Raw genomic sequence first — 72089 nt, 5'->3', positions numbered from 1 at the left:
CATCCAATGGCTCACTTTTCTTTGCTGATTACATGCTAGCCAGAATTTAACAAAATTGCTGGCCCCTAGACTTTTTCTTTTGTTTATAATATGTATAATTTTACTTTTAATACTTAAAATACATTTTAATGTTATTACGTGTTAATAACTTAGTTTAAGAGTAAACTCTCGAATTAGTTTTTAAAAAATTTTAGGTTAGTGCATTTGTCATTTTGAAATAGATTAATTTGTCTTATAGTAATATTCTATAGGATTTAATTATCTTATAGTAAAATTTATTAAGAACTTATTTGTTTAATTTGCATATTCGAAATTTAATTGAAAGACGAAGTAATTTATTGATCAGAGTAGTTAATAAGGACTTATAGTAAATAAAAAGGGATAAGTACTTTTTTCGTTCACAAGGTCTGGGGTCGAAATCAAAATCGTTCCCGACATTTTTTCTTATTAAAATCATCCTCAACGTTCAAAAACGCTTTAAAATAATCCTTTTCCGAATTTTTGGACCAAAATACCCTCATCATCATCATTCTTCTCTTCACCTTCCTCACCAATATTACCACCACAACCACCACCACCACCACCACCACCACCACCACCAAACAACAACAACACCCTCACCCCACTCTCTCACCGTAACCCCCCCAACCCCTCACCCCCTCCCTCACCGTAACCCTCCCCACCCCTCACCCCCTCATCGTGACCCCCCACCCCCTCACCCCACTCCCTCACCGTAACCCCCAACCCCCTTCCTCATGCCCCTCTTTTCATGGTCATCATCATCATCATCAACAGATTTCATCAATAACAACAAATTTCATCAAAAATCCAGAAATTTAAATTTCAACAACAACAAATTTCATCAACAAATTTTATCAAAAATTCAGTTCACAGAAGAAGAAGAAAAAGAAGAAGAAGAAGCAGAAGGCAGAAAGCAAAAGCAGAAAAGCAGAGGCGGCGACAGGTTGGACGCGGGGCGGCGGGGGATGGACGCGGGGCGGCGACGGGATGGACGCAGCGGCGGCGGTGGGCTGGACGCGGGGCGGCGGCAGGCTAGACGCAGGAGCGGCAGGGGTGAGGGGGTGATGGAGTGATGGAGTGAGGATTTGAGGGTGGGGTTTAGGGGTGGGTGTAGGAGGAAGGGAAATTGGGGTGTTGGGGGGGGGGAGAGGAGAGAGATGAAGAAATGCTGATGGATGTGGGTGGGGGTGGGGTTTTATTTTTTTTAATATTATTTTTAATTTTTATTAATAGTTAAGGGTAATTTGGCACAAAAAAAAAATAGAAAAGGACGATTTTATAACGTTTTATAACGTTGAGGATGATTTTAATAAAAAAAAAAGTTCGGGGACGATTTTGATTTTGACCCCAGACCTTGGGGACGAAAAAAGTACTTATCCCTAAATAAAAATTTGTTCTAGACCAATATATTTGTTCTAAAATTTTTTATTGGATTTGAAATTCCTCGTCTTCTTTACAACCGCTCTCTTTGTTCTCGCATGTCACCCCTTAAACTTTTCCTTTTCGTCGTACCCCTACATTTCTATTGCCCACCCTACTAATCCACCTCTCGTCGACGCTTTTCCTCTCTATCACCTCTCGTCGGGTCAAAGCCAACCTCTTGTTGATGATCTCCCTTTATCAATGATGAATTTAAAAAATTTTGACAATAGAGATACAATATATATATAACACAATAAAATGAGAGAGATAGAACAATAGGATCAAATTTAAAATAACAGGAACAATTATGCATAATTTTTATGTAATATTAAGGATATTTTCAAATTTTAGTAGGAAAACTTGCCCTCACAATAATAATAGTGGATTTGTCTCTACCATCGGCCTTGTTTCTTGCAAATTTGTCTTTGTGTCGCGACTTCTGTAGATTTGTCTCTCGTTATGTTTCTACCTCTATCTGACTACGCCACTGGTTTCATTGTATTCGCCCTCTTTTATTGTCGTCGACTTACATCCATCTATAGGTTACAAGCGGATCATTCATCTCTATTTGATTATTTAGGGTTTATAGAAGTTTAAAATAATTTTTTGATTTTCTCTCCTAATAATATTAAGAGTAAAGTATCATTTATGTCCCCAACGTTTGGGGTAAGTCTCAAACATGTCCCTAACGTGTTAAACGTCCTATTTGTGTCCCAAACATTTTTAAATGGAGTCAATGTTGTCCTACCGTCAAAATGATAAACATTTCGCTAACGGCGTTACCTACGTGGACGCTGAGGTTGTAAGCCCAAAGGTTTAGAGAGACACGTCTGCCTCTTCGCGCCCATTATACCATTCACTGAAGGAAATACGAAACGTTGAAGAAACATAGCACCTATACGCAAGGGTGTCCAGTCCAGTTCTCCTCACCACACACCTCTGACACTTCTTCGAGGGTGATCGCAGGGAGGGGCTACAAGGTAGTTAGCGGGTTGCTGTTGCTTGTGTTGCATGAAATATCACACCTTTAGTCTGGCGACAGAGAGGTTTCCTTCGACAAGGTATGTACGAGAAAGAAATTTTGTTTCTTGGGTTTTTATTTAGTAGTTCGATGAAGAACAAAGGTCATATAGGATATTGTTTACACTTTAGGGTTTATTTGATTTTATGTATTCCCAGAAAAAATGTTCGTTGCGAATGTTAGTTAGGGCATGAATTGACTTGTTTTTGGTGACTCAATCTGTGGTTACGAATTTACTCACTCTTACTAGTTTCACTATGCTGATATGATGTAACAGAGTTTGCTGTTTAGGATGAGTTATTTTAGTGTGAAAGTTTACCACCATGGTAGCTTTGGTCTTGAAGGAGGGCTTTTGAAGTATTTGGGTGGAGAGACAACTGTGATAGACTACTGTAATGAAGATGAGTGGAGCCTGATTGAGGTTTATGACATACTGAGTAGACAAGGGTATTTAAAAAAAGACATTGCAGCAATGTGGTACAAATCACTGGGAGAGAGTACAGAAGAAGGCTTAACGATGCTGCGAACCGACAAAGATGCAATGGATATGGCTAATATTGGGGTTAGGGAGGATATGGTGGAGCTGTATGTTGTTCATAAAACTAGTGATATCCATGAAGAGGTTGAGAATGTACACATGTTAGGGAGTACTGAAATTACCATGCAAGAGCAGGCTGGTGGATCTAATGGGCCAGGTCCAATGGTAACATTTGAGGCCCATTCAGCAATATAAGTGGAGACAAATTCTGGCCCAAATGTGGAGGAAAAAAATGTGGGTGAGAAAAATGGAAAAGATGAATCAGATGAGGAAGAAGAGGGTAGTGATGGGAGTGAGGACGAGGACTATACTCCCAAGGGTGGTGTAGATGATAGTAGTGATTCATGGAGTTCTGATTCCAGAAATGGTTATTACTCAGAAGATAGTGCTGCTGAGGTTATGTTTGGTGACAGTTATGATAAGAAGGAAGAGGCTGAGGGGTTAATTGATGTCAACATCAGGGTAGGGGATACATTCGAGGTTGGCACAACTGAAACCCAAACAGATGCAGCAAAAGAGAGTAGGAATGACAATGACAGAGGCAAGGAGAAGATTGCTGCATGTTTAGGGGATGAGGAAGAAGGATATAAATCTGAAGATTTTCTTGATATGCCTACTGTTGGTGATGATGATGATAATAATGTTGCCAAGAAGTATCCGTTGCACAAGCAGCTAAAGGACATGAGTGAGTACAAGTGGGAGGTTGGAACTCTTTATGTATCAAGAGAGGAGTTTAAGGATTGTGCTACTGCCTATGCTGTACATACTGGGAAGGGTTTGAGGTTTGATAAGGTTGACCTTCGGAGAGTGAATGTCATTTGCGTGGAGGGTTGCAAATGGTTTGCATACTGTGGGAAGATGAAGAATGAGCAAACATGGCAATTAACTAGCTACCACAACAAGCATAGCTGTTCTAGGGAGTTGAAAATTGGGATTATGCATGCAAAATGGTTGAGCAAGGTCTTTCTAAAAAAATTGCTGAGAATCCAAAGATAAAGCTCTCCACACTAATGAATAAAGCATACAGCAAGTGGAATGTAGAGCTGACTAAGTCTAAAGCTGCCCGGGTTAAACAGTTTGCTCTTGATGAGTTACAAGGGACGTATATAGAGCAGTATCGGAGGCTCTATGACTACTGTCATGAATTGCTGAGGTCTAACCCGGGTTCTACAGTAAAGTTGCAAGTGGAGAGACCACCTGAGTTTGCTTCTGAGAGACCAAAACCTGGTGTGGATTTAAGGCCAAAGTTTCAGAGACTCTATATGTGCCTTGATGCATGCAAGAAGAGTTTCATGGTTTGCCGTCCAATAATTTGCCTTGACGGGTGCTTCATCAAGACACCATATGGAGGTCAGCTTCTCACGGCTATTGGCTGGGACCCGAACGACCAGATATTGCCAATAGCCTATGTAGTGGTTGAAGCAGAGACGAAGGACACATGGACCAGGTTCCTTACCAATCTGTGTGATGACTTTGGCTATGACAAGATAAGGAGCTGCACCTTCATGTCTGACCAACAGAAGGTACTTATTTCTAAACTTAGTTTTAAGGAGCTACTTCATTGAACCTAGTATTAGTGTTAGTCTTGCTGCCCTGATTATGCTGGTGTTTGAATTGTAGGAGGTACTGTTTGTAGTGTATGAGTTAGTGTCTGAATTGTAATGACTTACTGAATTACTACATTAACTGATTTAATTATGCCTATCAGATATCATGCTGATTTAATTACTTAATTAACTGTTACTGGTGGGTTTAGGGTTTACTTAATCTAGCTATCTAACAATTTTCTCCTATAACTCATCATAACCAGCAACATCATTCTAGTGAAAGTCTCCCAAATTTGGTTGCTGTTGTTTTTTCAAACACCAATATCAGTGCAAGTGTCCATCCAACTAAAGCAACTCCCACTGCAACCATGAACCTGAACTCCACCATATCCAATTTGCCCTTCAAATTTCTGACCTTCAATCTTAACCTAGAAACTTGTGAGGGATCTTCCTCTGGTTATGCCATACAAAGTAGCCGCATTCTTCGCCAACCTAGACAAAACATGAGACAGTCGAGTCACACCCATAGATGGTCAAAACATATAACTCAACAACAAATAAAGACATGGCTAAAACTCACTCCGAAATTAACGCAACCCCAGAACCTCCGCCCAAGATTTTCTGCCGTCGACAACGTTGTGAGCACAGGTCGTTCCCCACAGTAACAGGTTGTCCTCCTTCAACGTGCTAGGTTTCTACTTCGTGTGGCTTGCTTGCTGCCTTGCGCCGCTTCAGATTGGCATGCTTCATGCTCCATCTCTTCTCACACAGAGGGAATCGCCCTTCAGAGGCAGCGCAGCAGCAACGAGAAGCAAAGATTTGGGGATTAGGGTTTCGAAGAGGACCCTCTGCTTCACATTTATTTATTTATTTTTTTAAATTGAATAACGGTAACAACACATGCGCTGCCACCGTGTCACATAACATCCACGTAGGTAACACCGTTAACGAAATGTTTACCATTTTGACGGTAGGACAACATTGACTCCATTTAGAAACGTTTGTGACACAAATAGGACGTTTAAAATGTTAGGGACAAGTTTGAGACTTACCCCAAACATTGAGGACATAAATGATACTTTACTCTAATATTTATGGTGTGATTTTAGATTTTTAGGTTTAGTTCATGTACTTTTTTCTGTTTAAAATTGATTTTGTTAAAATTGTCTTCATCCTAATGATTATGTAGCATTCAAACAATTTGGATTGTATATGAGGACTCACAAGTTAAAGTCTTCTAATTCTATGGAAAATTCTGTCGTAATTTTTTAAAAACTTAAGTTAAAAGAGCAAAATTTTTTGAAAACGTATGTAATGAAGAATTGTGACACCAACAGCTCAAAGTTGATTTTGGATGTTCTATAAAGTGCATCTAATTTATTCTATTATAATCATGAACCAATATAGTATGTTTAAAGAAAAGAACTTCCGGCTACTAGGCCGTCTATAATTAAAAAAAGGGTTCAATTTTATTATTTACAAATACCACAACAGTCTAAAATTAAATAATTAAATATTATCAATTAATATTGACAAATCTTTATCATCGGTTTAATTATTATATATATATTTTTTTTATATTTTAGTAACATTTTACCGATGTGACGGTCACGTGAATTATATCAATGAAATTTTGATCGACAAACTTTAATTACAAGTAGCTTGACCATGATAATCCTAAATGTTTTTTATTGACTTATTGCGAATTTAGAGTTAATTGATATAAATTAAATTTAAAGGTATTTTTTTAAAAAAATTAAATACTATTAGAAATAAAGAATATATTTTTCCTCCTTATTAGTGGAATATATATTATCTGTATTTTTTGGTTAAATTAATGTACAATTTTTTTATTAAAAATAAATTATTCAAAAATAAGTATCTAAAAAGATATTATGAAAAAAATTCTATAAAGTTTAAAGTTATTTTTAATATATAGATATCTGTAATGAGTTCATATTCAATGATCACAATTAAATTAAATTAAGAATGTTATGCAAAGAATTTATAATGTCATTTTGATATTTAAAATGGACATTATTTTAAACAAAAAAATGTATCTTTTTTTTTTAATAAATAAACATACATATCTATCTATTTTATTCCTTAATCACAACATTCCAAGAAGAAAAAGTGACACTATAGGCACTTTGATGTGTATAGGTGAATAGATGCCCTAAAGATGGGATCCAAGTGGCACCCCCTATATTGTAGAATTCTAATTTCTAAGAATAAAAATATATATTCATAATCAGGGCAAGAATAATCTCTCTTGGATAGTGTGGGAATGAAACTTAGCATCCATTTTGGAAAAATGCAAAATGGAAAGTTGGAAACATCAGAATGTGATGTTTGTGCCACTTTATGGCCTTTTCATTATGAAACATTATGGGCAGCAAAATCCTATTATTATGCACAATCTGATGTGTACCAATTTTAATTTTTAACTTATGAATAATATAGATAATAATTTAGTATAGAAAAAATTTTAAGTGTACCGAGAACACCGGCATTTCAATTATTTTAACAGTTAATTTCAATTAATATATTATATATATTTTTTATAATTTAAATCAACAGTTAAAATAATTGAAATATCGATGTTTTTAATACACTTAAAACTCTTCCGTACAGTATATCAAGGAAGAGCACACACACTAGTGACTAGACATTATTGAGTATAAAATTTGAAGGGTGTTGGTTCTTCATATTATTCTCAAACATTTAAAATATTTTATCTTGTCTTATAATTTTTTTTTTTAAATTTACTGTTCTCTCGTTATTAAGTTGAAAAAAAAAATACTTGATGCCATTAGTAATTTAGTATAGTATATATGTATAAGTATAATACAATATTATTAGTAGTTAAGCAATTATTGTTAGTCCAGTTATTTTAAATTCATCTATTGTCATTATATTTAACATAATAAATAGACAAAAAATATTTTTATATTATTATACTTAAACATGATTAATTGAAAAAAATATTTTAAATAAATTATAACTCTTTATTTTTTAAAACTTATCTAAACAAGATTTTGAAACCATAAACACATGTTAAAGGTGAGCGGATTACTATAACCTACTCTATGTATATTATATAGCAATATTTTTCATTTTGTATTGTTGGAAACATATATTAAAAGTTGAATTGAAATATAGGAACCGACCAAGAAAATCAACCATAATAAAACGTGACTGAACTGTGTTTCTCTATTCTTTACCGACGCTACCTTTATTGGTTTCTTCAACTCTTCACAATTCCTATGGTTTAGGTGTGAGTACGTTTAATTTAAGGTTTTTATTAGTAAATATAAGGATTTAGCTAATGTAAGCTTTAAGACTAAGAGTATATATTAATGTTATCGTTACTAAGAATTTTAATTTTTTTTAATAATGCATAAAATGATTGTACTCATAAGTGAGCTATGTTTTTACTGTTTTTTTTTTTATTTTTTATTAGATGAATTAGACAATCTCCAATTTTAGATATTACAATATCACAACACATTCACAATTCATACTCATTCACACAACACAAAAAAAAATTCTTATTCAATCACTGGTTTGATTCATCTATTTTTAATTTTTTACTACAACATGACACACATTTTACAATAGGAAAAATTTCAAGTGTACCAGGAAACATTGGTATTCCAGTTTTTTTTTTTTTTTTAACCAAAGATAGGAGACTCAAACCCGCAACCTCTTAATTGAGTATGAGAAAACTATGCCATTTGAGCTATTACTCATTGGCACATCGGTATTCCAGTTGTTTTAACCGTTGATTTCAATTAATATATATTATATATATTTTATAATTCAGATCAACGGTTAAAACAATTGGAACACCGGTGTTTTCAATACACCTGAAACTCTTCCTTTACAATATTAAACACAAGATAGAAGAACTTGAAACATTGGGTGTTTTGGGCCTCATTGGGCCGAGAGGGACATGAGTTGGACAAAGAGACAAAAACTTCTAAAGAAATCATACAGTGGACCCATTTCAACAAAAATATTGATCCAAGTCTTTTCAGTATATTGACACAAACATTAATGTATATGCATTTCATCTGTGCATCGTTATCTTTTCTCAAAATTTCAAGTACATGTATGGTCATTGGTCAGGCATTTAAAAGTGTACTTTTAAGTTTTAACTGTAAGTAGTTCTGTGATTTATATCCATAATCACGAATTACATAACTAAAAATAAATAATAGACTTTGATCCTAAACCCTAACTTGATATAGTCATTTATGAATATATATTTTCGGTCAATTTGTATATAAATATAAATTATACTAAATTCATATGAGTATGATAGTATATATAAAAATTGATAAAATATTAAAAGGTTAGTATATTAGCGGAAAAAATTTATTAATCCTTTATAATTTCTAATTTTTTGAAAAGAAAAAGAATGGTAGGAGTCATTATTAAATTATTATTATTTAAAAAAATTATTAGTAATCCACTTATTATTTGTTGAAAGATGAGCAATCACACTCTAATTCAAGAATATGAAACATGTAGACTTGGATAAAATCTTTGATTTATTTTCTATAATCTACAGCAGGTTTCAAAAAGATTTTTTTTAAAGGTAAAAGGATGCAAAACGATGTCGTTTTCGGTTTTAGAAGAACAAGAGCAAATGTGAATCCACATGCTTCCTCAATCATCATCTTGTTCTTCATCTCGTTGTTGTTGTTTGATTCTCAAATCCAATCCCAAATTCATCGTTTTAGGGTTTTGAGAACTCTCAATTAGTTTACAAATCAACACCATTGCAGCCACCTCTCCTCCCTCTATCGCCAACTCACCGCATCCCAGCCATGCACCGGAGCCTCGCCAATTCCTCCGTGATTTCCTGCTGAAAAACGGTACGGAACTCTGTTTTAGGGTTTCGAACTATCTATCTCTCAATTACTCCGTTTTTTCTTTTTCTTTTTCTTTTTTCTGTACTTTATTTATTTATTTATTTATGTTTATTTTTGTTGCAGAGGCTATTGTTGGTCGAAGTTTGATTCTTTAGTGCGTCTGTGTGGTGGTGGTGGTGGTGGTTGTTGTTGAAAAGATGTTTCAGTTTCATCCACAAGGAACTCAAAAACAGAGTTGTACTCTGCTTGCTGTCACCGGTGGCTCTGAGCAGAAGCTGCCACCACCACAGGATCAGCTCAATTATCCATTCCCTCAGCTGGTTTCTTCAGGGCGTCTTGAGGTATAAAGATAGAGACTTTATAGTATTGTAATGCAGCTTTCAATAGCTTAGATTTTGATGAGTTGTGATGTGGTTTAGGAGAGTCAAAATGGCGCCGATGCCATTTAGTTCATTTAGCTGACTTAACATTACAATGCTGGTTTTAGTGGCTAGATTTTGATATTTTGCATGTAGACATGGTTTTTCATGTGATGCAATAGTATTTAGTAAACCAAACTTACTGGGAAAACGGCTTAGTGTTGTTGTAATGTGGATTTGCAGCTATTTGTTTTGGTGGGAGAAGGGGGTATAGACTTTGGAATTTAGGAAAAATGTGTTTTGTGTAGTGGTCTTAGGTGGTGTTTTTTCTTTTTTTAAGTATAGAGATATTCCTGAGTAGATTGTTGTTGGTGTAGGTTCAAGTCCTGAGCAATCCTGATAAGGAGCAGTTTCGGAAAGTTCTGGATACATATCAGCCAAATTTTGTTTACTTACAAGGGGAGCAGCTAGCCAATGGTGAAGTTGGTTTGCTGGTTTGGCAGGGTGTGAAATTGTCTAATCCTGACGATATAACAGAGCTCTTTGGTTCCACATTGCCAACTGCTGTATGTATTTTCATAAATTAGCTGCCCCATAATCTATTTATTTATTTATTTTCTTTTTTATGTGATTCTTGTTATAAGGGCTGTAGGATACACATAATATGGTTGTAGAAAGCAAGTGTGTGTATAAGTAGAACTGCCACTTCCCATATATAGGAATTAGGAACACAGAGTTTCATGCTAAGAAAAATGTTAGATCAGTGGTGTTGCATAGAAATTTGTAATCACACTAATATTGAACTTGCCAATGCTATGTTTACGGCTGGTTAATTGGATAAAGTTTTAAATGTTGAATTACTAGAGTATTTAGATTTAGGAATAACAGAGTATGAAGAGTTTGTGCTACTTGGAAACAGCTCGTAAAATTTACTTGTGTTTCTCACACTTTCAAGGTCTATGCCAGTTGGAATCAATATTTAAGATTACATAATATTGTCTGATCATATACGAACTATTTGGCTTATTTGATTGTGATTTGTGATATTTCTCTCCAACCTCTGCTCCTTGGTTGGCTTTATTGGTAGTATGTATTCTATTGGATATAATTTGAACAACTTCTACAGGTTTATTTAGAAATACCAAATGGAGAAGATTTTGCAGAGGCTCTTCATGTTAAGGTAATTCTGTCTAAGGTTGCATGAGAAAAATTGGTGTTAATTGTCAATGTACTGCTTTTATTGAGTACTGATAAAATGATGGGTGGTGTTATACTTAAAATTTCTTATTTCTTAAGGGGTTGATTGGATTGTAAATTTTTTTTAAATCATTTTTAATTTTACTTTCGAATTTAGGAAATGCATTTGGCCTTAAAAGACATTTCTGGTTTCAAATTGTGGAATAAAAAAAATGTTTGATCTGTAAAACTAAATTTCATTTTCAACTACTTAAGCATTTTAATTAAAAATTAATACATCTGCCAATTTACCTATTTGCTTGTGTATTACAAAATTAAGAAGTAAAAAACTGAATGTAATTATATTTTGTCAAAACATACTTATTAAATATATATTTCATTAGTAATTTTATGAATAACTACTTTTTCATAGTGACAAGGACTCGAAACCAGAAATAACCAGTAGTGAGTGAAGTTAACGCAAAAAAGGAAAAAAAGTTTTCATAAATATATTCCAAATATCTTTTAAGAAGTGCTGGAAAGGCGGAAATAACATTTTCTCATTTTCTGAAACATGGCTCTTTTATGAAATGTTTTCATAAAAATATTTTTATCGACTTGCAACCAAACATTTTTATGTGTATTTTCTATTTTATCGAAAATGAAGTAGAAAATGGGTAAACCACTTACACCCTAAGAACTTATGGGGGAACTGATTCTTTTTAGTTTTGAATTTGCAGGGAATTCCGCATGTGATATTCTGGAAGAATGCGTTTTCTTATTTTGCTGCATGCCATTTTCGTCAAGCATTTCTTTCAGTGGTCCAGAGGTATGTTATTGTATATCTGTTTGCCACTAGTACAAAATGGCATATTATGTCTAAAAATAGTAATAAACTAGAAGTATGCTTTTTTTCCCTGGTTTAACAATTTTGAGAGTAACCAAATATTCAATGCTATTTTAACATTTCTTTTGCAGTTCATCTACACATACATGGGATGCTTTCCATCTTGCACGTGCCTCTTTTGAGTTTTACTGTGTTCAAAACAGCCATGTACTTCCTACCGACAGCAATGATGCTGATAGTGAGATGGGGCCACACCTTATGGGTGACTGTCTCAAAATTAACATTGACCCTCCTGAGGTGGCCGAAGAAGATGACGACGATGATGAAAATTCCTCAGGCGATCTTCCTGCTATAAAGATACATGATGATGAAGTGAACTTGAGATTTCTCATTTGTGGTGCACCTTCTGGCGTTGTAAGCTGTGAAATCCTACTCCTTGTTTTGTCTGCTAAACCACACTTAAGCGTGCACTTTGCCACACGCACAGATGCATGTATAATTGTACTTTCCCGTAGTAGATGTGATTTGCTAACACATGGGCTTGTTTCTTTTCAGGACGAGTCATTGCTGAGATCTTTGGAGGATGGACTCAGTGCTCTCTTAACTATTGAAGTATGATCACTATAGTTAATCAAAATAATCTTAGTTGGACCAAACTCTCTTTTTTGCGAAATCTTAAAGATATATATCCCCTTTTTCAAGCAAAAGATTTTTCTGTTTACCAAATGGTGGAATGCTTGCCTTTTCATTATCATTCAGCCTGATGGTCTTTCCATGGAGTCCATCATTAACCATCTGTCCTAAAAGTATACGTTGTTGGTTAGAGTTACATGAATGATTTTATCTTAACACATCCCCTCACCAAGACCCTCATTGGTGGACGTGTCTGTGTTTGTGTCTTAAACACATCCATGATTTATGTTGTTGTTTTAAGAGCTTTTTTGTTTTCTTATTTTATATTGTTTTGTCACAATTTTTTCCACCTCTTCAAGGTGATGTCTGAGGTAATTTTCTCAATTTACTTATTTTAAAATTTCAGATCCGTGGTTGCAAGCTCCATGGCAAGTTTAGGTATGTTCTGCATGTTGATATAACTTGTGACTAGTTGTTTTGATGACTTTTATATCTTTTCTCTTTTTCATTTTTTCAATTTATATATCTTTGTCTATTTTTCATTAGGACTGTATAATGGAGGTATTGCCACTATGTAACATATATCTTTCTGCTTTGGTACAGTGCACCCCCACCACCTCTTCAGGCAGCTGCTTTTTCTCGTGGAGTTGTTACCATGCGATGTGATATATCTACCTGTAGTTCAGCACATATCTCTCTTCTGGTATCAGGCAGTGCACAAACGTGTTTCAACGATCAGGTATCCTCTGAATGTTCCTTGTTGGGTTTACGTATGATACAAAATCAAGCAATTTATTCTATGAACTCTGTAAGATATGAGTTGTGCAGGTAACTTTTTCCTACTGAAAATTTTATCTTATTCTTTGTTCTGTCTGCATTACTTTTCAAGCTCTTGGAGAGTCATATAAAAAATGAAATAATTGAGAAGAGTGAAATAGTTCATGCACAACTCAACGACGGGAACAAACAGAGTTCTTCCGAACCTCGCAGATCTGCTTCAATTGCTTGTGGAGCACCTGTATTTGAAGTTTGCATGAAGCTTCCTCAATGGGCCTTGCAGGTTTTTATGGTTCTTATTCTTTTGAATGTTCTTTATCCTAATGTTATCTTTATTGGTGTTGTTTAAGCAGTTTATGAATGAGTCTTCCCTTGCAAGTTGATAGTCTTATAGTTGGGACCCTTTATGGTTTTAGTTCTATGTGGCTGCCATTTTAAGAAATAGGATTAAAAAATATTGTAATGGGAAAGAAACAATGTCTATGTGTTTGATACAGGGAAAGGAGTCTTGAAAATTGAACTCTTGCATTTATGTAGGGTATCTATGTTGTTTCAAGTCTTTCTTTCTTGTTTTGGAAAATCTCATTAAAAATACCTTGATATAAAGCATATTGCCTAATTATATCCTGTGATCTTTGGAATTGAGTATACTTAAGCATATTAGTTGTTTCTTGTTATTGAAGTTATGATGAAGTTAAAATGTGCTCTTCTTTATGTTTCTTTTTCTGGTTTCTGATCATATTTTTTGTTGCTCCCCTTCAGATTTTGAGACAGCTAGCACCTGATATTTCTTATCGAAGTTTAGTTGCACTTGGCATTGCTAGTATTCAGGGGTTGCCTGTAGCATCTTTTGAGAAAGATGATGCTGAGCGCTTACTTTTCTTCTATCAAGGCTGTGATAAAGATAGCTATGCAAACAATACGATTTTCAGCAGTCCTCCTGGTTGGTTGAAACCACCCCCTCCTACTAGAAAGAGGTATGAACCAACCCAAGGAGCAAGTCTTGCCCTTCATGATGGCGCCTTTGCAGGGGATGGTGCTGTTCGAAAAGTAGATGAAGAAGAAAGGGATGGGAAAATGGCAAATGGGATCAGCACACCCTTAACTCCAGCCAGGCAGAGATTGAAAGTATCAGCAATGAGGCCAATTCCTCATGTTCGTCGCCATAGAATGACACCTTTTAGTGGACCTTCTCAGACAGATGGTTTTGATGGTGCCCCAGTTGAGCCTCATTTGCCTATTGTTGTCCCTGCAAAGAGGAGTAGCATTGGATCAACTTCTGCATCACAGAGAAAATCATTTTTAGGAGCCGCCCAGTCTAAGCAGGTTATTTCATTGAACCCATTGCCTTTGAAGAAACATGGTTGTGGCAGAGGCCCAGTACAGACCTGCTCTGAGGTGAGTTTTTATTTGGTCATTATCTTTACTATGATTTTCAGTATTGTTTAAAAACACATTACTTGACTTACGTTACTAAATCATATTTGGTTAGCCAATATCTTCATGATGCAATTTTGAAAACTTTAACAATTTAATTATTTTTAATTTCTGTTAGGAGGAATTTCTTAAAGATGTCATGGAGTTTTTAATTATTCGGGGACATAACCGATTGATTCCCCAAGGAGGCCTTGCCGAGTTCCCTGATGCTATACTCAATGGAAAACGCCTTGATCTTTACAACTTGTATAAAGAGGTGAGTTTGTCAAACTCTGTTCCTTGGCAAATGACAATGATAATGAATGAACTTTTTTTTATTTATTTTAAATGTTGTTATTTGATTTGTTGGTATTTTAGGTGGTTACCAGGGGAGGATTTCATGTTGGCAATGGCATCAACTGGAAAGGACAAATCTTCTCAAAGATGCGCAATTACACAACCACCAATAGAATGACTGTATGTTCGATGGCTGTTTGTATCTCACCCTTGCATGATCTATCATATTTTGTCATGTAGTCTCCGGAATTCCAATTAAGTTTTTGAGATTTCAAATATTGGAAACACATTGTTTTTTTCTAATCCTATGTATGGCACAAGAAATTAAATGCTATGATTAAGGTTTTTAACATAATTTGTCTTCTTCTGCAGGGAGTTGGAAATACACTTAAAAGACATTATGAAACCTACCTTTTAGAATATGAATTAGCACATGATGATGTGGATGGGGAGTGCTGCTTGTTGTGTCACAGGTCTGTGCTTAATATTTATTTATTTTTAATAATTATTTAATATGAAACCTTCCTTCTTGTTCTGGTGCATACAGTACAAGAATCTATTTTTGGTAAATTCTTTCTTACAATATGTCAACTGTTTAACAGTAGTGCAGCTGGGGATTGGGTGAATTGTGGTATATGTGGCGAGTGGGCGCACTTTGGATGTGACAGAAGACAGGGGCTAGGGGCATTCAAGGTAATAACGTCACTTGCCATATTGTTGCATATATGAAGAATCATGATTTTATTTTGTGCAATACCATTCTCATTTGTTCCTTCAATTATATTTAAAGATTCGTTTTTCTTCTGACAAACTTTGCAGGATTATGCAAAAACAGATGGGCTAGAATATATATGTCCTCACTGTAGTGTTACAAATTTCAAGAAGAAACAAAGTGTTGCTAATGGGTATTCTCAAGGGTCAATGTCGTCGCGACCCCTTTGATACGGTTTGGCCTCTCCCCTTTCTCGGAATGGCTGGCAATTAGTTCCTTTTGTTGGAATTTGTCTGTAACCATAATGTTTTAGATTAGATTAGTGAAGTATAGGCGAAGAAAATTTGAGAATTAGAGTCAATTAGGTTTAAGCAACACAGGTTTTATTAGGAGTAGGATCTCCTTAACCCCCCTTATACCTTTGTTGTTGACCAAGGGGGGGACAAATCACAAACAAATTAGAACTTCTACCGCTTTGGTGGCCCATCAAGCCCTCCATTATGAGCAGTGACTTCCAAGTTTGCTTTATTCTCTGTCCTATTTTGTATTTAAAGGAAATTGTATAGTCATATTCACTGAGTATCATGATATGAATTTTTTTTATTTTTATTTTTTTTCAATAGAAGTCTTTTCACTTTTATACAGAAGCACAAATATGCAATTATATGCATACATAGGAATGACAATACCACCCGGACCTGCAGGTACCCGCCCTGCACCGGGGCGGGTTGTTTCTGACTTTCTGTGACAGATCTTGTTATGGGGTGTGGCGGAACCAGGGTCAGTGTGCACAAATGCATTGTTTATACAAATAAATGCATGCATATACATGAATGGCCATTGTCCTTTCTAGGCTTGTGTTGAGGACTAAATTTCTAATGTTCTAAAAGCTTACTATTTATATTAGATAATGTTCCATTTTAGTTATGCAGGTAACTTGCAACTAGATAGTTGTGACTAAACTTGTTTCATGAAACTAAGTAAAGATATATTCCTTAGCTTCAAACTAGTTGACATCAAGCTAAACATTTTAAACGAAAAAAATAATGACAAAGACTATTTGTCAAGTAGTCAAAGGTATCTGCACGTGATTATCTGCATGATCATAACATCAAGGTGGAAATCTTTTTTTAATTGAGTGATTATTTGTATTAGTCCAAATTAGAATCGTTTTAGCTGTACAGCATTTTCATGTTTGCTTAGAATCAATTTAGGCTCTGCTTTAAAGTCCATTTTTAGTGTGGGGATTGTGGCCTAATGAAGCAGCTATATCTCCTATCTACAGATACTTTAATTGGGGAATAAATTTGATTTGCCATTTCCATTAAGAATATGTTCTTATAAACATGGCAAAAACATTTGTCAACAAAAAAAAAAAATTTAATAGTATTTTCTAATTTATTGACACTATTGCACACTAAAATTAAGTCTCTCAAAGAATCTAATTCTATCCCCTTATGTTTCATGCAATAAATTTGTGTAGCCCTTCTAAAGAATGCCGATGCTTGTAATGTCCAGGGGGGTTTATGCCTGAAGAAAAATATTTTTAGGTAGAAGCATAGAAATAAAAAGGGAAAAAAAAATCTCTCAATTTTACTTAATATACATTCAAATAAATATATTATAAGCTTAATTACTTGCTCTTTATAAATAAAAATTTTGTAATTTTTTTATATTTGATAAAAGAATTTTAATTAGGTATCTTTTAATTATTTTTTTGTTAAAACATACGAAATATTAATCTTTGTATTTGGTGTAAGATGAATTATGAATTATTCTAAAAGTAATTGTTTTAGGACTATGCATTTTTTTTCCGAAAGATAACTACTTGAAAGGATCATATTAAAAAAATTTATTTAGTACAGAGATTCAATTACAAATTTTCAAACTATAAGAATTAATAGAATAATTAATTTTATATTATATCAACATTGAATCTTATTACCATCATCTAAAAAAATATTAAACATTTTTTACATATAATATTGTGCTATTGGTTTATCAACTAACCTTATTAAAAAAAAAAAAAAAGAAGACCCACAACCTTTATAAGCTAAGCATAATATTGCATGTAACAAAATGCATGAATATCACCACCTTTTAGATTCCCACTTGGAAGTTCCATGCTCCAAGTGATGGCAACGTTGCCTTGTAAATTGACTATAACTCAGTTTACAACGACTTTTAAACGGTATCAATGTCCATGAACCAAAAGAATAAAGCAAAACCTCCTATTGCTATAGAAGATGATTACCATCATTATCTTAGAAGAATAAAAATGCCGTGGTTATTATTCACTATTCTTAGTATAACTTGCAACTTACATACTAATCAACACTTTTTTCTCTTAATTGGGTGCTTTTAGAGTAATTTTCTCTCTCTTTCTGAACTATAGTCTATGGAATTTTATTGAAAAATGTATAGTTAAAGTAGGAGACACCAAGAACCTTCAAATTTAAATTGAACATTAAATAGTTTATAGCATTTCTTCTTCTTTTAAAGGAACTTAATTTTTTTTCAGTAAATGTATATATCAACATGAATGATGCCACATGACCTGATTATTATATTCCGCCAGGCCAGTTGTTTAATTTAGTTTTGGCTGTAATATTATTATGAGTTTAACCATTCTTTTAATTCTAAAAAGTTTAAATTTTAAATTTTAAATCATAAATCTTAATATTCCAAGTTCATTATTCTAAATCTTAATTTTTTTTTTCAAAAAATAAAGGTTAAAAATAATTTTATAATAAAAAAAGTTAGTTAATATTTAATTAAAATTATTTTCCTATACATATTATTATTATTATTATTATTATTATTATTATTATTATTATTATTATTATTATTATTATTATTATTATTATTATTATTCAAGTGACTGCAACATTTCATTTCTTGCTTTCCAAACTAAGTTGGTGTATTACTATTTGGTGGCTACTCCAATGAAGATTTCATAATTGTCATCATGTGAAGATACTTCATTTTGACCATTGGATGATAAGTTGTAGGGCTTGATTTTTATTTAAAGTAAAAATGTTACTTTTATTTAAAATGTTGCTAAACAAATAAGTCACACTTTTTAAACAAAGATCATCATAAGAAGATGTTTTTAACATCTTCATTGGAGTAGCTGCCTTACTATTTTGCATGGGTGTGGTAGCTAGAACTTCATGTTTGTTTCGTAAATAACTTCCTTATATACAACCTTTTGGACTTTGGTCAATATATTCCTTTTATCGATCACTACACATTATTCTCTCTATACTGAATCCGGAAAATTTTTCACCAGAATTTAAGTATCAACTATTTGGACCCACAATCAAGGTAGAGAAAATCGAGATTTTACGTGAAATCGAAAAAGTAAATAAAAAACGTAAAACGTAAAATCTTAACAAGATTTAAATCGTAAAATCGTCAGACTTAGTACAAATTTCGTAAAATCGATAAACTCATTTAAAATCGTAATATCGAAAGATTTTAAGAGTTAAATCGAAATTCTAGCTACTATGCCCACAATAGTATCTTATATTTAGGTGAGTAATCATACCATCAATAATTCAAAATTTAAAAATAATAATTTATGTTACTTTTCAAGTGGTAATTTAATTTACATTATATATTCTCGGAAAAGTGTATGTCTGAATTAAATTATTCTTATATAACGTGGGATTTAGTTTGTTTCAAGAGTTTGAATATGTATTTCTTAGAATTATATATTGCTGAAAATATTATACCCGGAAAAATTATTCTTACGTATTGAAAAGAGTTTGTTTATCTAACAAAAAAAAAAACATTCTAACTATATATAAATAATAATTCTAAAATATCCCTAACACATTTAATTAGGTAAATTACATTCTTTAAAGGACATACATATTATTATTATTATTATTATTATTATTATTATTATTATAAAGTGACGTACGCTTTTTCTTCGCTTTATATAAGATCCCTTCTTCCAAAAGAAATCTTCATCCATATACATTTGAGAGTTAGAGTTCATTCTTTGTATCAGTTTATGCAATCTTCATCAAGATGAACATCATCATCACCAAGCTTCCTATCAACCCTCTTCTCCTTCTCAGGTTTCCTTCTTCTTCTATATTATTATATTCATTTTAATTTCCTTTGCATGACTTTATATATATATATATATATATATATATATAGGGTAAAGTATACTTTTTGTCCCTAAAGTTTGGCAAAAGTTTTAAAAATACTCCTAAGTTTTATTTTGTTTCAATTTTGTCTCAAAAGTTTTCGATTTGCATCAAATATACCTTTGACTGGTAAATTTTCAAAAAATTTAAGACCAATCTAATAATAATGCATGAAAATTATACTTGATTTGCTTATGTTGAGGGTTGTTCTTATGAAATTGTTGTTGAATTGGTATTAAATTTTTTGAAAAATTAGCCGTCAAGGGTACGAAAACTTCTAGGACAAAATTAAAACAAAATAAAACTTAGGGATATTTTTGAAATTTTTGTCAAATTTCAGGGACAAAAAATATACTTTACCATATATATATATATATCCAGAATTTAATTTTAATACACTGAGTTACACAATCGTGTAATCATATCCATCTTTTAGGATGACCATTTTTGTGTCAATAAAAAAATAATTATTTTTATTGATATAATAATATTAATTACGTGATTGAATGGCTTTGTAAAGTTATTTTATACTGAGAGAATGAAAAAAATATTATGTATTCACAATGTTTAGATTAATTACATCTTTTCTATCTATAATTATATGTTATTTTTGTCACATTCTTAACCGAATGTTCACACAAAACGTTAAGTCTTTTGGATTAAATGGTTTCATGATACACATGTTCAAATCTTCTTCCTTTCTTTTTTGTCTCTATATATAAAAAAAAAATTGAAAATCTTGTTATAATGATGAAAAGAAATAATCAATGTAGCAGGAGGAAGAGATACTATGGAGTTGTAGCAAAAGATGTGGAGCTTCAAATGGGAGCAACAAGGATGGTGAGTGAGTCACAATCATCATCAGCCAAAAATGATAATAAAAATAAAGATGAAATTTTTTGGATGAGAGATCCAAAGAGTGGAAACTGGATTCCTGAGAATCACTTTGATGAACAAGTTGATGCTGCTGACCTCAGAGCCAAGTTCCTTTCACAACAACAAAATCAACACTCAAACAATTTTTGATCATATTGGCTTTATAATTTTAGAATACTTAAAAAGTGTTACTAAGATTAAGGTTATATTTATTTTTATATTTTTCAAATCAAGAAGTTTTTTTTTAAATATTAAAATATTATTTTAATTTTAACAAAATATTACTAAAGTTGTATAATTACTGTAGTCATCATAATGATAATTACTATAACATGTACCAATATATATGATGGAATAAAAATACTTATAATAAATTTCATCAGAAGTTATATTATATGTGTAAACCTTAGGTTGTTGCAACATTTCAAGTCCTTGCTCAAATTGATTGAGAATTAGAAACTACTTATCATTAATTAATATGTATTTTATTTCTTGCTCACTCAAATTGATGTGTAATATATTTCTTATGATATTTTTAATTATATATATGGACATAATATAGGTATCCATCCCAATATGTTAATTAAACCAAGAATATAATCTATCAAACAATGAGAATTATATATAAGATTAGGGAATAATTCTTTCATTGATCTAAACACATACTGGTGCATGCCAAAATATAAGATAAGATTCTACAATTCTACTTATACAAAATATAGGAAACATTTCAAGTGCACCCAGTTATTTTAACTATTAATCTGAATTATAAAAAATATATATAATATATATTAATTAAAATCAACGGTTAAAATAATTGGTGCACCGATACTCTCCGATGCACTTGAAATGTTTCCCAAAATATAAATGAGTTTATTAATAAAAAGGAGTGTGTACAAAAATTAACTTTAAGATGATCTTTGTGTTGTTGTCGTTTGAATTTACTAATTTAGCCAATTACCCTCATTCAATTTTAATTTTTACACTAATGAATAAGCATTTTTCATTCTTTATTAATTTATTTCCTTGTCTCTTGCATGATGTGACTCAACATTTGTGTTACATTTTCTTTTCACAATAATAAGGACGATCAAAATGACAACAATATCTATGAAACTAGTTTCTTATTGCACATATGAAGAAAAGATCATAATAATGGAGAATTGTGGGATCCACAGACTTATATAGAGGCCATGAAATCCAATTATATGGAATTATGATATCTTCTTAGATTCTGTAGAATTATATATGGCTTTCTCTTCGCATTGTGTAAATATAAAGAGAAAAGAAAAGAATGGATGGTGATGGCAAAAAGCCTAGCATGCTACCTATATATAAGAAAAAAAAAACACATTTTATGTAAAAGTAACACAATTGAAATTTTAAAACTAGTTTTATGATATCATCATGGTGATTAATCCAATTCAACGTAACGCTTTTTAAAATATCCTGAAATTTCACGTTAATAAAGAGACATAATATTAGTATTCATAAAAGGGGATTTTTTTTTTTCCCAAAAGAAAAATAGTATCTAACTTTGAATTCTTTCAAGAGGTATTATTGTTGTTGGTTACTAATTCGAAAAGTTAATACTTAATAGTTAATACGCATACAATAAAATAAAATAACAACTATAAATTATTATTTATTTCAAAATTTAAATTTAATTAATATAAATATAAATATAAAATTATGAATGTATCTTATAAATAATTTAGTTATTTATTTATCGAAAATACTATGTGCACATAAAAATCAACTACTAAATTAGTCATCATGTATTTTTATGTATAATACATGTGTAATTTAATTCATATTTTTAATGTATATTTTATATTAAAATATGTATTATATACTGATAACTAATTTTAGTGTATATCTAACATGATTGTTTGTCAACAAATTTAAAAAGTAGAATAAATGATCATTTATATCCATAAAAGATGAAAACGCCGACATATGTACCCATATTAGATCGAAACTAAACTTGTACCCACGCAAGATGCCCAAAAGTACCATGTCTTTGGAGGGTTGGAGTGCCACGTAGAGTACTTTTGTCACATGGAGGACATCTTGTGTGGGTACAAGTTTAGTTTCAATTTAGTATGAATACATATATCAACGTTTTCATCTTTCATAGATACAAATAGTCATTTATTATTAAAAAGTATTCAAATTCAAATGATATATATATCATTAACTACATTTTAGCTTGAAAGAATAAATTCTTAAAAAGCACAAGCGAGTGGTTGTATACTATGTTCAAGTCTTCAACAACTTAGGCACTTGGCAAGTTCTACGAGGATCAGTAAAATAGAAAATCTCCATAACACAACTATATAAAACAAAATGAATTCAATTTTAACCACCAAATACATGGTAATTATAAGATATATAGTTATTTATGTATCTTTATCTATCAATTTAAGCTTTTAGTTTAAGTGACTTTATGATATTATCAAAATTTCTATGACAGAAAAATATATAGTTCAATCATTGTTTATCCCAAAAGAAAGAATTTCAGAGGCTATGCAAAATCTACTAAAACACAATGGAAACACTATGATCCCCAATTTATATATTGAAGTTGGCAATGCAAGTAGTTGTTACAAAACTGTTATCGTGATCAGATACAAATGATCTTGATTCTTGAAATGGGACCAACATGAACAAAATTGTACATGGATGGTGATGAGAGAGACTATAAGTATAGCTGGATAAGCTCATCACTAACAACAGATGGAGTAAGAACACCTAAATCTGTGAAGAGCAGAGTCAGATATTGAGGAGGAGTGTAATCCCTGGCAGAACATTCAACCTCTACCTTTGATGGAATTGGTACACCGAAGTCAACTGGGCGCAATGCAGGTGCCAAATCCTTTTGATCCAACGGGTAAAGGCGAGCAAACTGCAGAGTATTAGGGAAATCAGTGAGTTAGTTAAGTAGTTAGATATCAGTTACTCTCATAGGCCTAAATAAGGCGTGTAATCACACGTATTACTCTGACTTAGTTGCGAAACGCAGCCTTAATGATTGTTTTTCTCACGGCAATGTTTGCTCATTTGACACTGTACTCAAGTCATATGGTGTTCTACCTACAAGAAATGTGGCATCAACATTTGTATCTGATCAATGCCCTAAAGATTCAACTATGTTCTACCTTATTGTAGAAAATCAAACACAATCCTCCTGGCTATGTAGAAATTTGCATTAAAGAACAAAGGTAGAATTTTCTTATTGATGTTAGATATGCACAAAAAGGTTGCAAGAATCCTAACATCTAAACTAACAACTGAAATACTATAATAACTTTTGTATGGAGCAAGTGTACCTTGTAGCTTTCAGCTGCCACATAAACTGGCTTGCTCATGCTCTTTGCGACCATTGCAATTTGGTATGTGCCCATCATGTTGATTATACCGCCACTTTCGACAACTCCATCTGCCCCTACAAATACCATGTCCACCTCATCCATAGTATATGCCACCGCAGAGTCTATTACAAGTTTCACAGGAACATCCAGCTTGGCTAATTCATTGGACAACCGTAACCCTGTTCGGTCTGGTCTCCCCTCTGCAAATTTACGCGAGAAAAAAAAAACAAAATTTTGATGTCTTGACATGATTTACTAAAATTGAATACAACAACGATATGGACTTCATCCAAGAGATTAGAATGAGATAAATCCAGAAACTGAGGTGATGAACAAAGTTATAAGGACCAAAAACTTGAGATTAATCCAAGGCATAAATATCTAACAGGAGAAGGATGGCACAAACCTGTGCACAAAACCCGAAACAATTTTTTATTTTGTGCTGCCAATTTCAGAACTTCCAAGACAACTCTGGAAAAACCATGAACCAAAATTGTACAACCATTGAATATAAAATCTTGACTGAGCATTGCAATGACTTTGCGAGCCTGCAAAACAAAGCCAATATGGGCAACCAAGTATGTAAATAAAATCATGTTGTACTGGAGAACAACCAACTCATCAGTCATTTAAGTAGCATACCGTGTATGAGATTTCGCCAAACTTATCGGCACGTTCAATCAAGCGAGATTTAGCCGAATTGAAGTCTTCGTATTCTAAAGCAGCAGTCCTAGTTACATACCGCATAAACAGATCACATGCTGCTGTCAATGATATAGAGGTTGTATCCCATGACTGCAAAACCTCATTGAAGATTTTAGTCAACAATTAACCAGCAAAACCAACAATTCCGAAAATTTGAAAAAAGCCAGTCCCATTACCTCTTTTTTACTCCTTAAAACTTACTTCAAATCCAGTTCAATTCAGGTTTTTCAACATAATCACATTCAGAAATGAACAACAAACCATGAGCACCCCAAGAACCGTAATGTTAAATTGACCATGCATAGAATAAGTAAACTTTCCAACAAAAACAAAACAAAACTAAAGTACAAGCTACCAAAACAAGTGATAACTATGCAGATAGCTAAAGGGTGCATTTGAAATTTTGAATAAGCTGAAAAAAAATAAAATAAAAATAATTGTTTGTTTGTTTCAGTTGCAAAATAACTTTACAATCCAAAACTTCTTGAGACAGCTTAAAAATTTATTCATTATTTTGGGATTCCACATTTTTTTTTTCTTCAGAAGAATGGAAAAACATTACCAAAAGCAGAGAATAAAAAGGGAATAAAAAGGAGCTGAAAGAACAGAACTTAATAGCTTCAAAGCAAAACAACTCCTTTTTTTTCACCACTAAACAGAAAATTCGTTACGAACCTTGAGCGAATCGGAAGCAGATTTGAGCTCGATCTCGAGCTGCATCATGGTGGTGGCCATGCTGGACCTTATGACTGCGGCGAGGGCGCGGATTGCGGCGACGGCCTCCGCCAGGTCGGGCTGTTTCCGCCACCGGTTGAATTCGTCGATGACCGAGAACGAGGGTTTCTGGTGGCTGGGATCGGAGAGAGTTGCGGCGGTTGGTGGCGGAGATGGTGGTGGTGGGGTGGTGGTGATGGCGGAGGCGGACTGGGCCTGGGCGAGCCAGTCGTTGGTGACTGCACCGAAGTGCGCCATACGTGTTTGGTAGTACGCCGAAATCTTTGGGTCCGCCATTGGAACAAGCTGTGTCTCAATGCGACGTCGTTTGGTATTTTTTATTTTTGTGAGAAGATGAATTAATGAAGGAAGTAGCACTGTACACTATTACCCACTCTGCAACAGTTTTCTTTTGTTTTCTTTTCTTTTATTTGTGGCACTGTGGTGTGAATGATGGTGGTGTCATACTTCACCCTATTTTCTAACTCAACCAATTAAGGATTAATAATTAATTTATTACGAATTTAAAATTTATTTAAAAATTTATTATTTAATAAATAATTTATTATATATATAAAACAAAATTTAAATTTTTTATATTTATTTAAATAAAAAAGTAAATTAATTATTAAACTAATCAAAATTAATTTTTATTTTAGTCAATTTTGTTATTTATTTTATATATTTTTTTAATCAGATAAATTAGACAATTTTTAATTTTAAATATCACACAACATACTTACACACTTTTTACATATTTATCAGATTTTTTTTCGATTAGATTATACTTGATAAGACTCGAATCCGAGATTTTGAGGTAGAGAAAGAAAAACTTGAAAATGAAATAATAGGTCTAAGAAAATGTGGTCAAAAAAACATTGTTAAGAAAAAACAGTAAAATAATAGTTTTCAGTCAATTTTCTACTCATTTAAGGTAATTGAGTGAAATTTAACTACTACTATAATTTTTCATGTTAATGTAAAAATATGTAAAAATAAGTGTATTATGATGTAATTGCGTTGCATATTAAATTATTAATGAAAGAAAGATAATAGAATAAATATTCAAATTGATTTTCAAGTAATTTTAATTTGTAGGATTTGGTTTTTAATATATTTTTATTCTTCAATTTTTAAGAATTATCTTTGTAGGATGAATTGATTTTTTATTGTTATTAGAGGTGAGAGTGAGTCGAGTTAGACCAAACTCAAGCTCATCTCACGAAAATTGAGTTTGTCTCACGGCTCAACTCATTAACAATCAAGTCTATTTTTTAAACTCAATTTGACTCACTTCCAGCCCTAATTGTTACGAATGAGAATTAATTTATTTTACAGTAATTTTTTTGAGATGTAATTTTCTTATAATAAAATTTGTTTAAAATTTATTTGTTCTAGTAGCTATCCTCCAGGACCTATCGTCAGATGTGAGCTTTTTGCTGTTTGGAGGGGTTTGATTTTATCTTGGGATTATGACTTGAGAAATATTGTGTGCAAAACAGATTGTCTTGACATTTTGCACATTTTAAACAATCCGGCAAATGGATTAAATTGTGATGTGGTTGATATTCTTCAGAAGATACTGGAGCTTCTGTCAAGACCTTGGGTTGTGAATTTTAAATGGATTACCCGTGATGTTAACGATGTGGCGGATTGGCTGGCGAAATATGCAGTCAAGACCAATCCAACTCATGTTATTTGGTCTTGGTCGGAATCTTGTGATGAACTTCAGCATCTTATGTTTGCTGATTTAGGATAATCGTCTTTTTTTTTCTTTATTTCTTTGTTTGTTGAGTCAAAAAAAAAATTAATTGAAAGTGACAAAGAGATTAATATGTTGAATGAAAGTAATTTTCAAAAACTTCTAATGAATAAAAATTTATTAGGGACCAAAGTGTCTAATTTAATAGTTTTGGATTTGTAAAATTACTTAAAGGTAGAATTAATTCTGTGAAATTAGTTTAGTTAAAATTGATTATAATTTTTTATTAAAAAAATTTAACAAGTTTTTACTTTTTTCCAAAATCAATTCTAGAGGACACAATTAATTTTGAATAAACGTAATCATATATTTACCTCTAATTCTGTTAGGTAATGCAAACCAAATATTATTCATCATATTGGCAAGTTCATTATATTCATCCCTGTTTAAATACAGAGCTTAGTTACGTGGTAGTCTTTGTTTTACAGCGACACAACACACATGAATCCTCCAAATCCTAAATTAGCATAGGAAACTAGGAAACATGAATGACTGTGATGAAAGGTAAACCTTGTATACAAAGAACTCTGTTCATTGAGAGGTTACTACTACACAAAATGACAAAATGCAGCTCAGGAAATTAATTCCAACACATCTAAACTCATTCACAGCTTAATTTTGTTACAAGTGATGATACAAAATGAGCAAAAGAATGTGTAAGCCAAACTGGCATTAAAAAAGTATAGAAAAAGATAAAATGTAAATGTAAATCTACTTCTATCTGCCACAAAATGCTATGACTTGTGACATACCACTGCTGTGCAGGATAAATCACTGTCTATACTCCATAAATTCAACTCTTCAAGACATTTTTGAACGGATTCTAGTTCCATCACAGTTGACCAATGTACCAACTTTTTATCCTCAAAAGAAGATTTGCCAACTTCATCAGAACAAATCTTCATTCCAAAGGTAGTCTCATCAACTCTTCCAATCATAGCACCACTCTCTTCCAATAATTTTTTTACCACATATACAAACCTTATACCATCATTTTTTCTTGCCAATGAGTTTGCCATAGCTACAACCTTCGACACGAAGTCATTACTCCAAACTTTCTCACTCGAAGATGAGCTTTTAGCATAGAAGAAATCCAAGTTGTTTGCAACAAAGAAGTCCTTATTGAGATCACTGGATTCGGACAAGAGGTTAGAATTGAGAAGCATGTTTCCATTGATCACCCATGTGTTATACCTATTATGGATACACTTTCTAATTACATAAGCCTTTGCCAAAATACTCTTGATGGCAACAGAATTTGGACCTTTGGAAGTCGATTTATACACTCCAACGCTACTTAGAAATTGGTCCATATCAACTACAGGATGCCCCCTCCTTGCAAGATCAAACAAGAAGTCAGATGGAGGGCCCATAAATATATAATTCCTGATATCTAGCCTCTCAAAGTGACATAATAAGTTTCTAGCTACTGCATCTGATACCCCAACAATATTAACTACAACGATACTATCTTGTTTCGGTAGAGAGTGAAGCATAGATCCAAGTTCTTCCATGTTTGTCACCACCTTGCTGGGAAGTACTTCTTTGAAACAAAAATCGTACCATTTTAAACTGCTCAGAGGCTGCATTTCCAAAAGATTGAAGTCCAGTGATCTTTCCTCAATTAATTGAGAATCAGGTCCAGCACTTTTTCCATAGTTTACTCCTGCATCTCTGTGGGAAACACTTAATGCTCTCTCATGCAGAAAGTTCTGGTAGATATTAAAGTAACCACGGGATTGAATAAATTTAATGAACCAAGGTGTCCAAATTTTCTCCCCCATCTTCTTATACCATCCTGTAGTCACCTACACAGAATTTTGCAACAAAAATTATATGCTAAAATCAACAAATCTGAGAACTGGATAAGAGTGAAGAACACAAATTTTTTTCTTACAGTAAAAAGGAAATATTACCATTCCCTCAAGAAAGGGCCTAATTCCCTTTGCCTTGTTTCCATCGTACCACAACCTGAACTCTTTCCAAGGCTTTGGAAAGAGAATTTGACCCCAAGTCCCAACCAGTTGGTATAAAAATAGTCGTGTCTGGTCATCTAACTGTAATTTGTTTCCATGTTTACCTGCAGCCCCGAACCAATAATACCATCAGTACCCATATTAACATACACAAATAATGAAGCAGCAGAGAATAATTACTTAGGCAGCAGATAAAAGAAGAAAGTTACACCAAGTGTTCAACAAAGTTCTTCCACCGTTCTCAACTTTGTAACATCCATTTTCATTTTCCAAATAATCATCACACACAAAGAAAAAGGTTCAACTCCATTCCATCAAAACTCAAAACACCAGTTTCTCACAGATCAAATTCTTATACTAAACATGATTGCCGCCGGCACGGAATCCTACTGCCGGAAGTATCCCACTACTCAACTAGTGAAATTGCATGCATTCGCAGCTTCCATTCTCAATTTTCAAGCATCACCATCAGAATTGGAAAGTATTAAAAGACAACTTCAAAAATCAAATAAACAATTAGAAAATCAGATAAAGCATAGATGAAGAACTTTGCCATTTCTATGGTATCTACATGATTAAACCATATTCCTTCAATACATAAAACTTCACCTACTTGTCAAAACACACACACAAAACAACATTTAAAATAAGTTTGCACAATTTTGAGCAAAATCAATCAAATTAATTAATCGTTAGAAAAACAAATAAACAGAAAAAACATGGTACCTGGGACAAACCTTGCTCTTTGCAACGATACACCATAGATGGAAGGGCTATAATTGGAGGCATTGTAATAGAAATTCATGATCACTCCTTTCACGAACTCGTAATAGAGTGAAGAAACCTCCAAATCATCCTCCACAACGAACGCAAACTCGTCATCGTTGCTTGGCCACCACGCTTCCAGCCACTGCGCCTGCAAGCCAGCATTCAGGGTCCTGTAAAGCACAACTTTTTCCCCAAATTTCCAATCGAACGAATCGACGAACTCCAAAATCCGGTGCGATTCTCTAAGCTTCTCATCAATCTCCGATGATCCATTGGCAAAATGGTCAATGTAGATGTGGAGGTGGACGCGGTCGCCGAGGTAATCGGCGGAGGAGAGTGAGCGGAGGCAGCGGGAGAGGGAGTCGAGGCGATTAAAGGCGAGGACTTTGATGATGAAGGTGAAGTTAGGGTTAGGGTTTTTCCGAATTGGGTTTTGGAGGGTGAAATTGGGGTTGAGTTCGGGGGCGGAAGGTGGTGGCAGTGAAGACTGGTGGAATGTGTAGAAGATGAAGGCGGTAACGGAGATTAAGATCAGTGGAAGGAAGTGTCTTTTCGGTCCCACCATTTGCGTTAGGGTTCGTTTGGGAGTGAAGAAGTTGCATCTGAGAGTGGCATTGGAAGGATTTCTGCGACTCTGATGAAGAAGAACACAGATCTCAAATCTCAGTTAAGACTTAAACGACAACGAATTTATGAAACGACACTAGCACAGACACCTCAAAACGACAGTAGTAGTGCGGTGATACTATGTGACCAAGGCATTTTGGCAATTAAATTAGACTCAGCCCCATTTGGGAAGTAGCTATTTATTTATTTATTTATTTATTTATTTATTTATTTACTTTTAAATTATGAAAAGTTATAAAGACATTATTTTAAAAAAAATTAATTTTTCGAAAAGTTAATTCACAATTTTTTTTAAAAGTACAAATATACGACTTCTCCTCTTCGATAAGTTATTTTATTATTTTCGTAAAAAAATGACTTTAAAATAAAAAATCTACTTTTATTCTTGACTCTTAGAAAAATATTTTTTGTTTTTGCTGAAAATATTGGCCCTCCATCGCCATTTTCACCGCAAGGTTCCATCTGCTAGAAGCACTGGCCTTCCACCATCATTTTCACATAATGATTCCTCGCTAAAAGTATTGACCCTCAACCATCATTTTAAAACAATGTTCCATCTAAACTACCTATTGCATGTATTCCTTCCAGTTTTATTTTACCATTTTACCACTCTATTTTTATTATTAAATTTGTATTTAACATTGTGTGATATAAAATCTTAGTTTTATTTTTATTTTTTTCTAAATCATGATGACTTTTCTCTACATGTTGTCGAAAATACCGCCATAGAATTAGAGGCATTCGATGTAGAGCCCACATTATAATCACGAGAGAATTCCGAAAACTGTTGTGGGTTTTGAGAATTATTTACTCCATTTACACCCCCGAAACGAACAGGAAGAACAAAATCACTCACTGGTGGAATATAACCAGGAGGAAGGCTATAAGGCGGGGCCAACCACCGGTTACTGAAGACTGGATTGGCGGTAAGTTACCACGTAGATGAATATTACGTCCAATATTTTCTGTTTGTACACTAGTAACCACTGTACTTTCACTTACAACTAACCATTCGGAACGTGAAGTAACGTCCAAAAATTACACCGTTATTGGTATACTGTCATTAGTGGACGAACCACCATTCACATTTGACACTTCTTCAGCCATGTGAACAATCCTTCCACTTCTTAATTGCATACACCAAATGACACTAAAAAATTATTTGACACACTTTAGTTTAAAACTATCCCACCGGACGTGCCAATTTGTTTTGTCAATTTTTAGCAAATCGATGGTGGTTCGATTCTAATGGTCTGGGAGCGAAACGTACTCCTCTTTTGCAGGTACCAGTTCTATAAGTGCATCAAAGGTTCTCGAATTAGCCTGAGTATTAAAATAGGAAAATAAGTTCGAAAAATGCCAAAGGATAAAAGAAGTGTAAAATAAAGGATTTGAAAAGGAGACTGACTGAAATCGAAATAATTTGCACTGAATTATAAAGAAAGCAATTAAAATGCCTCCGACAGGATCAAAGGACTTTTGGCAGAAAACTTAAAGATACTGAAATGTAAATCAGACAAATAAATAAAAAAAACTTTGAATGTAAATCTGACAATAAAATTAAAGTATGCTTTGAAGATAAATCTGACAAGAAAAATAAAGGTTACAAGAATTGTAAATGGAAAATTAAAGGCATGGAAGGAAACCATACAGAAATTGAACTCGAATGCAGACTCAGAAATTCGTTAGGAATGTGAGTGTGCTTGAGTGTATTTTTGAAGAGAAATTTCAACCCTATTTCCTAAAACTTACTAATATTTATAACCTGTTTCTATAACCGACCACTAATTGCATGGTGCTGCCTTGTATGCGCATTCCTCCTTTCCCATTCTTTTGCTAATGAACATTACCAATAAATTCCCAACTCAAAGAAAAGCCTTCAACTTCTTTCTTTGTGTAACCGCTCGATTCTCCACTCGAAAATGCCATTCGATTCTCTATTCGAATTATTTCTCGATTTGTTAAGGTATCGAAATCGAGTACACGCCAAATAATTTCCACTTAACGCTTGCACGTGTGTCTTTTCGATTTCTACTCCTTTCCTAACATCTCACCAACATTTCGAATTAGCTTATCCTTTCGAAAGTATTTTTCGACTAACACTACTATAATACCATGAAGCATTTGTTCATCATAGCACTGGTAACTTCTTTGTTCTTGTACTTCTATTATTGTTGTCACCATCAACATGCTCTTCTAATACATCTAAAAGGGTCAAAGTTGAAGTTCAACAATCCACACAAGTGTCTTATTCCTTAATGGGATTGAGGAGAAACAAGAACCCCTCTAAGAAGAAGGTGGAGTCATGTTACAGAGCAATTCCTCCAAGCAAGTCTAATCCCACATAAAACATGTAAAACTCATATAATTAATGTCATAACTAGCCATGTATCCCCCTTCTTTTCTCATCAATATATCAATGTCATAATTAACAACTTTATTGTTATAAAAAAAAAAATTAAAAATTCATCCGGTGCAAGAAATTGTATCACAATAGTAGTGAACTAGAAAGTTAATCATTCTTGCAAGTATGTTACCAGCACATCAAAATGTTGAATCCTGAAACTGCCACCACAGACAAATTAAAAAAAAGCTAACAAAATTTGTGGTGCAAGCATTGCATCGGACAACAGAGATGAAAACTTAGTACTCTATCATATGTTAAGAGTATATTAGCCAATCTAAAAATGAGACAATAAAGCTGAATAAAATAAGAAAGTATAAACAAAAGAATTGAAACATCGAATACATAATGAGAAGTAAACCTTCAACTAGGTTTGGTAAGAAAATCACATGATCAGATGCTTTGCAAAATTGGGTCAACAAAAACAGAAATGGAAAATTGGATGGAAAAAAAGTTAACAAAGAGGCAAACCCGATTAAGAATGATATTAAATTGTCCAATTTTAAAGAACTATATACGAGTCCTTCTATGCCAGGAGCAATCAAATTCAGGATTTGAGATTACACATATTCCAGTTCTATTTGTCAAAATATTCAAACAAAACTAAAGAGGTAAAAGAGGAGAAGACATAACTAGAGTCTACTGAAAAAAAAAAAAACAGAACTCATCGCAGCAGCATATCAAAAAAATTGTGTAAATACAAACAATAAATTCAGAAGGATTTGAATAACAATAGAAGCAGCTTTAAACAAGAATAATTAATACAAGAACAAAAGGACATTTGTTAAAATGGAAAAACATAACAACAAAAAGATATATTTTCTTTCTTCCACATTCCAGTAAAAAAAATACCTAATCTACTATTTTTCAAGGGGAAAAATAGAAAATAAATTAGAGAAAGAGTGAGAGACCATACCTTATCACTGTGTGACAGCAAGTTCACAACTGTTTTGTTTAGAAAACAACAACGTTCACATTTAGCAAAAAATATGCATATTGATCGCTCTAGTTGTGGTCTGTGGTATCTCTAAGATTAAAGAAAAGAGTAAACCGCTCTCCTTAGCACCATATGTAACAAAATTTGATAGGTTCTCTCTACCAATATGCAACAAAACTAACAACGGCTACGAGATCAGAGGCATAAAAATTGGTGAGGAATAAGAACCAATAAATTCACACATCAACAAACAAAATTACAAGGATAATATATATTCACAAACAGAGTTCTAGCATCAACGAATAAAATTCCAACATCCAACATAAAAAAGAAAATAAAAAACTACTAAGGCTTGTTTAGTTTTTTCTCTATGGTAATGTTACTGCGGTGGTGGTCTCCGCTCTCCGGCGAGCTCATCTCCCCCAATGGCAACATTACTGCCTCTAAGGTTGGGCACAAGATTTCCATCCTTAATCTTGAAAGAGCCAACCTCGGAGAAAAGGTCCAAGCATGATGTTTGATACGCCTCTTGAAGCAGGGATTGAGCCTCACAATACCCCGAAAGAAATTGTTCAGTGACATCAATGGAACGAGTTTTAACATGGAAGGCCTTGAGCTTCGACTGAAGAAATTGAGGTATTGAGGATTGAACAAGATTCTCAGCTAAAGGCCCAATTGTCGACATATCATAAGCTTTCCGATAACGACTAACCTACATCATCCCAATCAAACAATTCAACAGATCAAGATTGACATCAATCAATTGCACTAAGAAAAAATCAACTGAAAAGCTTGATGATGATGATACATACCGGATATGCAGGTAATGAGAATCCATGGGAATAGGAACAGGAATGAGGATAATTCCTTTTCAAGTCGGCAATCTGAGCGGTTATTATCTTGTGAAGCAGCTCGACCCAGTTTACTGACAAGTCAATGGTGGCAGATGCCTTCTCTGCCTCAAACTTCCACAGTACGAAGAACCAGTATGAGGCATCATTTAAGGCCCTCACTGCAAGGCGATGGCCTTGGTCGGTGGTGAGATCGCAGGAGACAGTAATGTGGGTGCAGATTGCTCGCAAGTTGAAGAGAACAGAGGCTTTTTCCAAATGGATGTTGTGCTGAGAAGAGTTGTCTTGTGGGTTGAAGGCATTGTACCAAACAAAGATAGGTGGATTGGGTGAGTTAGTCATGGGGAACAAAGGCTCAACCATGCAAAGGAATTTGAAATAGTAGATTAAGCAGTCACGGCGAATGGGTAGAGAGAGGTCATCACGCTGCATTTCATTGCGCAATTTACGTAGCATTTTGAAAAGGTCTTGTACTCTCTTTGCCTCGCTTTCCGAGTATTTAAGGGCAACATAACTGTGAAGGGGCTCATAGAGGTCCAAGGGCTCACTCTTCTTCAAAGGGATTGACAGCATATTTGACAAAGACGAAGCTGAGAGGATGGCCGAATTTGTTGGATAAGGAGGAGGCATGTTCCACGGGTTGGCCACTAGCTTTCCATCCTCAATAATCTTAAAAGAGCTGTACTCAGAGAGGAGGAGGTCAAGGTATGGGATTCTATGTTGCTTGGGTATAAGCATGCCCAAGGAATTGCAAGTCATTCTATAGATGTTTTCATTGACAGAATCTGCATCGAAAGAGGACAAGACTCTGCATCATGATCAAGAGGACAAGACTGGACCAATGGGTTGTAGGTCGCTCGGATTTCGGTAGGATGGATGATCGCCTCTGACAAGCCTCCACCTCAAAGAATTTCACCTTCCGGGAAAGATGAGTTATCCAGGTTTCGTCAAATGAGATGACATGTGCGGTTGCAGCCGAATCACGTAGTATCAGATCACATGCCATCCGATAAAGCTTAGAAACCTACATTATCATCATCATCATGCTATTAAAAATCTAAAATGAAAAAATAAATGTAAAATCAAGCAAGAGAAAACTGACCGATTCAAACGAAACGACGGCACATTGATGTTGTTGGAGAGCGGAACTGGCGTCGTCATTGTGTTGTTGTGGTGGAATTGTTGCTGCAATTTGAGCTCCGAAGCCTGAGCGGAGAAGAGGCGGTGCAGACTCTCGGCGAAGAGGAGAGTCACGTCAATAGTGGCGGAGACGTCCTTGGCAAAATCCTTCCAGAGTTTGAAGAAGAATTTGGCGGCGGCATTTCCATTGCAAGGTGACGGCCAAGGGCGGTGGTGCGGTCGCAAGAGGCCCCAATCTGGCTGTATATGGCGCCAAGGTTGAAGAGAACAGCAGCCTTCTCCAATTGGATGCTGTTGCGCTGCGAGGAGACCCCATTCTCATGCTCAGGGTTGAAGGCGTCGTACCAGACAAAGATGATCGGGTCGGAGTCGGAGTCGACGTCGGCGTCGGAGGAGATAGCGGTGAAGAGTGGCTCAACCATGCAGAGACATTTGAAGTAGTGGATGAGGCAGTCACGTTGCATGGGAAGGGAGAGGTCCCCTCGCTCCATGTCCCTGCGGCATTTGTTTAGGGTTTCGAGAATGCTTTCCACTTTCTGTGCATCGCTCTCTCAATATTTTATGGCTACGAACTTGCGTAACGGCCTGCACAGATCCACCGGATCACTCTTTTTCACAGGGATTGCCAGTACCCTTTCCAGGTTCAGATTATCGTTGCTCATGGAGATATTTTTTTTTTTTTCTAAAATTAGGAATGAAACTCAGATTTACTTTTAGAGATATTATGTCATTTGAGCGGTTAAAAACAAGAGAGTAATCTAAAGAGTGTATTAATCCAAAGAGTGTATTATTGAATGAGTTGAAAGACACAATATATAGAATATACATAGGTACTGGAAGAATCAAAGTAATCAAAGTATATAATTCTATAATTAATATAAGGCTTATTCTATCAAACTCCTTCTAAAATAACATGGAAGTTACTTTTTATGATGGGTCATATTTTAATTGATCATTATGTTAATTATAGTTGGGTTATTTTATAATTTATTATTTGAGATGAGTAATGATATTTCTTAAAAGAGTAAAAAACAAATAGGTCCCTGACCTTTTTAAATGCAGACATTTTTGTTCCTCAAAATTGAAAAATACATTTAAATTCCTCACCTTATAAAACGCGTGATAATAATTATACCCCTCCATCGAGTTGGGGCTCAAAACGGCAACGGAGAATACTGACCTGGAGGGGGTGGAAACTGAGCTGTCCGTTTTATCTGATGATGTGGATGGAAACAAATTATTAATGGACAAATTCATCTTTATGCTCCAAAATGACGCCATTACTTGAAATGAGTCCTATTTGATCGAAATGCATCTACGAAGCCATGGCCATTAATGGTGCGATCGTCCGTGATGAGTGAAGGGGTTCTTCATTCATGCACAATACCTGGAGTAGTGAGGTCTTCATTCGTCGTGCTAGGAGGATTCGAGCGAGATGGGGTTGCACCAAAGTGCTTCTGCGGCGTATATGTCATTCTGTACAAATCAAGAACAACTACTAACCCTAACCAAATATTTCTTGGGTGTCCATTTTTTAAGGTAATTTACTATTTTGGCAATAGTTGGATGAGACTGTAATGTGTCATTAAAGAACGTCACTGGAGGTTCTCTGTCTAACTTGATGAACACCTGAAAAAATCAGGGCCATAGAGTGTGAAGCATTTGGTGCTATAGATGATGGTGAGGAAATAGAAGTTGAAGAACAGCTTTTTCGAAGGCAATAATTAAAAAAAATGGAGGATTTTGAGAGGAAGCTTTTATCTATTGAAAAAATAAAATTCATGAATTTGTAGCATATTACTGTAATTAGTGTATGATGTACCTGTGATGTTGTAATGACAATTGACACTGCTGACTGTGTAATTTGATTTCTACTTTAAACTATCTAAAATAAACTAATAAAATAAACTAATAAAATGGTACCCAAAAATTTATGTTGTTGACAAAAAAAAAATTCACAAAAAATATTAACAATAAATTTTTATAACTTTTAAAATTTATTAATTAGGTCAAATTTTATAGCTATTTAGAATAAACTATTAAAATGATATCCAAAGTTTATATTGACAAAAAAATCCACAAAAAATTTTTGTTCATATATTTTTTTTGCATAACTATAAAATAATTTTTTTAGAAAAAAAAAACTTTAGAATCAAATGCTTAGTGACTTATAACAATTGATTTTTTCTCCCTAATAACAACAAATAAATCCTTTCTGTTCATATATTAAAAAAAAACCTTTAGCATAAAATAAAAATTAACTTCTACAAAAAAAACCTTTAGCATAAAATAAAAATTAAATTCCGAATACTTTTTTGACAACCATTACATACTCTTTTCCAATCATAATGTTTTTGAAAAAAAAAAAACCTTTAGAATCAAAGTACTTCTATTGACAACCATTACATACTCTCTTTTTATATGGAAAATGTTATTTGTACAACAAAATTTAGTCTTTGGTCAGTCTTTAATATTATTTAATTATTTTTTAATTAAAATATATTCTTATTTTGTAAGATACACATTTATAATTAAAATTAATTTAAATTTTAAAAATTAAAATTTCTCTAACTTTCTACCCACTTCATAATTATTTTCTCTCTCCGTAACACAGTTTTCTTCTTTCTTCTATTTTGCTACAATATTTCAATTTGTATCTGCACAAAAAAAAGAATTCAAAGTCAGTGCATTTAGAAAAAAATTAATCCCTTACTTATTGTATCTTTGATAAAATGCAGGATCTGTTTTATGACTTTCTATTGATGAATGGTCGAGTATAATTATATACACAAACTAAAATAGTTTCAATTGTAATTTTTTTAATTGTAACACATCTAAAATTTTAAGTTGTACAAAAAATATTTTTAAAATACATCCAAAATCATAAGTCTAAAATTTAAATTTAAACATTAAAAAATAATTGTAACACATCTAAAATTATGAAGTTATACATAAAATATTTTTAAAACACATCCAAAATCATAAATCTAAAATTTAAATTTAAACATTAAAAAATAATTGTAACACATCTAAAATTATAAAGTTATACAGAAAATATTTTTAAAACACTCTCAAAATACAGAAATTGCACATGCAAAAATAATTTAACATTGCAATATATATGAAAATCTCTTCAGGCCATCTTATTCGATTTTTTATTTCAAAAAAAAAAAACTTGTACAGAATAATAAAAAAAAAAGTAATGGTGTCAGAGACCCATCCAAACCTCCGATAAGTTTTCGGCGTGGCGACGTTGATGCGGACGAACGGCGACGAGGAGGAGGAAGGCGGCGACGAAGATGAGTGTTAACGAGGGGGAATGTGGCGTTGTGAATGAGAAGGAGGAAGGCAGCATCGAGGATGAGCGCGGAAGAGGAAGGTGGCGCTAATGAACGACGGCGGAGGATGACTTCTCGATGTGTGCCTCTGAGATTTTTCATGTGCGCCGAGGATGACTTCATTCTTTGAGTGTTTTGTACAGATTTAGTTAATAATTAGATGGTTTAAAGTTTATTTTATAATTTTAAAATAAAAATTTTGAATTTTAAATAATTTTATTTTTAGATATGTATTTAAATTATAATATATTAAATATATTAAATTTGAAACAGAAATTTAAAATTTAAAATTTAAAATTTAAATTTCAGTTTTATTTAGATTGTATTTTGAATGTGTATTTAATTTTAAAAAGATAATAAATCTATTCATAATTTTTAGATGTGTTTATTTTAATTTTTTTAAATTATTGTAATAAAATGCTGAATATTATACCATTTTTAAATGATACCTAGTTGAATTATTTTTATATATGTTCTAAAATATCAAGCTCTCACATAAATATTATTCTCCAACCACTTACTCATACGATCATAATTTATAAAAGAGTGATTTTGGGATGAAGAATCACAATTCACTTGTGTCCCATGCGAAATGAAGGCAGATTTCCTGTCCTATTTCTCATTCACTTTCACTTTAATCACATGCATAATCACATGCCGCTCGACCCTCATGCAGTACACATAATGAGGACGTTATCTGGAACATCAATCGGCATCTCTTAAAATCGAGTCTTGAGTCATTTTAATTTTATGTTAAATTTGGTACCTACTATAAAGCAGTGAAACTTGTAAACGTCATTCACTGAAAAAATAAAATACAGATCCAAAGTAAATTTTATTGTTAGAAAAGAAAAAAAAAATATTAAACACCAGACTTTTCTATCACCATAGTTATTACAAAATACAAAAATATTTATAGCTTAATCTAATTATGATGATATCTTATGCACCCTATGAGCCATCCTCAAATTTGATCAAATTTGCGGCACTACTATTCAAAAACAGTGGAACAAGGAGGAGATCATAGGTCATTGGATATGTACTAAATAGAAAATATTAAAGCAAATAATAACCTTAAACAAATAGAATTGGTCCCTGGAATTAAGCAATGTCAACAAAATTCTAGAATTGATCCTCATATTTTTTTTTTGTCTAAACATGGAAAGAAACAAAGCAAAGACTATCCTAGCTATATCCGAGCGAATAATTTGCTGGAGATCAGCACAAGACTCAGATCAAATAACATGATTAGAGTTACTCTTGACACCATATCTAGCCATCCAATCCACAGTTCTATTTGCTTCTTGGGACACCCACTCAATGTGAACAAGCCAAGGACGAGATAAAAGCTCCTGAATCTTGTGAACCAAATCTATTACTTCAGATGAATACCCACTTGTAAGCTAATGCATGATGGGCAGAATGTCAAGGCAATCCGTTTCACATATAATATCCCTCAAACCGCAATCTAAAACCAGCCCCCTCCAAGTAGCAAATAATTCACATCTGATGATAGACCAGGGGAGAATGCTTCCAAAGTAGCCCGAGACCCAATCTCCCTTGGAATCTCTAATAATACACCCAAATCCCGCTAAATTTGAATCCTGATACAAGCTTACATCACAATTAACTTTAAAACTGTTGCCTACCGGTGGTTCCCAACACAGGCAATTTCGGAGAGACCTAAAGGCATTGTTTCGATTCCTGTAAACTTATAAGTCCTTGGCAGTAATTCTGGCCAAGGCAACAACCTTGTGGTCTGTCCAAGGGTTGTCATTATTGAATATGTCATTGCACTTATGTCTCCATACCCACCAAAGCCCTGTACCAAAAGACGCCTCATTATTAGCCAAGGCCTTTCGAATCCACTCTTCAAGAGCAGTACCAGCTGTCGAGTCCAGGATACTAGAATCCAACATATGCCAAATTGCCTTTGATCGTTCACAGTCTCTAAGGCAATGCTACATAGTCTCCTGCGCTTTGTTACATCTCTTACACATATCTGAAGAAGCTAAATGCTGCTTGAATCGAAATGTCTCAGTTGGTAGAGCATCATGTAAGCCAAGCCACATAGTAAATTTGAACTTCTCTAGAATGTTTGTATTCCACAACCAGTTCCAGTTACTATTGGCATTCCAATTTAATGTTTTCTCTAATAACCATCTATAACTCTCCCTTGTACTATACTTTTTTGTTACTGCAGGCCACCACTCCCACTGTGGCTCCAACTCAGTCGAACTAGGATATCTCAGACCACAAATAAACTGCTTAATCTCATGCGGAATAGGCGTGGTAAGACTATCAACCTCCCAAGACACCCCTTTCCACAAGTCAGCCACTATGAAATCTGATTCAGAAATATGTACATAAGGAACAAGGTTGTAAAGCTTACCAAAAGGAGTTCACTCATCATACCAAACTGATTTATGGACATCCCCAATATTCCAATGAAGCCCTTCCTTAAGATGCTCATAGGCACTAACAATGTTCTTCCAGGTAGCCGATGAAGAATTTCTATTGTTTTCGTTCATACCAGATTGATTTCTGAGATATTTATGCTTCAGAACCTACACCCACAACTTCTCACTATTATTTAGACAATCTCATACCAACTTTCCCAGAAGCGCCATCTTAGCACAGGTAATATCCCTAATACCCAATCCTCCTACCCTTTTAGGAGTTATGGCGACCTCCCACCTGACCAGAGGCAGCCCTTTACAGGTCGCTTGACCTTTCCACAAGAACTGTCTCATCAATGAATCAATTTTATTACATGCATACTTCGGGAGAAGAGAAATTTGCATTTCATAAACTGGGATAGAGGCCATAACCGATTTAACAAGACAAAGCCTCCCTGTCTTATTCAGCAGGCATCCTTTCCAACTGGAGAGCTTCCTCGAAATTTTTTCAATAACCTCCTGAGCCGTCTTCCTGGAAGCTCTGGCATGACCGATGTTAATTCCCAGATATTTACCAAAATCATTGCAAAATCGGATGTTAGAGACCCCTGAGAGAACCTCTTTTCTCCTCTCTGACACCCTCTTGGAACACTGGGCCTTTGACTTATGAAGATTTACCTTCACACCTGACGCTCTAGAAAACAAGTCCAGGCAATGCATAACCTCTATTACTTGAGCTTTTGATGCCTTACAGAAAAGCAAAAGATCATCTGCAAATATCAAATGAGAGAGTCGTGGTCCGTTCCTAGAAACTGCTACCGGGTTCCACAAACCTTGGGAAACTCTATGAGAGATAAAGGAGGCAAGCATTTTCATACAGAGTACAAATAGATAAGGAGACATGGGATCTCCTTGCCTCAACCCTCTCTTTGGATTGAAATTTTGGAGCCTGTTCCCATTCCATAAAACTGACAACGAAGAGGAAGTCACACAATTTAATATAAGATTAATGGTAGCCTTTGGAAATCCAAACCGGACCAAAGTAGCTTCCATAAGCATTTTCTAAATCAATCTTAAACACCATGGTCCCTTTTCGAGACTTAGTGCTCCTCATGAAGTGCATAATCTCCTGAGCAATGATAATATTCTCTGTGGTTCCTCTTCCTGGAATGAACCCTCCTTGCAAAGGACCAATGATCTCCGACAGGAAAGGTCTGAACCTGTTAACTAGAACTTTTGTGACAATTTTATAAATTACATTACATAAGCTAATAAGTCGAAACTCCCGTAAGGAAGAGGGAACTTCCACTTTAGGAATTAGAACAACGAGAGTATCAAAAATATCCGCATTCATTGACTCACCCTCAAAGGCTCGCTTGACCAGTCCATACACATCATTGCTAAGAGAGTCCCAGAACTCTTTGTAGAAAATATCTTGAAATCCATCTGGCCCTGGGGCTTTAAACGAACTCATGGTCATCACAGCTCTTTTAACCTCTTCAGACGTCACTGGTTCCACTAACTTTTGACAAGCCTCAGTACTAAGAGATGGGCAAGGAAAATGCCCCATGGCGTCTAGGTCGATATCCTCCCTTGTAGAAAAGAGTTTTTGAAAGAAAAATTTGCCGCCATTTCTAGAGTCGAAGTCTCCGTGGCCCAAGACCCATCCTCCAAAAACAACCCATGAATTTTGTTCCCCTTTCGCCTAATAACCATCTGCAGATGAAAAATTTTTGTATTTCTGTCTCCACATCTCACCCATTGTTCTCTAGGTTTTTGATACCACAACAGCTCTTCTTGAAGAAGGACAGCATTCAGTTCCTGATGCAAAACTTGCTCTTTGATCCTAAGTTGTTGATCCTCTTGACTCTCCAGAGCAATCTGAACATCATTCAAAAGCCTCTCCAGCTCCCTTTTCTTAACAAAAATATTGCCAAAAACCTTTTTATTGAAGCTAGTTGCATCTTTTTGAACCTCCAACAAACATTTGACCACATCCGGAGCTCCTTTATTCCAAGCTGTATGAACAACATTTCTAAAAAGAGGATGAGTCATCCATGCAGCCTGGAATCTGAATGGACGATGGCCCTTGGTAGCCCTCTCTGCCATCTTGCACCTAGTGAACAACGGGCAATGATCAGAGTGAAGGCGCGCCAGCACCTCAGTATAAGCCTCCGGAAACATCAGTCGCTAGTCCTGGTTGATGACTGCTCTATCAAGCTTCTTAGCCACCTGCACCCCACCTTTCACCTTCCTGTACCAAGTGAATCTTCTCCCAATAGCCCCCATATCAAATAGCCCACAATCCTCCAATGTTTTTGCAAATTGTTCTGCTCTGGCAAGTCTAAACTGCCCCCTCTAACTTCACTCTGCAACAGCACATCATTAAAGTCCCCTAACACAATCCAAGGTCCGTGGATCATATTAGCAATCATTGTCAAGTCACCCCACAATTCTTTACGCTGATGTATATGCGGATTAGCATACACTGCACTACAGTAACTAGAAGTATTACCCATAGTGATTTCAAAACTAATACATTGATCAACTACATCCAATACTCTCACAGAAATATTTGAATTAGAACATAGAACCTAGATACCCCCACTATGACCATTAGTTTCAACAATACCAACACCCTGGTAACCTAGATTATTCTAAAAAGATTTTATCCTCTCGAAATGAATATGGGTTTCAAACAGAATGAAAAAAGTAGGGTAAAATTTATTCACTAACTCTTTACTATAAACTCGGGCCAATTTATTAGAGGCTCCTCTAATATTCCAAAATAGAAAGCTTAAATCTAAATAATCCATAAAACAATTGTACTGTAAAAAGGACCAACATCAACCGAAGTCCCTAACGAGATGATGAAGATCCACCATCATATCCCCCTGAGACTTGCTTGTCCTTACCCAGTTGTTGCCCAGTTTGTCTGTGTCCCTCCACTGACAACCCTTCCAATTTGCTGATTTGCTGCTTGCTGGTATCGCCAAGGCAGTTCGGAGTCGACGGCGAATTCTGCAAAGAAGAAGGGCACAACCTCTTGTGTCCGTTTATTAAAATGGCAGTAAAAGTCGGCACCACAACAGAGACAGCTTTGCCCTTCACACTTTGCTGTTTGGAAGACGCCAAGCATGCTTGAGATCCGCCAACCAACCCGGTCTTCACCCCTGATTTGGCTCCTCTCATACGTAGCCCAAATTCACGGTTCTGGTACAATTTCTGATTTGAGTGTACCGGCACTTTTTCTTTAGAGGTTTGTTGGGCTTTGTTTGATTGGCTCAATTTTTCTCTCCTTTTACCGCTGACTTTGGTCCAACCAGCCTCATTTCCCAAATGCTGGGACCCCACTTCCTTTTCATGCAACGTATCACCCAATTCCTCCCAAATTTCTGCAACTATCACAGAATCTTCGGGATTCCATCCAAATTCAAAAATTTTTTCCTTTGAGGCTTCTTGTGGCTGCACCACCTGGGCTGTCGTCTCGGTCACTGATGGTTCCTTTTGATCCAGCTTTTCCAACTCTATTGGGGTCATTCTGCAGTCAGTTGCTGGATGCCCGAAACAATTGCACTTGTCACAAATAAGGTGTAAGCATTCATACTACACCTTATATTCAAATTCATCGACAATCACACTCCGGACCACCAGCAAACCAAGATTAATTTGCACGCAAGCTTGAGCAAATTTTTCCTGCTCCGCTGACTTAGTAGCCAGATCTACCCTGACTGGTCTCCCCACAGCAGAAGCAATTCTCATCATAGCTTTATCCTGATAGTACCAAATGCTCAAACCAGCGATTCGAATCCAAACCATAGTCTCCCCGAAAGTGTCCTCACAAGGTTTAAAATCCGATGTCCATGGCTTGACGGTAATATAGTGACCGAATATCATCCATGGCCCCCTAGTAAAACCTTCTCTCGATCGTCCATGCGATCAAATTTAACGAGGAAGTACCCAAACCCCACATCTAAGATTTCATATCCAGTGATCCTCCCTACCCCTTTCATAGTTTGTTTTGTTTTATCATCTTAGCAAACCTTTTGTAAAAAAAAAATTACCTCCTAGCATTTTATGCCAAAGAAACAATAAAATCATTCTCAAAGTTATTGTCATACAATCACCATTCATACATTAATCCTTCTTTTGGTATTTAGTTAGTAACCACCTAAATTTTTTTTGTAGCATCATATTTAAAGCACATTACATATTAAGAGCATTTTGTAATTGAATCCTAAATGAGATAAATATCATTTTTTTTTCATTATTATTCATTAAAAAAACCTCTTCTAGAAATCATACAATAAACCAATTACATTATATGAAATTCCTCTAATTTTTTTTTGAATCTCTTGTGAGATTTCACACACTGGCCTTATCAAAATTTCTTGTTTGAAAATTTTCAAAATATAAAAATCTTTTTGCATGGATAATATGCTAGGAGAATCAGCAGATGCATGTCCCATTCGGCCTTATCAAAATTTCTTGTTTGAAAATTTTCAAAATATAAAAATCTTTTTGCATGGATAATAGGCTAGGAGAATCAGCAGATGCATGTCCCATTCAACACATATATTTCTCAAACTGCACAAACTAAAAGCAAACTCTATAGCCATTGAAATTATACACATTTAATCTCTTAAACACTACAACACTAAACCAAAAAGTATTCAGCGATTAAATTGTACATATTTTCTCATAAAGTATTAAATAGAAATTATTTAAAGGCTAAAAGCATACTAACGTGAATTCACCATCAACACTTGTAAGTGAAAATTTATCAGTACAAAGTCATAGACAGATAGATGACATATAAAAGTAGAATAGCATTTATAGCATCATTTTATGAAATAAAATTCAAAGGCACTTCAAGCTTTATATCAGTGCATAATCTATAATCTATGGAAATAATTAAAAAGAAAGCATTTCTCTACTTACTTGAACAAATCTCAAATCCTAGTCTATAATGGTGACTTTCATAAATCTGTTTCTTAGATCTGGCATAATGGTGACTTTCACGTAAAAACTCTAAATTCTGATTATTAAATCTACAATTTCTGATCCAAACACATAACTGAACTCATAAAAAATTAGAAAGATAAAACAATGATTCTAATAAAAATTTATTAAAAAAATAATAAAAAGAATGAAGAAGAGCTTTAATTGACTACCTACCTCCATCAAGATACAGTCCCAAAATTGAAGAAGAACTTTAATTAACTACTTACCATGGAGCAGTGAAACTTGTAGCTGTCATTTATCGAATAAATAAAATACAGATCCAAAATAAAATTCATTGTTAGAAAAGAAAAAAGACATTAAACCAAACTTTTTAGCACAGTTATTGCAAAATGCAAAAATGTTTATAGCTTAATCCAATTATAATGACATCTTATGCACTCTATGAGCCATCCTCAAATTTGATAAAATCTGTGGCACTATTCAAAAACAGAGGAGCAAGGAGGAGATCATAGATCATGGGATATGTACTAAATAATTCACACCAATCATAATATATACCAAATAGACCTCGTTCTGCATTATATTGCAGGTATATCCTTATCTTGACTGTAGAACTATATATATGGACAATATCTCCCTGCCTATGCAACAATTATTATCAGCTTATGTGCATGCATTTTTCCTTATGAGTGTCATTTCTTCTTTTTTGTTATTCTTTATTGAAACACAGTAAATAAACAATTATAATTAAACTAACATATGAACTCTGCAAAAAATAACAACTTCTATTGGAAGGATAGTTTTATTTTCTTCACACTATAGTACTTTAGTTAGCATGTTTTAAGGTCATAAAGAAACTCAAATAGAAAAATTTTGGTTGTAAAGCATGCAATAATGCAAGTCAGTAAGTAAATGTCACCCTACTCTCAATTATAACTTCCATGTTCCATCAATAAGTAATTTTTAACTTTTTATACATTCTGTTGATGATATATTAATATTACACCCATTATAGTATTTCAGAGTATAGCTACATTTATTCCATACATATATTAGTGAAAATTAAATACATAGCTAGATAAGTGCTCTAGACACTGAAGCAGCATTATCATTTTCATTATCATCATCAGTAACAAGCTTGAACTCTTGCAGCTCCTTGAAGTTCAACCATGGCTTCACCAACACTTTGGCTTCATAAACTTGTTTCTTCTCATCACCATCTTTTGCCTCCATAGTTATTTCATATATGCTTCCAGCAACTACTTGCTCCTTTGCACTTATCACCCTCACAAGCTCCAAGCTTGAATTCTGCAGCAGAAATTAGAAATTATATACATATTATTCAAATACAAAAATATTAATCACTTATATTTTCTCAAATTCATTCGAACTAAAAGTATTACTTCAAATCATACAAACATAAAAATAGAATAATAAACCCCATTTTGAATAATAACCGCACTAACATACTAACATAAAGCACAAGACATTAATTAAGTGACAAAAATAACCCAAATTAAAATGAATTATTTATTTTATCTGGGAAAAAAATTAGAAACAGAAGTAGAAGACGAAGAAGAAGAAGAAGAACCGAATTTTTGTTATGTTCTTCAAGAGCAAAGCGAGCAAGGTTCTGGATCTCAATGCTGTTCTGGCTTCCTTCAACCACACGATTGCCACCTAGTGTAGCCATTTTCTCTTATCTCTGATTTCTTTTCTTTTTTCTTCACCACTTTATAATTTGTTACATGAATTGTGATCTTGGTTTGTTAAATATCTATGTCCCTTTATATATAGTTTGACACTTTGACTTGCAGGTTCAACGTTTTGAGTGGTTAATAATGGCACCCTCCAAGCATATCTAAATACTAATATCTAAATCTCATGTAATTACACGCACGTGTTTTTATTGGTGCATAGTCTTACAATGATTTGATAGAAAGGATTAATACTTGTAATTTACAATTCCATTAATAAAAGTACTTGAAGTTAAGAGTTAACGATAATTAGAAAATCTCATGTTCATCCTTAGATAACACCAAATTTGTCCCACATCAGGTAATAAAAAAGTTTTATAAATATTTTTAATGTCTGAGAGAGTTGGTTTAGTCCGCCGAGTTGAGTAACCCCAACTTGTGACTTAAGTGAGGGCACCAAGGTGATGGAACATGGTTTAGGCTACGCTTGGTGGGATTAGAAGCTTGCACTATGCTGGCTTGCCCGCTCCAAGTTGAGAGTTGGGCCCTGGCTCCCGAGCGAAGGCTCGAATGTCCTGGCTCGTAGGCTAGAGGGCACTGCGTCAGGCTGGTTTAACAGAGCAGCGAATACCTCTGGCTCCCAACAGTGGAGGGATCACAAGCTGCTGCACCACTAATCCACAATGCTGGGTGTGCCTAACCATTGAACCATCAACTTTTGTGCCTAATCCTCAACTTTTATTCAATTTAACACAATTTTTTGTGGAGAGTCAGTATTTGAAATAAACGTTACAGGAGTAATAGGGACAAAATTAAGGCGAAAAGAATTTGCAGAGAGGAAAGTCGAGATGAAGTTGATAACAGAAAATAAAATATAGAATCAAGTTAATTATTGACTCTTTTTTTTTCCTTTTCAATTACCAGAGAGACCTATAAACCAATATAACAGAGAAACAACAAAATGAAATAGAGTGATAGGAACGCCAATGTGAGTGGATGACGATGCAGTGCGATAGAAAATAATTTCAACAAAGAAGGATCAGATTCAGAATGGTGAAATAAAAAATTGAAAGCAATTCTGAATTAAGGAGATTTACCTGTCAAGACAAGGAACAGTGGTGGCACCTGACGGAGTAAAAGAAAACCAGTGGTGGCAGCGGAAGAGGTCACGGGTTTGCAGCGACGGAGGGAGAATCCACGGAGGACTTGCGAGGGAATTCAGAGTCACCGCCGAGAAGAGGGTTAGGGGTTTATGTTGGGACCTGCGATGGTGGGAGTAAAGTCTCACATCGGGCATATATCTAAATGAAGAAAGTTTATATAATTTATGAGAAGAATTATGTTTGCCGAGGTCACTGTTTCCTCAGCTCGCTCGACCTGGTGGAATGGACCTACCATATTTTTTATTTTTTGTTTTTATTACAATTGAATTTTTTTTCAAAACAATTAAAAAACAAATCTCCTTTCATATATTTTTTTGCACAACCATTAAATAATCTTTTCTATTCATATTTTTTGGAAAAACAAAAATTTAAAATTAGATAAAAATTAAATTTCACACTAATAAATTTATGGTTAAGTACTGTTTTCGTCCCTAAGGTCTGGGGTGAAAATCAAAATCGTCCCTAACTTTTTTTTTGTTATTAAAATCATCCTCAACACTACAAAACATTATAAAATTGTCCTTTTTCACTTCAATTTTATTTTTTTTACTATATTACCCTTCATTGTTAATAAAAATAATATTTAAAAAAAAGTAAAACCCCACCCCACCCACTCCCCAGCATCTCTTCGGTCTCTCCCTCCACCCCTCCCTCAATCCTATCCAGCCAAAAAAGTGATTAGTTAGAAAAAAAAAAGTGATGCTTTATGAGCAAGACATACCAGACCATGTGGGCCGAGAGTGCAACAGCCTGTTATCCCTTTGTCCTCCAACCTACGCCCAAGTCCCGAGGCCCAACTCTCAACTTGGAGAGGACAGGATAGCATATTGTAAACCCATTTAACCCAACCAAAAATATCCAAGCCCATGTTCTATCACAATAATGTCCTCATTCAGGTCACATGTTCGCGTTACCAAGTTCGGAAAACATTACACATTTTCATAAGTTTCATAAACCCGTGTGCTCTAATATATATGACCGATGTGAAACTTATCTAGCATAAGAACTTAGAACAATGTTATAAATATTTGATAAAAAATTTGATCTCTAAAATTTATTTTTAGAATATATATCTAATTCTTTTCATCTCATTTTTTAATTTTTCAAAAGGCTTATTTATTGTTAACATTTTTTGTGAATTTTTTTTGTCAACAATATAAACTTTTGAGTACTATTTTAGTAGTTTATTCTAGATAGTTATAAAACTCAACCTAATTAATGAATTTTAAATGTTATAAAGAGGCTTATTTGTTGTTAATATTTTTTGTGAATTTTTTTGTCAACAATATAAATTTTAGGGGACCATTTTACTAGTGTATTATAGATAGTTATAAAATTTGACTTAATTAATAAATTTTAAAAATTATAAGGATTAAATTGATTAGTTATAAATTTTATGTGTGAGTAAAATTTAGTTTTTATTTGATGCTAAATTTTTTTTCCAAAAAAGTTATGAATAGAAAAGATGATGTAATAGTTGCACAAAAAAAAATATATGCACGGATATTTTTTTTAATTGTTTAAAAAATTTGATTATAATATTAAAAGTTATAAGGATTAGATCAGCTATAAATTTTTAGTATGAAATTTAGTTTTTATTTGATGCATAATTTTTTTCTAGAAAAATTATGAATAGAAAAGATTATGTAATAGTTGTGCAAAAAAAAATATATGAAAGGAAAAAATTTTTAATTGTTAAAAAAATTTGATTATAATATTAAAAGTTATAAGGATTAGATCAGCTATAAATTTTTAGTATGAAATTTAGTTTTTATTTTATGCATAATTTTTTTCTAAAAAAATTATGAATAAAAAAGATTATGTAATAGTTGTGCAAAGAAAAATATATGACAGGAGAAATTTTTTTAAAAAAATAACGATGGTTGGAAAGGCCACGAGGGCCTGTGGGCTGAGGATGCAATATCTTGATATCCCTCTGCTGTAATGAATCGAGCATGCTCCCTGCTGTGTGAGTATATTATAATCTCATGCGTTGCCACGTAGGCCCTCGCCCCAGGCAAAGAGGCCCAACTCTGTACTTAGAGAGATAAGACCAACATTGCCACCTATTCAAGCCCAAATCCAACCAATAATGCCCCTACTTAGGTCACAAGCTCGTGTTACCAGGCTCGGCAAACGTTACTCTTCTCATAAACAATTTAAAGGTTTATGATCTGACATACGTAACCGATGTGAGACTTTACTCCCACCATCGCTGCTCCCACCATAAACCCCTAACCCTCTTCTCGTCGGTGACTCTGACTTCCCTCGCAAGTCCTCCGTGGATTCTCCCTCCGTCTCTGCAAACCCGTGACCTCTTCCGCCGCCATTGGTCGAAAGAAATCCGCTGCCACCACTGGTTTTCTTTTACTCCGTCAGGTGCCACCACTGTTCCTTGTCTTGACAGGTAAATCTCCTTAATTCAGAATTGCTTTCAATTTTTTATTTCACCATTCTAAATCTGATCCTTCTTTGTTGAAATTATTTTCTATCGCACTGCATCGTCATCCACTCACATTGGCGTTCCTATCACTCCCAGCACTTTCACTCTTTTTCATTGTGTTCTTTCTCTGTTATATTAGTTTATAGGTCTCTCTGGTAATTGAAAAGGAAAAAAAAAGTCAATAATTAACTTGATTCTATATTTTCCTCTCTGTTATCAACTTCATCTCGACTTTCCTCTCTGCAAATTCTTTTCGCCTTAATTTTGTCTCTATTGCTCCAGTAATTTACAGATTCGGATTCTGTGTTCTTTTAATTTTTATTTCAAATATTGACTCTCCACTAATTTTGAGAAGCTTATTTGCAGGACTTCATTTTCAATTGTGGGGGTTTGTCTGTAGCATTTGTTTTTGTGACTAACTGGGATTGCAACAACGTGTCTCTGATCTTCAGCAGGTAACTGAGCTGTTGGTTTTCAAGTCTTTAGTTGGGACTTTGTTATCTATTTCATTAAGAGATTTTCGAGTCTTTAATGTTAGATTCAATTCTTCTCATACAGAGTTCAGAAATTGAGAACACAATTTGCACGTTTTTATGTTATCATCACGCTCCCAGCTAAACAGCAAATCGATTCATTTATTCAGTCATACTTCAAGTGAGTTAAATACGTTGCTTTTATTTTGTTCTGATTGATCATTTGCCATGTACAATTCATCTGGAGGTGAAAACTGAAACTTATTACCAACTTTGATGTGTTGTTCCAATTGACATTTCTTATATTAAAAATAATTACAGTTGTGCGAAGTGCATACAATAATTAGCTTCCAGGACTTAAGAATTAAACTTAAATATTGATTTAATGCATGAACTTTTATTATGGTTATAAAGAAGCAGCAATCGGTGCAAGGAATGAACTTTTACCTTAAAGTGGTTTGGTTACTTCCATTCCAGGCATTGACAATCACGACGCAAATGCGGTAAATCATTTTATTATGAAGCATCTTCTCATTTTAGTTTTCGGGATTTTTCATGCCTAAACCTAACAGTGATAAAGCTCAGGATTCTTGATTATATAGATGTTTAAACTCTGGAGTATCTTCTTTCTCTAACAATAGCTATATCACCTAATATTTGACTTAAATGTGAAATGAAACCATGATAAGCATATGCACATCGCTTGAGTTATTGTCATTCTGGTCGCTCAATTCAGCTTAGTCAAGCTATTGGTTCTGTCCAAGCAATTGCCAAGGCATCAAAAGACCAAATTCTGGAGAATACAGACCTTTCTGCTGAGAAGGCAGAGATGATTTCAAGGTTTCTGAGGGACCCCAAGTTTTACTCTTCTCCCAAGATCACCTGATGGCGCAGTAACAATGGAATCCGGCAGGTTGGGATCTTTTGTTTTCTCCCACAACAACAATAAATAATAATGTAAAGTGAGCATCTCCTTCTAATTCCTTTATCTGGTTAGCTTCACTTAGAATAGTTCTCGTATTCATAGTTTCAAATTAGACCAAGAAATAGATAATGACTTGGAAACCTTCCAGTTAAACAGTATTCAAATCTCATCATACTAATTTAAGTCCTGACAAACAAATTTCCAATCAGGGGAAAATATTTATCAGAGTTGGCCTACCATTAACTTTTGTTATTGAATATCAGGAATTAACATCTCACTGGCAGGACTGTATTTCATGCAATCAACTGATATTTTACATTAACATATTTCAGAAGTCCTTGGAGATTTATTTTTTCAGGCTTTAAAACTTTTCAGGATAAGCTCGATGAGTCAGCACACAAGGTATTAACTGATTATCAAGCTGCTGCAGTGACTCTCTTAGCGCTATTATCAGCTGCACCTGGTGATGTGAGTATTACTTATCATGCTTGCTTGCTTGTTGCATTTTGTTCATCTATTGGCTAAGCTTGATTTTAGAACAAATTATTTATTAGTTATATGCACTTAATGCTAAAATTGTGTTTCTGCCTTTGCCACTATTTGATGTTTATGCTGAACTTATTATTATTGTCATATAGTAACTTAAATTTGATTCTTTATTTGTTTTTCGATTTTATAAATTGTAATTTTTGTTACAATTCTATTTACATTCAATCATTCATAATTTTAGAAGAGAGATAAATTGAAATTCTTTAAAAATATTTGACGTAAAATTAAAACTTTCGTCAAATACTGAAAACATTTAATATGGTTTTGCTTGTTTCCTTTTCTTTTATTCTTTAATCTTCTTTTAAAGTTTTTTTATAAGATAACACGTGTTGGTTTGAGACTTTGAGTGATAGGCTAAAAGAAGTTGTGAAATTTGTGATTTTAATCACCTTGTTCAGTTTTTGCTGAAGTTGTGACTTACACTGAGTTTTTATTGAAATGTTAACACACACACACACATATATTATATTGGCTCACTGATTCTTGCTTGATTCACTTGTGAACTCGATTTTATGTATCAAGATAGTTGATTAAGTAATAATTTTCATTTGATAATTTTTAAGCCATCTGGTCAAATATTTTTATTTTTATGTTTGGATAGTGTTCATAGTTTTATGAATTTTGAAATTTAATTTTGCACGTGGAATTTTAAATATTATAAGAGCGGGGTACCTCACAGATAGGTTTCGGTGATTTGCACTACCTGCGAATAGGGATGGAATTTATATGGAATCTGTTGGGAAAACCCACCAACAGAATCTATATAGCACTTAATGGTAAAATTGTGTTTCTGCCTTTGCCACTATTTGATGTTTATGCTGAACTTATTGGTATTGCCATATAGTAACTTAAATTTGAGTCTTTGTCTGTTTTTCGATTTTATAAATTGTAATTTTTGTTGGCTTGGGTGTTGGTGTTGCTTCTGTCACTGCTCCTGTCTACATTGCAGAAGCATCGCCATCTGAAATAAGAGGATCTTTGGTAAGCACAAATGTGCTTATGATCACTGCTGGACAGTTTCTTTCCTACCTTGTCAACCTTGCTTTTACAGAGGTATCATAATTTACTTACCTGATTCCAAATGAAATGTAAATGCAATTCAAATGCCAAATTATGAAGTTTGTTAATTAGTTATTCAGTTCAGTTAGACAGCTGGCAGCTGAGCTGTTAGAACTGTTAGTTAGTTATTTAACTAACCTGCTGATCATCAGTGTAAAGTCTAACATGTAATTAGTGTGATTTTGCCGTTATCTTTTAATCAATGAGAACCAATCAGTGATGCTATTTTACAAATGCTATGTTTACTTTTGGCTATTAATTCACATTCTTCATTGATCAGGTTCCAGGAACATGGTGATGGATGTTCGGAGTATCAGGTGTGCCAACAGTTGTTCAGTTTGTTTGCATGCTCTTTCTTCTCGAATCCCCAAGATGGCTATTTATAAAGGTACACAATTGCTTTGAGAGTTGTGTCAAAAATGCTACTTTCGAAAGCTACTTATTTAGGAAAGCATCTTGAGATTTTGCTTTCATGTACAGAATAGGAAAAATGAAGCAGTTGATGTGCTTTCTAAGATCTATATATGATCTTGCTCACTTAGAGGATGAAGTTGATTTCGTCACAGCTCAATCGGAGCAAGACCACCAGAAAAGGAATAATGTCAAATTCTGGTTACGAGTCCTTGTCATTTTTTTTTTTTTACCAAAGATACGAAGACTCGAACCCGCAACCTCTTAGATGAGTATGGGGAGATTATGCCATTTGAGCTATTACTCATTGGCTACAAATCCTTGTCAGTTGTCACTATGAAAAAGTAGTTATTCATAAAATTACTAATGAAATATATATTTCATAAGCATGTTTTGATAAATATAATTGCATTCAGTTTTTTACTTCTTCATTTTGTAATACGCAAGCAAATAGGTAAATTGGCAGATGTATTAATTTTTAATTAAAATGCTTAAGTAGTTGAAAATGAAATTTAGTTTTACAGACAAAACATTTTTTTATTCCACAAAATGTCTTTTAAGATCAAACAATATTATATAATCTTAAATATTGATTCCAACTGACATAGACTGATAGACCTTGAAAGTATGAGAAACACAAGTAAATTTTAAAAGATGTTTTCAAGTAGCACAAATTCTTCATACTCTGTTATTCCTAAATCTAAATAATCTAGTAATTCAACATTTAAAACTTTATCCAATTAACCAGCCATAAACATAGCATTGGCAAGTTCAATATTAGTGTGACTACAAATTTTTATGCAACACTACTGATCTAACATTTTTCTTAGCATGAAACTCTGTGTTCCTAATTCCTATATATGGAAAGTGGCAGTTCTGCATATACACACACTTGCTTTCATCAACAACCATATTATGTGTATCCTACAGCCCTTATAACAAGAATCACATAAAAAAAAAAGAAATAAATAAATAAATTAAGGGGCAGCTAAATTATGAAAATACATACAGCAGTCGGCAATATGGATCCAAAGAGCTCTGTTATATCGTCAGGATTAGACAATTTCACACCCTGCCAAACCAGCGAACCGACTTTACCATTGACATGTTGGATTAAAAAAATTTGTGAAAGATTTCTTAAGAGTTTGATTTGTGGGTTTGTGAGTGTGTAATTAAAAAATTTGTTAGATTTTATCGATGTAAAATATGGATTTGATGATATATTTTTTAGAGTTTTATTTCTGAGTTTGTTAGAGTATGATTTTTAAACTTACTGTAAAGTATTGTTTTTGTTCTCAACATTTTGGTAAGTTCTTAACGTTTAAATCGTTCTATTTAAGTTTCTAACATTTTAAAATAGTCTCAATGTTGTTTGGTTAGTGATATGTTAACAGAATTGGACAAAATTGAGATGATTTTGAAACGTTAGCGATTTAAAGAGGACAAAAACATTAGGGACAAAAACGATATATTACTCTTAAAAGAATTACAAAATCAAGTAAACGAAACTAAATTTTAATATAATGAATTGTATTACGAATTTAAAATTTTTACTCATCATAAAATACTTGTAGAATGAGTAATACATAAAATTTTCAGGAAAAAAAATGAGTATAATACATATATAATACAACAATGCTAGGGAATCAAGAGGGTATCAGCCAAAAACCAGCCAAATGCCTCTGGTGAATCCAAAACCTCTACGTGAATGGTGCTTATACTAGGCATAGGATGTTTCTTCTACTAAGTATCAGAATGTTTCTTTTTCATACTAAATGGATGTTCTTTTATATATTTTATAAATTTTTTTATATACTAAGAATCGGGATTGTTGGAAGTTCTGTGATTCCCGCCCCTATTTCTACAACGTACCATTTAAAATTTTAATTTGGGATGAGAAGCAATTAATATCAAATATTATAAATTAAAAACAAACAAAATTAATTAAATATAATTATAAATTAATTAAGTTGTTTATTTTTTTGCTGATCACCTCTTAGTTCCATGTACTTTTCCTATATAATAAAGTATAAACTAATTTTTTGACATCATATTTGTTCTTGTTTTTGACTGATTATCATGTTTACTGGATTTGATTATATTTAAGTTTAGTACTAATTTGTAAGTTTCTGCCTTTGTTTATAAAAAATTGATTGTAAGATGATTAAAATTGCAGATTGAGGCATAGAAGCTGGAAAAAAAAAAGGAACAAATATATTGGAGAGAAAAGTAATTTACAAATTGGATGATTAGAATGATGCTCTAAAAACTCACAGAATATATACCACATAGAAACCAAAAACCAAGCATTTAGAGATTTAGAGTCCAGAATGAAGGTAAAGCAACAAATTTTGTGAAACGAACCACTACTTCTGCGTACTACCCAGGCGAGTGTTCAAAAATTTAATCCGAAGCAAGTGGGACAAACCACAACCATTGCGTACTACCCAGGCGTCTCAAGTACTAACCCAGAACAAGTGAGATAAACCGCAACCCTTACATACTACCCATGTGTCTCAAACATTAACCCAGAGCAAGTGGGACGAACCACAACCCTTGCGTACTACCCAGGCATTTCAATCATTAACTTTAATTCGTTATCACTCAATCAACTCCATTCATAAATCATAATCATTCATCCTCATCTGTCAACATCATAATCATTTTCATCATATCTCGATCATAATCAATTTTCATAATCACTATTACTCATATCTCATTCAATATTTCAGCACTTCATTCATTAAATTCTTCATTTCACAACCTCCCTTAATATCAATTTAACTCCCTCAATAGGTTCACTCTTCTCCCGATGTCTAGAAACTAGCTATCAGACCTTAAAAAGTAGTTACAGAGGTTTTGAAAGCTAGAAGAATGGTTCAAAACTCAAAAACACCATTTTCAGTAAAACAGGGTTCCGCGTATGCATGCCATCCGCATACGTGAAAGTGTAAAATTTGATAGTCTTGCGTACGCATCCCTTGCCTACGTACGCGAGTGTGTAATAAAGAAAGTTCCATGTACGCGCGCACATGTCTGCATACGCACGTTTATCGGAAGTTGCATAAAGCTACTAAGTTCAGAAATCAGTTTTTCAAACCCAACTTTGAACGCGCATAATTTTTTCATTAAAAATTATTTTTAGTACGTTCTTTAAATGTTACAAACTTCATGGATCCAATTTTCATTTAAAATAAGTTTCACAAAATTTGGGGGTCTGGAAGCCAAGTTATGGCCCGCCGAAGTTGGTAAAAAATTAATATTTATCAAAAGTTACAAATCCTCTAGTTTTCCAAAATTCTCATCTCAAACCAAACCATTCACAACCAACTCAATTTCGAGCATTCACATACATCACCAACACTAGTCCCCTACTTATCAATCTCCCAAACACCTGAATTATTATATTTACATTATATCAACTATTCATTATTCTCATTGCACATCACTTATATACACATTCAATAACTTCACAAATAATTTCCGAGACCTAAGTTCTTCAATTATTCAACGATTCTATACATAATTTTTCACTAAACTCAACTCATGTAATCACTAATCATTAAACATTAACGATTAACATAATTCAACTTATCCTACGGATAATTAGCCTAAGTTTACACGCAATATTATATATTAACTACGGATAATTAGCCTAAGTTTACACCCAGTGGGGGGTGTTAGGCCCGCTCATGGCGGACATAGTGGACATAATTAGCCTAAGTTTACACGCAATATTAGGCCCGCTCATCCACAACTACCATTTTAAATACCTAAACTTCATAAAATTGAAGAAATCAAAGGGGATAAGAGTTTCTTACCTTTATACACCGAGCACATGAATAAAACCCAGCTATATCTTGCACTATAGTACCCCTAAACTAGCAAAATTACAAAATTCCTCAATACCCAAGACAAAAAACGTCAACATGAAGAGAAGTAAGGGTTTGGGTGAGAAATTTTGAATTTTTTACCACTTTGTTCAAATGGATTTGAAAAGTTCGGCAAGACGGTTGCGTGGCTGCAAACGATGCGGTGATCGGAGCTCTGGATTGAAAGTTATGGAAGATTGAAATTGGAATTGGATTTGGGGTTTAGGTTTTGCTCTCCCCTTCCCAAGTTCAACGTGATTCCTTTATTGTTAAGGGAAGGAGGCTGGGTTTTCAAGATTTTATATGTTTGGCCTTGGGCTTGGTTCGGCTCGTTGACTTAATTTTGGGACAAAATTTTTAAAATTAGTGTTTAAATTCATATTTTAAATATTTTTATTTCTATTATGAAATTTAATTTTCTAATTTCTTTGAATAATAATTTATTAGTTAATTATTTATTAATTTACAAGGCTTTACATCCTACCCACCTAATTAGAAATTGTGTCCCCAAAATTCAATCACTAAAAGAGAACAAAATGAGGGAAGCGCCTTCTTATCCCAATGTATAGTGCCTCAACCTCTTACTAACCTTCCAGAACAAGTTCGTATTCCACAATCCCTCTTTTCACCTCACACAATCTTAAAGTTATCAACAATCACCGTACTTCTGCTGCGCCACTCTAATCCTTTGCCCATCAAGAACTTATTCATTTATTTTCGCCGACCAATTATCTTCTTGAGCCTTGACAGCCCTAATGGCGACACTGTAGACGACAAAATTAAGTTCGGTCCTAAGTTTGATACTACGTCTAACACTTTCAGTCCTAAATCCTCAACTCTGTTATGCAACATGAACGAATGCAAGGCTTTAGCATAAAAGAAAGCAAATTAAAATTACGTGTCCAACATCACAATTACCTTGACAATTACCTTGACCCTGTTGCAACCGACCCGGATCCGTAGTTCTCCCACATGGACAATCCTTGGACATATGTCCCAGTAAACCACATCGGTAACATAGACCTAACCCAATCCTGTGCGACTCATCTAGAGCAGACTCATCCTGGCCTTCTAACGTCAGAGTCCACTTCATGGAATAATCTTCTGCGAGCTGGCTCTTGTTAGCCAACTCAATAAAACTCTTTATTCTCTGGGGGTTCACATAGTTGAATATCTCCTTTTTGAGTCCCCTCTCATACTAGGCACAAACCCATTGTTTATAATCAGCTAGATCGTCTTGGCAAATCTTAGAAAAGCGGCACAAGTTACTAAACTCCTGAGTATACTCGACGACAGACATATCCTCCTGCTTCAACTGCATCAGCTTTAACTCCTTTGCGGTGCGAATCGCTCGAAGGAAATACTTCCCATAGAGCTCCGTCTTAAACTTGTCCCATGAAACATCAGTAACTTCCATTTGCAAGGTATAACACATCCCTTGCCACCAACACTAAGCATCTCCCATTAACATGTGGTTTACAATCTTTACATACTGTACTTTGGGAACATGTTGAGTTTGCAAAAACTTTTCTACATCTCGGAATCACCCATTGGCATCTAAAGCATTTACAGTTCTTTTAAACTAGGGCGGCGGACCCATCTTAAGAAAGTCTACAAGAGTTATATATCTATATCTCGAACCGCGTTGCTTGTACCACTGTCAGGGTTCCATCTCGACGTCCTCGCACTAGTTTGTCCTTGGTAACTCCTCTCCGAGTACCTTTCCCATGTCCATGAGACGCGATAAATTTAGGTTTTTTTTTTATTTTTTATTTATCAAAACAGAAATTCATTCATTAAAAAGGAATTATAAAAAAGATAAGACGATTCAACAAAACTTGTGTTAAATCTAAGAGTGGCACACTATTATAATTTATAATATCAATGATGAACAATGTTACATAACTAGCAAATATTATTATTTTTTATTAGTATTTGGTTAGCAATAATTTGCACATATATTTACAAACATTTTACACACAATAAACATAAAATTTTACACACATAAATCAATACAGTTTACTCCAAAATTTTTTAAAATTTACATACATAAATTAATAAAATTTATTTATTAAAAATAATTTAATATTTATACTAGCTAAATAATAATTAAAAATACTAAAAATTGCTAGCCTAAGAATTTCTCTATCAGTGATATTAGTTGTTAGAGGTTGGAAGACTAATATAATATAATCACAAATGCCTCAATTTTGTTTTTTGCTTTTTTATTATTTTTATTTTTTCAACATAATATAATTAGAGATTGAAAGACACTAACGATATTATCTTTTCATTTAGCAGTGGTTTATTTGAAATCGTTGCTAAATTTTCACCACCATCTACCAATTTTAATGTAGTAACAGTAATTATATGATATTAATGTGGGAGCGGTTCAAAAGTGAAACTGAGTAACTGACATTGTACATCTAGTTTAGAAATCTCTTTATATATACATGAACTTTGCGTATTAATTTATATTTTTTTAACTAAATAATCCGTCACTAAAATAATTAAATTTGTCATAGATAAATAATTAAATTTGTCTACACATATATTTTATGAAAAACTAACTACTTATGTGACGACCGATTAATAATGGATTTTTATGATTGTTGTAATAGTGAGTTATTAACAGGTTTATATTTTCATCCCAAAATAGATACAAATATATATAGATATGTAATACAATTGTGAGTACAAAACAAAAGAGAAAACAAAACTGCTTTATCAAAAGGAAGTAGTTTCCTATATCCACCGTCTGAATGAAGAGACTTGCATTGATAATAGCTAGTTGCAATGTTGGGCCCACAAGCCATTTTGATATTTGCATAGTGCTTCTTGAAATTGGTCTTTTTAGGATCAAAGATGCAAATCACTCTCTTGATTCCAAAGTAGTTACATTTTGGAGTTAATGAGGCTGTAAGCTACAACAATCCCCATTATTAGAGAAATATCTACATTTGGCTCCACTACCATTGTAAATACATCTTCTCCTAAGTCAACTCCACATGGTGACTTCTTTCTTTTAAGCTGCTCATAGAAAAATACAAATGTATGACCAATAATTCATTTCTTAGAATATTACATTTTTTATTAACTAAAATAATAATAATAAACTTATGAGTAAATTATACTAGCCTTTTTTTTGTGATATTATTAGTTTATTACATACAATACATTTTTATTTATAAAAATATATATAATTTTGTATGATTTAGGGTATTATATGTAATATCACTTAACCTTAAAAAATTTCAAACTCTATCTTATTGCTCTATTACTATTACTAACATATATAAAAGATAAAAGTAATAATATAACAAATCTTAATAAATCTCTTAAATACTAAACAAACTAAAAAATAGATACACCAACCCATTTTAGAAGCTTAAAAAACAATAAATTATTTATCCATTATTTAAACAAGAAGGAAGATTTGTTTAGAAGTATAGATCATGATAAAGAAAAAAAAACCATCTTAATTATGTATGTTATGTACCAAATCTTAATCTTTGCTAACAAGAAGGAGGTGTAAAATAATTTACCTCTGCAACTATTACACCAAATTCATCAGCAATTTTGCAAGCAGATTTGCCAGTGATACTTTCAATTTTAAGATTGCATGGTTGGTTTTTGTCCAATCCAAGTTGCACTTCATATGTTGAACCCCCTCTTGAGATCTTATAAGTCTTACAAACCCTAAAGCATGGTCCTTTGTGGTCATTTCTTGTGGCGGGGGATCGATATCCCTCCCAAAACCTTGACAATTTGTATTGCTGCATACATAAAACGAGTCAGAAATCGAGTCATATATCTGACGTAATTGAATATCTGTATAAAATGATTTTTTTTATACTACGAAAATTCGCGTACCTTTCGAGTTATAGTGAACAAACCATTGCCTTCTTGATCCATGAGATGAACTTCATGTTTATCTTTGCAATTATAGTTATCAACTCGATAAACGATTTGTCCACTTGAATCAAAGACAGTGCAACCTTTTCCATTCAAAACAAGAGATTTCATCCATAAGGTGAAGGTTTCTTGCTTGGAAGTGAAGCTGCAATTAGGAGATAATTGTAGTGCTTGGGGATGAACTTTTCCCATGATTGATTGGTTGGTTGTTGAAAATTTTATTTGAAGAAATTTTATTTAGGTGCAATATTAGCAATTTCAAAGAGCTACTTTATATACTAACTATCATGGGGTAATGAGAACCACAAGAAAATATTTAATCATATCATCATGATTAGTGGTTTAATTTAATTTTTTATTATTTGTGAAGCTACTATTGGTTTGAGATGTAAACAAAAGCACAATAAGCAATGCTCACACTTGATGTATAAAATACAACATTATGTCTATTGTTCTTTTGTCTTTCTTATTATTCTGTTGATTTCCTTGACCTATTCTTTGTAATTAATCAAAAAGTCCACAATTGCATCCGTAATCAATTTAGGGTTAATTCCACCAAACCATGCCATCAAAGGCTTCTAACCACAGTTCTTAAAACTGGACCGAACCGAATTAATACCGCAATCAATTCTAATAAAACCTCAATAATTAGACTATTTGTCTAAAAAAAATCTAAGAAACCAACACTTTAAGATAGCGTTTGGTGGAAAGACAAAGACAGAAAAATTAAAACTGAGAGACAGAGACTAAGAGATAGAGATTGAAATAAATTTCAGTATTCTGTTTGGTGCAAAGTGGGAGACAAAAATTAAAACAAAAATAAAATTCTAATTTAATTTGTACAAAGAATAAAATTGGAATTAATTAATTGAAATAAAAGTATTTTAAGTATAAAATGTTATTAAAGTTTCAGTCTCTATCTCTAAAAATTTTAGTCCCCTGTGTCCCTACTTTTTAGAGGTACTGAAATACTAAAATTTTGGAAATAGAGACAGAAATTTTAGTACCAATTTCTGAACCAATAAATATGATATTGAGTCTCAATCTCTCAATCTCTGTCTCAATACCTCAAAACAAACGCTAGGTAATAGTTGTTAAAACCGAATCGAACTGATTAGTTTAAATCAAAAGGTAGTAGCCACCATATTAAGAAGCTTATTGTGCTAGTAGCTAGTGTTGTGGACCAATGAAAATATACAAATTGTAATTTGTAAGTCACAATAAGGTTTTTATATATTTATTCATTTAATTAAATCGAGTTCAAAGGGTTCAACTAATCCGATATATCATATAATAGCAAAATTGATCAGTAGTCCGAGTTTAATAATGATACTTTTAACTGTGATTAAAAGATGGGATTAAGTTAGGTCTCCCCACTAGTTAGATGATAATAGAAATATATGTAAGGACCGTACCATTCTACTTTAATTTAATAATATTGCTAGAGTCATATATATTGCAATTTCATCTTTCTATAGGTGCATAATTTTAATATTTTTTTTCTCCGAAGGTTCTGTCGGTTTCTATTTTATTTACATGATAATCATATATTCTAATTCCAATCCATGATTTAATTTATTGACCAAAACTTAATATATAGCCTGCCAATGACGTAGCATTGTGTTGTGATATGATTGTTTAATTAAATCTACGGTTGTGTGGACATTGGACGGTGTAATTATCTGCAGCCACTCACTTTGGATGTTTAGACATATTTTTAGCATTTTTTGCTTATTGCTTTTGTTGATGACCCTTTGAATGTGACAAACATCATTATTGGCCCTTAAGACTTTGAGTCATAATTGTCTTATAATAACATAAATAAATTTTATTGTTAGAAAGAAAATAATAGTTCAATATATATATATATATATATATATATATATAAAAGTTTTTAATAATATCTGTCAAGTTAATAAATCAAGAACTAATCTGTTTGATATCAATATATCATAATTCTATTAAAAAGTGTGTTGTTCTAAAAAAAAATATTTCTTTTTTTGTCATCTATTACTTTTTAAATAGAAAAATAAATATTTATTATTATTATTATTATTATTATTATTATTATTATTTGCGACGTAGGTTTTATTTATGATTTATAAAATTAACTATTTTTAGTAGAATTAATTTTGATACAAAATAATTCAGACAAAATGTTATTAAAACAAATAATTTTCTTGTATTGAAGTGTGTTTGTACATAAATCATTAAATCCTAATTTTCTCTCCAAAGTAGATTCTTACCATGAAAACTGAATTTGCAAACTACTAATGAAAAGTTTTCACATGTACCAAGCCACTTTATTGAATTTATGCTATTTCATTATTCATAAGCATTAAGATCTATATTAAAATACTGTAATATTAATGGACATAATTGATTGATAGAAATATGCAATCTACTCCTTAAAAGGGGAGTGCACTGAAAACTTTCAACTAATAAACACCCTTATCCAAAAATTTGATTTGTGCAAGCAGTAATTTATCGGTCAATAATAAATTTTTAAATAGAATTTTGATCTGTAACGAATTAATTCTTATCATGTCAAAATAAAAGATATATAAAAATTTTTAAAAAAAATCTTTGTGTATAACCTTATATTTTTTTCAAAACATGAATGAAACTAACATAACAAACTATAACTGAAATAATATAATTTCTTCGTCCTCACCTAAAAATCTCGAAATCTCGAATTTGGATATGACTCTTAACTTTGCAAGAAAAAAAAGAAAAATCATTGTATAGCGGCAAGTTAGTTTGCCTAAGGCCTGGGGAGCCAATGGAAAATATTGGGTTGATGAATTTTTTCCAATAATTTATATGGGCCTTGGATATGGGAACAAAATATCAAGGGTAGATGATTATAATTTGTAACATTGATGGTGTATTGTAATAAATTATTAGTATTTTATTTGGTCTATTTTAAATATTCGAATTTAATTCTAAATTAATCTAAAAATAACCAATTAAACTAGATTAAGTCATTGTATTTTGTAAGTTTTATATAATAAAATATTATCTTTAAACATTATATTTAATAATTATATGATATTTATATAAAAAATACCTGAAAATAAAAATAAAATTATATGTATAATATAAAATATATTAATTAAATTAAATTAAATTTTAGACATATTTTTATTCCAATATCATCGTTCTCCTACCTTTTTTCTCTGCCATAGTAAACATAAATATTCCAACATATTTATTTAGATAATAACCGTTTTAATGCTACCACTGTCATCATTAATGAAAATAATTTTTTTAACAATAGTATGAAAATCTTGTATTTTGTTATGAACATTGAACACGTATTATAACTTTTATTATTTATTTGTGTAGTATTATTTTAATTAGTACACATGACATAAAAAGTACTGTATTAATACATGGACATTAAATTTTATTTTGGGGATAATTGTATTGCAGAAAAATTATAATTGGACACAAGTGAAAAAATATGGTGAAATTATGGCCAAATAATTTTCAGGAATAATACTAGCAAACAAATAATTAACTTAAAACCGAACCGTAAAATAGTAGACTTTTAATAAAGTGGTATGGTCTATGTAAAATTTTTTTAATTGTTTGTCTTAATTATATATCGATACATTCGAAAAATTTTTAAATATATTTAAGAGTATATATTTAAATAGATTTTTAAAAAATTTTGCATCCAACATTTTCATCCTCAAAAAAAATTTATTACATTAAAATTTTTAAACTTTACAAAAATAAGACATATAAATTTCTACCTTAGATCTATTGTTTTTATTTGATAAATAGATCTTTAAAAATATGATGCAAGGATCTATATATTTTATTTTTAAGAAGTTCAAAAACTTTAACCTAATAAATTTTTTTAAAAACAAAAATTTTGGATATAAAATTTTTCAGAGAACTATTTGAATATATACTCTCTATTTAAATAGAAAGATGTCCATTAGAATTATTAAGATACCATATCTTGTTACTATCTGCTACTTGTATAACCTTAAATAATCAATCTTAGTCATTTCCTATGATTTCCATGAGATGCCAGCTAGAGAACTAGGTCCAAAAAAAATTGTGTAGTCAATCAAGATACACCAACCAATCAGCAAAGACTAAGAGGGAAAAAATGTTTGGCTAGCTAACTAGGCTTCACCTTATTTGCCAGATAAATATAAACAAAAAAATATATATATGGAAAAATCATTCATTCAAGTAAACCCAAACAAACCAATCCATGTGACAAAGCAAGTAGAATAATCTAAACTTTGATCATTAAAAAAAAAACATTTTTAAATGTCTCTAAAAAATACAGATGATGGTATAGATATTTTACAATATTAAAAATTAATTATTTTTTGATTTGATAATTAAAAAGATGTTTAAATATATATATGTGTGTATAGTTAAGTGATTTTACATATGTTCATTTCTACAATTAAATTTCATAAAATGTTTAGTTTGAACGTGAAGAGATATATTAAGAATTTTATATTTTTTAAGAATAAATTTTTAAAATATTTATAAGTGAACAACATGTTTTACATTTTGAGTTAATTTTTAAAATTTAATTAGACTCAATAAATTCTACAGTTAAATTTCATAAAATGTTTAGTTTATTTGAACGTGAAGAGATATATTATGAATTTTATATTTTCAAAAATAAAATTTTCAAAATATTTATAAGTGAACAACACGTTTTACATTTTGAGTTAATTTTTAAAATTTAATTAGACCCAGTAAATTCTAATATAAATAATTACATTTGTTTATGTACATCGGCAAAAAAGGCTTCATCAAATAAAATTTTACTAGACCAAAAAATACAAAAATTAAAAATATAAATAAATAAATTTTATTTGAAACCAATTTTGATATGATTATATCCAAAACAGCTGTAGACAATAACCTTATTGGCATCCATTATTTTTCCATGAAAAATACATGTAACCCAAAATGTTGACATCTTTTAATTTGCCTGCTATAATATGTGCTACCAACTAGTCATCACTTTAAATTTGTCACCAACTTTTATGGGAAAATTATACACCCAAGAAAGTAACTATTTGGAATATACACCAAAGCATAATATCTTTATGTTCAAAAGTGACTACTCAATGAGAGAAAATAAATACTCATTCATGATAGGACACCAAAAAATAAAAAAATAAAATAAAATAAAATAAAAACTCATTATTATTCATTCATGGTGCTATGTGTGGACTAAAAATTTGGGCAAATCAAATAGGGTGATTTATTTATACTCTTATTTTTTAAAAGTCCTTCCTAGCTAGCATTATTTGAACTTAATGGAGGAATAAATAGATATATGAAGCACAGACACTTGGTTGAATTATTATGTCTGTGTGTCGGATATATTTTAGATACGATATTTATCGACACTCGTTCGATACGTATATCTGTTATGTCTAATTGTGCCTTAATAAAAATAAAAAAATTTTCGGACATGTTTGGACACACCTAAATACCATTACATGTCAGCGTGTCCAATCTTATTCTTAACATATATTTTTAAAATAAATTTAGATATAGTATATATTATTATTATTAAAATAAAAAATATTTTAAATATTTGATATAATTAAAATAAGACATTAAAAATAATTAAAAAACTAATTTATATTTTAGTATCAATAAAATATCAAAATATCAGTATAATTTATCTAAAAAATATTTTATATTTTATATGTATACATATTTTTGTGTTTTATAAAATTTTAAAATTCACGTGTCTTGTATCGTGTTGTGTCTCGTGTCTGCCTGCATCATAGAAATAGATAAAATAATAGGTTGCTTGCGTATGTGGCCCAAAAAAATTAAATACCAGCAACGAAGGGTTATGACTTATATGAATCAATTAAATGGCTCTTTGGATTAAACCATTGGACACGCGGTTTTGTTTCTGTTTCAGTCAAACCTTATTTTTTTATTTTTATTTTTTAAAGTTTATTGAGTATTTTGAAACAACAAACATTCTTTAGTTGAAGGTAATTTGGTTTGAACTTTGAACAATATATATATATATATATATAAATGGATAATCCAAAGGTATTATTTAAGTAGTTAAAAGAAGTTCTATTGAAGAGAAAAAGAGTCTACTATTCAAACCAACTATATTGATTAAAATATTAAATCCTAAATGCTCATATCTTTTTCTTGATTCTATACTTGCAATTTTAGTTGATAACAAGTAGAAATACTCGGAGGTAAAATAATTCGGATAAATTATATTATGTAAACATAAAAAATTAATCATCTGTATATAATATACATTAAAATATAAAATACATATTAAAAATAAATTAAATAATATATACATTATCACTAATTTAATAATTATTTTTTATGTACATATATTATTTTAAATTTGGATAACTACTTTTTCAATTCAAACCAGAATTAAGCCGAATTTATTATTAATATCACGTTAAAATTAAAGGCGATCTTTCTTTTTTTAAATAATGAGTATAAAAATTAATTATTTTTATTTATGTGATACAACAATATACATAAATAAATGTCGATGCAAATGAGTTTTAAATTAATCTATGGGTTAAGTACGATTTTAGTCCCTAATGTAAAGATTAAAAATTTATTTTATCCCCAACTTTTTTCGCTATAAAATGGTCCTAAAGATTTCAGTTTATTTTAAAATTATCCTTTTTACTAAGTTTTTTATTTTTATTACCAAATTACATCTAACTAAAAAAATTATAAAATAAAATAAAATAAAAAAGAAAGGGATGGGGAAAGAGAAAACGGGAGGGAGTGTTGTTTCGGAAAGAGGGGAAAGGGAGAAGGGGGAAGAGGGAAAAGGGGAAAGGTCGCCGCTGCTCTTTTCTTCCTCAGCACATACACAGCACCGCCGAGAAGAGAGGAACGAAGTCCTCCACAGCGCCCTCCTCGTGGCGTTTTGTACCCCGCCAACACCGCATCGTTGTTCACCGCCGCAGCCCCTCCTCTCCTACCACCGCCACAACCCTTCCCTTTTGTTTCAATTTTTAATTCTTTTTTCTTTAATTTTTCAAATTTAAAGGATTCCATTGTTGTTGTTGTTGATGATGCTTCTGATTGTTTCTGTTTATTCCTTTTATTTCATTGTTATTGTTGATGCTTTGGTTGCTTCTGCTTCTGTCTGCTTCTGTTTTTACTTCTGCCTACGTTTGCGCTTCTGCTTCTACTTCTGGTTAATGTTGAGGAAGAAGAGGGGAAGGAAGGATATTTTTATCCGAAGGAAGATTTTAAAACAAATTGAAACATTCGAGACCATTTTGTAGCGAAAAAAAGGCTAGAAGCAAAATAAATTTTTGACCTTTATGTTAGAGACCAAAATCGTACTTAATCCTTAATCTATAATCTATTGTGATAGAAATTATTATCTTGGTTTAAACTTTAAACATATTAAATTATGATGTTAAATACATATATGGTCTATATATAACAAGACATTATAATATCAACTAATTCATATAATCAACCATATCTTGCAAAATAAGTTTTTTTTTTTGTTTTTTATAAATATTAAATTATATTGGCCATGATATAAAATATGTAAAATAATGAAAATGCAAAAATAATGAAATCAGAAATATTCAAATTTTCTAAAATAATGATTTGGGTAAAAAACAGATATATGCCAAGGGGAGTTCAAAATTACGCAAATCAGCCAAACGAGATTCTCATTCATCAATCAACCAAAGCATACTTTAATGTAATTCGAATCAATAAAATTCGAATTATATTTCTACATAATTCGAATTGATATAGCTCGAATTATTCCCAAGCATTCTGCCAAAGTAGTTCGAATCAAGATGCATCGAATTAGGGAAGCATAGTTCGAATTATGTCAATTCGAATTACTAACACCACGTGATTAAGGAGGAAGTTCGAATCTTGTTGATTCGAATTACTCTGGTTTGTTAATTAAGGCTAATTCGAAATGACTTGATTCGAATTACACATATATAGTGCGAATGAGGATGATTCGAATTACTGTGAAGCAGAGCTCTATATATATGATGTGAACGTGAGTTGCTCTCAATAGAGGGGTCAGATGGCTAGTGATGATAGTTTTCTAGTGTTGGTTCACCACAGAGGATCGATTAAGAGAAAAACTCGATCCGGTGTGAAGTTCACCGATAAGGATCCTCTTTGTATTATCGTGAGGCCTACGACGAGCTATGATGACCTTGTTAGCTCTGTACTGCTGAAACTTTGTCTGAAAGGTGTGAAAAGGGTTAAGAAGTTTTTCTATCGCATTCCAACCACGGTGCTCCAAGATACCGTGAAGTATGATTGTTTCACGATCGGGAGTGATGAGGACTTGCAGGTCATGTTTCATTGTCGCCGGCAGTTTCCCGAGGTGAGGACACTAGAGCTGTTGGCAAAGTTGGTTGATGTGGTATCCAGCTCGAGGGGTTCAAACCGGAATACGCACACTTTAGCCACGGTGGCCGGTTCTAGCTCGAGACCTGCCGTTGCTTCTTCCTCCGTCCCTGCGTACGAGCCACCGATCCAGCCTATCGCCTCCCCTTTGTTCGCTGTTGATCTCAGCGGCAATGTTGGCGACGAGGTTGGTACATGGGAACATCTTCCGACCTCAGTACAGTGTGCTACACCGGCCGGTGTTGGAGACGGATTGTTTGATGATCCAGATGACGATGATGTTGAGCCGGATATGATTGCTGATGACAGTGGCGATGATCTCGGAGCGAGTGACCCGAGAGGGACTGCAGGTAGATCTAGCTCTGGCACACAGCAATACCCACCCCATTTTTCATCATTGGACCTGGATGCCATGAGGCAGGATGGGCTTCCTGGGCAGCCTACTGGATTTGGCGCTAGAGATGCGGAAGGGTCTGCTGGTATGACAGAGTTCCAAGTTAGTCAGCAATTTCAGGATAAAGATGAGACCCTGTT

At 33.0% G+C, this 72089-nt stretch overlaps 6 protein-coding genes and 1 long non-coding RNA gene across 17 annotated transcripts; 2 read left to right on the top strand and 5 right to left on the bottom strand.

The window, feature by feature from the left end:
- The first annotated feature begins 8874 nt into the window (after positions 1-8874).
- On the top strand, positions 8875-16286 carry LOC112726678 (AT-rich interactive domain-containing protein 4). The gene is made up of 16 exons (XM_025776173.3): positions 8875-9432; positions 9553-9770; positions 10166-10354; positions 10915-10968; positions 11705-11793; positions 11943-12225; positions 12367-12423; positions 12851-12882; positions 13048-13183; positions 13334-13504; positions 13984-14619; positions 14777-14914; positions 15016-15114; positions 15307-15407; positions 15537-15627; positions 15754-16286. The coding sequence occupies exons 2-16, from the start codon at positions 9627-9629 to the stop codon at positions 15874-15876; spliced, it is 2343 nt and encodes a 780-aa protein (XP_025631958.1). The 5' UTR covers positions 8875-9432; positions 9553-9626; the 3' UTR covers positions 15877-16286.
- A 6941-nt stretch (positions 16287-23227) lies between these two features.
- On the bottom strand, positions 23228-25954 carry LOC112726673 (uncharacterized). 2 transcript variants are annotated; one of them, XR_003165341.3, is made up of 6 exons: positions 25440-25954; positions 24702-24854; positions 24466-24607; positions 24018-24259; positions 23688-23781; positions 23228-23593 (listed from the first exon to the last, which is right to left on the bottom strand). XR_003165341.3 is itself a non-coding variant. In XM_025776168.3 (5 exons), the coding sequence occupies exons 1-5, from the start codon at positions 25773-25775 to the stop codon at positions 23387-23389; spliced, it is 1080 nt and encodes a 359-aa protein (XP_025631953.1). In that variant the 5' UTR covers positions 25776-25954; the 3' UTR covers positions 23228-23386. The 2 variants fall into 2 exon arrangements, 1 of the variants encoding a protein (XP_025631953.1); XM_025776168.3 differs by lacking the exon at positions 23688-23781.
- A 1866-nt stretch (positions 25955-27820) lies between these two features.
- On the bottom strand, positions 27821-30773 carry LOC112726672 (uncharacterized). Its single transcript, XM_025776167.3, has 3 exons — positions 29943-30773; positions 29157-29320; positions 27821-29048 (listed from the first exon to the last, which is right to left on the bottom strand). Exons 1-3 carry the CDS (start codon positions 30547-30549, stop codon positions 27975-27977), a joined length of 1845 nt encoding a protein of 614 aa, XP_025631952.1. The 5' UTR covers positions 30550-30773; the 3' UTR covers positions 27821-27974.
- Positions 30774-34090: 3317 nt separating this feature from the next.
- On the bottom strand, positions 34091-36787 carry LOC140177271 (vacuolar-sorting protein BRO1-like). The gene is made up of 3 exons (XM_072210433.1): positions 35906-36787; positions 34765-35827; positions 34091-34664 (listed from the first exon to the last, which is right to left on the bottom strand). Exons 2-3 carry the CDS (start codon positions 35560-35562, stop codon positions 34332-34334), a joined length of 1131 nt encoding a protein of 376 aa, XP_072066534.1. The 5' UTR covers positions 35563-35827; positions 35906-36787; the 3' UTR covers positions 34091-34331.
- A 10802-nt stretch (positions 36788-47589) lies between these two features.
- Positions 47590-48464, bottom strand: LOC112726675 (cysteine proteinase inhibitor). Its single transcript, XM_025776171.3, has 2 exons — positions 48237-48464; positions 47590-47953 (listed from the first exon to the last, which is right to left on the bottom strand). Exons 1-2 carry the CDS (start codon positions 48336-48338, stop codon positions 47720-47722), a joined length of 336 nt encoding a protein of 111 aa, XP_025631956.1. The 5' UTR covers positions 48339-48464; the 3' UTR covers positions 47590-47719.
- Positions 48465-51632: 3168 nt separating this feature from the next.
- Positions 51633-55766, top strand: LOC112726676 (uncharacterized). Of its 10 annotated transcripts, none has more exons than XR_011868246.1 (9): positions 51633-51912; positions 52315-52403; positions 52507-52602; positions 52836-52924; positions 53158-53334; positions 53722-53814; positions 54845-54948; positions 55235-55342; positions 55435-55766. It is a non-coding gene; the product is annotated as an uncharacterized lncRNA (long non-coding RNA). The 10 variants fall into 10 exon arrangements; XR_011868245.1 differs by having other exon boundaries at positions 51637-51912; positions 52842-52924; positions 53158-53378; XR_003165350.2 differs by having other exon boundaries at positions 51637-51912; positions 52842-52924; positions 53158-53383.
- A 6060-nt stretch (positions 55767-61826) lies between these two features.
- LOC112726674 (protein LURP-one-related 11-like) lies at positions 61827-63538 on the bottom strand. Its single transcript, XM_025776170.3, has 3 exons — positions 63111-63538; positions 62783-63013; positions 61827-62267 (listed from the first exon to the last, which is right to left on the bottom strand). Exons 1-3 carry the CDS (start codon positions 63342-63344, stop codon positions 62133-62135), a joined length of 600 nt encoding a protein of 199 aa, XP_025631955.1. The 5' UTR covers positions 63345-63538; the 3' UTR covers positions 61827-62132.
- Positions 63539-72089: the final 8551 nt, after the last annotated feature.

This window comes from Arachis hypogaea, chromosome 12 (assembly GCF_003086295.3).
Source record: "Arachis hypogaea cultivar Tifrunner chromosome 12, arahy.Tifrunner.gnm2.J5K5, whole genome shotgun sequence".
NCBI lineage: Eukaryota > Viridiplantae > Streptophyta > Magnoliopsida > Fabales > Fabaceae > Arachis > Arachis hypogaea.
The sequence above is the reverse complement of the archived record's forward strand: the minus strand, read 5'-3'. Positions and strand labels throughout refer to the sequence as shown.

Bases quoted from the DNA above. Each gene is read 5' to 3' on its own strand.
- LOC112726678 (XM_025776173.3), top strand. From the start codon at position 9,627: ATGTTTCAGTTTCATCCACAAGGAACTCAAAAACAGAGTTGTACTCTG. The intron at 10,355-10,914 runs GTATGTATTTTC...CAACTTCTACAG, and splicing joins GTTCCACATTGCCAACTGCT to GTTTATTTAGAAATACCAAA. The intron at 11,794-11,942 runs GTATGTTATTGT...TTTCTTTTGCAG, and splicing joins TTTCTTTCAGTGGTCCAGAG to TTCATCTACACATACATGGG.
- LOC112726673 (XM_025776168.3), bottom strand. From the start codon at position 25,775: ATGGCGGACCCAAAGATTTCGGCGTACTACCAAACACGTATGGCGCAC. The intron at 24,608-24,701 runs GTATGCTACTTA...TTTGTTTTGCAG, and splicing joins TTGGCGAAATCTCATACACG to GCTCGCAAAGTCATTGCAAT. The intron at 23,594-24,017 runs GTACACTTGCTC...AATACTCTGCAG, and splicing joins TGGCAGCTGAAAGCTACAAG to TTTGCTCGCCTTTACCCGTT.
- LOC112726672 (XM_025776167.3), bottom strand. From the start codon at position 30,549: ATGGTGGGACCGAAAAGACACTTCCTTCCACTGATCTTAATCTCCGTT. The intron at 29,321-29,942 runs GTACCATGTTTT...TCGGGGCTGCAG, and splicing joins AAGAGCAAGGTTTGTCCCAG to GTAAACATGGAAACAAATTA. The intron at 29,049-29,156 runs GTAATATTTCCT...AATTCTGTGTAG, and splicing joins GGCCCTTTCTTGAGGGAATG to GTGACTACAGGATGGTATAA.
- LOC140177271 (XM_072210433.1), bottom strand. From the start codon at position 35,562: ATGACTTGCAATTCCTTGGGCATGCTTATACCCAAGCAACATAGAATC. The intron at 34,665-34,764 runs GTATGTATCATC...GGGATGATGTAG, and splicing joins TCTCATTACCTGCATATCCG to GTTAGTCGTTATCGGAAAGC.
- LOC112726675 (XM_025776171.3), bottom strand. From the start codon at position 48,338: ATGGCTACACTAGGTGGCAATCGTGTGGTTGAAGGAAGCCAGAACAGC. The intron at 47,954-48,236 runs GTTCTTCTTCTT...TTTCTGCTGCAG, and splicing joins AAGAACATAACAAAAATTCG to AATTCAAGCTTGGAGCTTGT.
- LOC112726674 (XM_025776170.3), bottom strand. From the start codon at position 63,344: ATGGGAAAAGTTCATCCCCAAGCACTACAATTATCTCCTAATTGCAGC. The intron at 63,014-63,110 runs GTACGCGAATTT...TTATGTATGCAG, and splicing joins TGTTCACTATAACTCGAAAG to CAATACAAATTGTCAAGGTT. The intron at 62,268-62,782 runs GTAAATTATTTT...TTCTATGAGCAG, and splicing joins TTGGTGTAATAGTTGCAGAG to CTTAAAAGAAAGAAGTCACC.